At 38.0% G+C, this 56,413-nt stretch overlaps 2 protein-coding genes and 1 pseudogene across 2 annotated transcripts; 1 reads left to right on the top strand and 2 right to left on the bottom strand.

Annotated features, from left to right (window-relative positions):
* Positions 1-6,499: 6,499 nt before the first annotated feature.
* On the bottom strand, positions 6,500-7,351 carry LOC105036870 (uncharacterized). Its single transcript, XM_073260024.1, has 2 exons — positions 7,298-7,351; positions 6,500-6,964 (listed from the first exon to the last, which is right to left on the bottom strand). Exons 1-2 carry the CDS (start codon positions 7,349-7,351, stop codon positions 6,500-6,502), a joined length of 519 nt encoding a protein of 172 aa, XP_073116125.1.
* A 19,225-nt stretch (positions 7,352-26,576) lies between these two features.
* Positions 26,577-28,824, bottom strand: LOC105047437 (GATA transcription factor 9). Its single transcript, XM_010926356.4, is given in 3 exon segments — positions 26,577-27,093; positions 27,095-27,607; positions 28,291-28,824. Coding segments are annotated over 3 exon segments (1,056 nt in total). The 5' UTR covers positions 28,621-28,824; the 3' UTR covers positions 26,577-26,880.
* Positions 28,825-44,456: 15,632 nt separating this feature from the next.
* Positions 44,457-45,063, top strand: LOC105047450 (DNA damage-repair/toleration protein DRT102-like; annotated as a pseudogene).
* Positions 45,064-56,413: the final 11,350 nt, after the last annotated feature.

Below are 56,413 nucleotides of genomic sequence, written 5' to 3'. Positions count from 1 at the left end.
ATCTGTTACCCATGTTCTTTTGCATTATTACTTTCTCGGATAAGTTGCTAAATTTTATCCATATTTTCCATAATACCCTTTATGCTTCTTGGATCAAATTTGATGATTTATTTAAGCTTAATTTTTTTTATACCAAACTAAGCTAAGCTTTGGAAAGTTATTAGGCATGAAGATGGTAATGATCAAAGAGATAATGAGAAGAAGAACATGAACTAAGCTTTGGAAAAAATAGTCTGAGTTATTAGGCATTAATGATAGAGGCATCGGAAACGAGAAAAAGGATATTTTAGGAATAAAATTAAGAGATCACTTTACCGGTTGATGGGAAAATCATTTAGCCATCCCCTCGATGGATAAAATTTTCCTCCTATTTCATGGGTAAATGCCACCCATGGAAAATAATTTACCCATATTGAAATCTATGAGAATATGGGTAAGTTGGTCAATAAGAAAGTTGACCAATTTTTTTATGATATTTATCCACAAAAGAACGAGCCCTTAGGGTAAGTTCATTTCCGAGAAATGATAGTTAGCAGGGAAGGGCAAGATATGGAATCGTGGATCTAGACAATCCTTTCTCTAATTAACAGGTTGAAACTCATAAGCGAGAAATAAAAAAAAGTTTGAGCTGAGTTGACGGAACTTTACGAGGATTTATTGAGCAAAGAGTTATTTGTGCTGGAACGTTGCCCACTTGGATGACGGATTTAAGCAAGTGTGACAAGAGAAATTTGTTTAATTAACGTCCCTTGTTAGAGAGGTCACTTCTCAAGGATAGCCACTCTACTAACGGGTCTGTAGGTTAACGGTGTTCTTCCTACTGTAACAGCTTGCATGGATGCAAGCCACCACTTAATTTAAAACATTGTTAAGACTACAGGCACCAAAATCCAGATAGCATAGGAGGATACAGGTTTAAGGTTCTCTTTGAATCAATAAAACAAGAAGATATTAACAAAGGAATTAGATATTAATTAGAGTTGACCAACTAAACAAAGTCAGATTATGTATTAATATCAAGTTTAGGATATACATGTTGCTAATTTTTTAGTACGTTTATATGTTTAATATAATAAATGCATATTAATTGGTGAGATTTGTTTTAAATCAACACTAGAATATATTAAGTGCGATGCATGTGGTTAAGAAACTATAGAGTGGCAATGCTTCACCTTGCACTCCCTGGTTTTTTTTTTTTGTCTACGCCATGATAAGATGGGACTACGTCTCCGATAGGAGCTTATATGTGACCCGGGGGGGCATGACTCTGCGTTGTGGTTAGGCTTGGGCAATAGTTCGGGTTAGCCAAGAGCAACCCGGGGTCAGCCTAGAGGCCCTGGCTTGCTCGAAGCTAAGACGTTGCTCCTACGACGAGCTCCACCCGATCCATCCGAATAGAGGCAAGGCCTTTCGTAGTTCTTCCTGTAAGTACTTCATCTACCATTTCTTGGCTTGAACAAGCTTTTTGCACAAACCGCTAATTTTTGCACGGTGAAGAAAAAAATGTAGAACTTTACCAAGAAAAAAAAAAAAGAAAAAAATTGTAGAATCCAACAAAGTCATAGTGGACAATAAAGTGTTTACCTTCCATAAAAAAAAAAGGGACAACAGAGTATTTACCTAAATAGGACTTACAAACTAGTTAATGAACCCATTTGGCCGAAGTTGCTACTTGCCACCAAGCAGTCCTAGGCCCAAGAATTATCCTTCAAAACGTTAGTAGCAATTTGCTTCATCATGTTGGAAACCTTACCAAACCCGATTTCAATGGTGGTTCGGCTTGCAGCATATTCAAGGGAGTGTGGGTAATGATAAAACTCACCACGAATATATATAATTTTTCATAAATCTTCTTCTCGAGACTGACAAAAATATATATATATATATATATATATATATATATATATATATATATATATAATTTATATATTAAAAAAATTTATTGTTCTATCTTATCCAATCTATTTAATCCATCTTATCTAACTCTATTTATTTTGCCCTACCACACCGCTCCAACACAAGTATAAAATGGGTATGGATAATGGCCAACCTGACTTGCCCCGACTCCATTGCCATTCTTACTACATATTGGATGGAGTGGACTGGGCCTACTAATACTAGTAGGATGGTCGAGATTATTAGAGCCTCACATGAAGGAACATAAATTTTAGATTACTTTAGGGAGAAATCTTTGTACATTGCATGTGGTATAGAAAAAATGCATCACACTATTTGATTAGATCACGTAGTTATTGCTTTCTAACACGCATTTAGTACATGTAGTTTTGCTTTTTGATTAGAAATTTTGAATAATGAAAATGTCCCTCTTCTTCTAAAAAAAATTATAATATCTGCAGTCAAATTATGACTTCAAATAGGATGTTATAATTTTTCTTTCAGAAGTCATAAAGCGAGAAGAATATTTTCATCATTTAAAAATTATAAAATTTTTAAATCATAAAAATGTCTCTCCTTTATGAAATTATGTAGCCAAATTATGACTTCCTAAATGCAGAAAGTCATACTTTAACTGCAGGATGTCATAATATGATCATAAGATTCATAATTTTTTCAAAAGAGAAGTATTTTCGTCATTTAAAATTTTGAATAAAAAAATAAAAATATAGATATTAAATTCATATTAGAAAGTGATGGCTATATTATCCAATCAGATGGGATGATATATTTTTTTCACATCGCATATGGTGTATAAAGAATTACTCTAACTTTAGACCTTGTGTTTCTATGTGGAGTGCCTGGGCTGCCGCTTCTTTGTGGGCCGCGGCAAGTGAGTTGCTGAATGCCCGAAATGGCTTGGGCTTTGGGCTGGAACAAACTCGGATGATGGAAGGCATATGGACGTGGGAATCTCCTGCTGTTAATTTTAGATGTTTAATTTTGTATAGAATTTCAGAAACCGGAACAAACGAACTACTTTAACTAAAATCAAAAGTAAGGGTCTTATTGATAAATTTTGTAAACAAAATAACAAGTTAAAAAGGAAATGTAGTTCTTGATAGTGATACCATCACTTTGTTTGTATATTTTTTAGATTTCTACTCGCAACTTTCTAAATAATTGCAGTGAGATGAAGCAACATAGGTGCATGCATCCAAACGATCAAAATATAACTCCGTAGCTGCAATTGCCGCAACCCTACTCACGTGCATTTGCTGTTACAATGTATCTTTAGTCACAACAAACCAAATGGCCTTCCCGGTGGTATATGGCATTTATGGTTCATGTGACCGGATGCGACATGGACGACGTCGTGAAAGATCGTAAAAGCGTCGCAAAAGCTTTTTCAGAATTTGGGTGATCTTGTGGAATAGAATATAGTACCTGCAGAATCCGTGAAATACGTGAGTTATGATTTTTTTTCTACCTAGAAATTATAACAAATAAAAAAAAATTAAAAAAATTAAATTTATATTATATATTAAATAATAAATTTTGATTGAACAAAAATTTTCAACATTAATAACAGCACTGTGAATATCTGTCCCACGCAATTTGGCACTTTTTTCTTTTAACTTTTTTCCAACTATTTTTGAAGTAGGGGGTTTCCATAATCATATTTTGCATATAATTTTGATTATACTTTAGCATATTAATATTGAAGTCATTAATATTAGCATCTATGGAAAATTTTGCAAAACTAATTTTTTTGTTTTAGATATATAATGAGTATATATTTTATATAAAAAATGATGATAGGTGAGAGATGAGTGAATAGAATGTTAAGTCCGTGAGGTAGGTGAAGGAACGGTTGGAATCATTTATGGTGTGTGTTTTACTTTTGCACTACAAAGCTTGGTATATTTGGATGGGCAACGTGACACCCATCTTAGAAGAAATAGATGGCTGCGCCTGTCATCCATTGGGGTGGTGTGCTAATTATTGTGAGATGAGAGAAGGACAATAGCCATTCACTTTTGAGATGGGCAAAATATCATCCATCTTAGAAATAGATGATTGTGCCCATGGCGATGAACAACATCCATCCATTTTTGAGATGGATCGTCCATCCAGATACGCATCAATATCTATTATCTATAGTGCAAAACTAGCCTAATTATTATTTGGACCAGGTCTACTGGACTGTGATCCCATGGTGGATGACATGCCACATTATCCCTTGTATTTCATCAATTTTTGATTGCACGTTGTCCATTGTGCATATGCTCCGATATTTCTCCGATCCACGTAGATCTGGTCCATGGAATAATTTCTCGCAAAATTGGCACCTATAAATATAGTGTGGTTAAACAATTTACTAATTAGTTAGCGAAGGTTCAAAAGGAGATGCAAAGTGGAGCATGATTTGGTTTGAGCCCTTTTATCTGGTGGTCCAACCCAACTGATCCATAAAGGGAGGACATCAGCGTCCAAAAAAAGGTTCCTAAAATGATAGCTCTACGGTCAATCCATCCACATGCAAGTGATGCGAATGGAAAAAACCAGGGTGCGAATCCTCTGCAGTGCACATGCCGTCCATCACATGATGGACGGTGTGTGCGACCTCATGTGCACTTATGCATGACTACGTGCAACTGTCCATCGTATCGTATGATAGATGACATATATAATGTATCATACTATATGGTACATCATGGTATTGCAAAGGATCCATATCCAAAAAACTAAACATCATGGGGTGGTGCAACTAAAACCCATCCACAGCCCTCCGGTAGTTTTTTAGCTGGACACTTGGCCACAAAAAGTGGTTTTCCAATCGGAAATCAAGGCAAAAGAGTGGATTTGCCAAAAGAAGGGAGAGGGGTTGGCCTCTCCTGGTCGAAGGTGGCGGAAATGGAATGGAGCATAACATTGCCTTTTCTTGCTCCCTCTGAAATCGAAGTAATTTTAGAGAGAAAAAGTATTTTATTTATCCTTCTAACCAGCTGCTAGTTGTTTAGCTACAATTTATCCTGGTTCGTACACACACTTTTTTTTAATTTATTTATCGTGCACTTTAATTACTCCTTAATTTCATGTTCGATACAGAATACTTCAGTCATTGCCTCCTTCTGCTGTTGCTGCGTGAATATTTTGCAAAAGAATGGTTACCACATAAGATAATGAGCCAGCTAATAAGTGGACATCAGCTGACCGAAGCCGAAGTGACAAAATGCTTTAAACATGTAGCTGGAAGCTTGAAACATTTTCAAACCCATAGCAATACATAAAAACACTAAACCAAGATGACTTTCTGTGATAATTAATACCTTGGATAGTCTTCCTGCATGGTGTTTATTGGATCAAATATCTGCAATTTCTAATACATGGTCTCATTTAAACCAGCATTATTGATTATCAGCATGCCTGCTGTTTAAAAATAATGCCATGAAGAGGCTAAAAAATTAAGATAACTATTGCGGCCAATTCCTCCATCGTCCGATCGTCGGAGTCACGCACCTGCAAGAAAAATCCTCACTGACCGGAAATATCTCTGGTGGGGATCCTCCGACGGTCAAATCAGAGAGGAGACTAGGCAACAGTAGAAAATCAGGAACTCAGTAGGAGAGAGCTAGGGAGAGCTTGAGAAAACTTAAGAGAACTTGAGAGCTAAAAGGCCCTTCAGAAAGCTTACCAAAACTACTGTCTTATCCCGTTTTATGGTAGAATGCAGTATGGTCCCGCCATTAATGATGCAGATAACCGGAGAGTTATCAAATCGTCGGGGACTGTCAAATCATCGTGGATTGTCAAGTCATTGAAATTAATCCATGTCCTTGGCAGGACAATGCCCAGGGCGGTCGTACCGCATGTCTTTGTCAGGATAACAGCCCATAGCCATTGTACGGCGTTCGGACGGGCTGGCCGACCATATGTCGGTATTCGACTGTCGAGACGTTGGATGGTGACTCGGAGACACCGTTGGCTGATCTGGTGCCTTGTGGAAGTCAGACGTCGGCTGCCACCCCCGACAGTGAGTCGGTGACGTGGATTCGACTGTTCGACCGATTGGAAGCAGTATTGGTCGGTTTGACCGGTATACCTTCGGTCGGATATTGTCGGCAGTCATTATCAGCAGTCATTGTCGGAGTCATCGTTGGAGTCGTCCGTCGGTCCGGTGGGTAGAGTCGGGCGTCGGTCGGATCGGACCGAGGATAAATTGGCGTACAGGGATCAATCGGTATATCCCAACAATAACCATGACATACTTTAATTTTCAGACCAAGTTTTACATAAATGATTAAAAGAAGTAGAAGATTTGTACCTTCTATGAATAGTCAATACATACCTTGATCTCAGTAAGTTCTTCAATGACATACACGAACAACTATGGGAGCAGTAGTACATTCCACAGAGTATACAGAATCCACTAAGGAAATTTCCACTGAATACGGCAGGAAAAAAAGAAAAACACTTTTAAGGACTTTGTCAAAAGCCTATATGTATAGCTTCCGTAATTGTACAAGCAGTCAATATTCCATACTCCAGTACAGAGAAACTGGGAAGAAGAAGCTCAGCATAACTATAAGCTAGCATTAGATCACTGGATTGGTGACCGTTTGAGCTTTACGTCCAACACAGCTCCACAGCGGACGGTCCTAGAAATCTGGGACCCATGCGAGTTCCTGGAAGTCCTTCGTTCCGAGCTTTTCCTTGCAATATCTCTCATTGCACCGGCCAAGGAGAGCTTAGGGTTGAGTCTGGTTGTACTATTGAACTTCTTGCAGAGAGCCATATGGGACTCCATAGCTTCCTCCATGGTCAACGCAGGAGTTCGCTTCACCAGCTCCTTTACTGCTTCCGAACAAAGCCCACAGACCCATTTGCCACAGAAAAATTCTTTGATGCGAGAGATGTAGGTAGGGCTGCACTCCTCAGACATCCCACATAACTCGCACTCCACCATCTCCGCTTCATTTGTGTTCATGACCCCCTTCAATTCTTCGATAATTTTATCAGTCTTGACTGCGATGTCAGACTGCACCCTCCGTAGCCCTTGATCCTCCTAAAAGATAGAAAAGATATTGCCAGCAGTAAGCAGCAAGCAGTGTAATGGATGATCAAATAACATGCTACACAGAGAGAGAGAGAGAGAGAGAGAGAGAGAGAGAGAGAGAGAGACGGATAGATAGATCGACAGATAGAGAGAGAGAGAGATGAGATCATGTTAGCCTGAAACCCACCACCTTTCATAAGACTAGATGAGAGATGAGGCTTAGAAAGCGATTAACTCTCTTATTCTCAGGAATAAGTGATGAATTCCCTGAGCTTATTTTGATACTAATTAAGCCATGATTCAATAGCAATAACAAAATATAACATATAATATAATGAATACCTTAGGTGGAAGGAGGTTCTTTTTTCCTTCTCTACCGAAAAGCTTACACTGCATGGCTCCTCGAAGAACTGAACCTTCTTTTGTTTCCTTGGCCTTAATTTTACATTAATGGATTGGTCAGTTAGCTTCCCTCCCTTTTATAGCAAACGCATGGCTACCACAAGGTAGGAGGCGAAGGTTCAAGGGGGGAAGAACCCCCAGGTCGGTGCGTGTGTTAACAAGCAAAAGTAAGATACGATATTAACAGGACCTTTTCTTTCAATGAGTGAGGCCTTTCACAAAGGGAAAAATACAGATGGATCTTGCCTGGAGATAGACTTTGTTTGCATTTATGAACAAATTGCAACAGCTAAGGCCAATGTTGCAACTGGAAACTGTAGAAGTGCGTGTGGAGTAAGATGGAGGTCAGTATATATCTCCAACGTATCTCAACTGAATCCATGGAAATGATCTGAATTTGTTGTAAAAAGCAAGGAATTAATGTCCGAGTTGTCAAACTCGCAACTTGTTATCACTCACGAGAAGCAAATCAAGATTTTAAACATCAGATATTTACGCGGGCTCTCCTTTTAGGTGCTAAAGAAAAGATTCCTTTCACTAGTTGGATCATAAGTGCATTTCCCCTCTTACACGACCCCATTCAATGGGTTATTTTTATTCATGACCTCAACTCATGGTATTTTATAAATATATTTGTGCTAAGTTATTGGCTCCAATTCGAATGTCCGGACCTTTTTTTGTTAAGATAAAAATTTTATACCATGTGTTTTCCAACTAATTAAATAAGGGTTACATTATTTCCTATTTAGTCGGAGATCTTATACTTCTATAAATATGAGGGTAAGGCTGTGGATTTTTGTAGTGCATGGTGGTGCAAGGTGCATGGGAGATTATGAGAAAAAAGATGCAAAGATATTAGAGTTTGAGAGTTTTTCTCTTCGTATTCCAATCCTGAAATAGTGCATTTCCATTCCATTGCTCGTGGATGTAGATTTCGGTCGAGCCATATAAATTTTTATGTTTTCTCTATATTTTTATTTTTATATACCTATTTGCTTAATCTACTTATTTATAAAAATCTCCAACAACTGGTATCAGAGCATCGTTGGATTTTTTTCTATTCTTTTGGGACAAGATTGATCGAAGTTCATGCACGTGGCGAATGATTTCTATACGCATATAAAGGCTATCAGTACTGTTTTATGTATCCTGAGGTCTCAAATTGAAAAACTGACTAGATAGCAATGTTCTCGATGTCGAAAAAAGATGAGAGGTGAAATTTTGCATCAATCAAAAATCGATAAGCCCTCTAATGCATGGATCAAAGGCTAGAATTTCAGTCAATATGTCCCGCCACGTCATCTGCAACATTAGCATTTGTTGCATCATCGGCCACATCAGCAAAGCCATGTCTACTGCCACATCATCAAATACATCAACATCATTGCCCCATCAGCATTTGTTGCATCATCGAGCACGTTAGCACAGCTACATCATCAGCTACGTCAGCATCTTGTGCATCATCATAGGTGCACATCCTCGGCCACATCAGCACCACAACCATGTCAACGTTAGCACTACTGCCACATCATCAATCGTTTGACCTTGGATTTACATATTTTTAGGTCAATTTTTTTGAATTTTAATACTGGTTTCTAAGATTTTCGGACATGCCGAATCCTTTTTTAAGGTTATTTTTGCAAAATTCAGACTATAAGACACCTTTATTTCAATTTCAAGATGTTTGGGAAGTTTGAAATTGAAAAATTTTATGAGTTTGGTAACTTTAATCTCTAGCAGATTAGGATAGAAGATATTTTGATTCAGAATGGACTTGATTTAGCTCTTTTAGGAAAGAAAGAGATATACTTGATGTTGAACGAAAAGCAGATATAAGATATAAACCGTCGAGCATCTTCAACTATTTATTTCTGTCTTTTTGACAGTGTGGTTAGAGAGATCTCATCTAAAAAAAGTACTATAGATTTATGGAATAAGTTGAAATCCTTATATTTGATAAAGTCCATCTCTCATATAAATGTATGGAGGAAGATACATCTATTCAATCATGTTTAAATGTGTTGAATCAGATTATTACTGACCTCCAGGCTTTGGAAGTGAAGTTAGATGATAAAGATCACGCTATCGTCCTTTTGTATTCTCTACCACCTTCTCTGACAAGTTTTAGGGATTCGTTCTTTTATCATCGAAAGGAACCGACTAAGGTGGAGGAAATTAAGTCAGCTTTACTATCTAAAGAGCAGATTGATAAGCAGTTGGGTGGATGTACTACAACAAAAAAGATTTATAGCAATGGTCAAAATTGTGGCAAAAAATATAAAAAACTATTGGTAAAACCTATACCAATGGTTGTAAATCGCAGCAACATGTGGCGTCGCTAAAAACTATTATCACCTATTGCTACGATTTTGATAAGCATTGATATAAGCAAGTCTATGCTAATATGATTATAACTATCGCTATAAATATAATTAAAATCAAATATTTTTTAAAAATAATATTATATTTTTTATAAATTAATATTAAATATTTTTATAATAAAATATTATCCTCTCATTCTATTGAAGTCATGTTCGATTATGATATTTTTGTATTTGATCCAATTTATAATTTTAATTAATCACCTATATAGTTAATCGAATATCAAACATAAGACCTATTGGATAGTTATCTAATACTTAGCTATCATGATAATATTAACTTATAATATAGAGTTATAATTTATTATACATATTCAAAACTTATTCGTATTATAAAGTATACTTATTTCAAATATATTATGATATTTTAATTTTAATGCTTAATTATTTTTATAAAAAATAATTTTTTAAAAAATATATAAAAATAAATTATTTTATTTTATTCTTTATAATAATCTAAACATCTTATTATTTAAATATTTTAAAATATAATAATTTTTAAAAAATAAATTACTTTATTTTATTCTTTATAATATTTATAAAAACTTTATTGTTTCAAATATTTTTAAATATAAATAATTTTAATGTATTTCTATTATCATAAATATTTTTTTTATGGTTCTTAAAAGTAAATAATTCATGATTCTTCTTATTTATACTGTAAATAAAAAATAATGAAGTATAATATATAATATTTTAAAATTTTATATTATATAATTTATATAATGATTCTTAAATTTTTTTAATATATATATTTTAATATAAATTAGATTGAATTAGATCCAAATTTTGGTTAAATTTATTTTCATATAGATTTTTTAGTAATTACATCATAGATCATTACTTGGTTGTGATATTATGCATTCAAAATTGATAATAAATTTCATATTAAGATTTATTTTTATTTAATTATTAAACTATCTTGACTCATTTAGTTAAAATTATACTAATTTTAAAATTTATTAAATATATAAAATATATTTTCTTAGAAAGTTTAAATATATATTGAGTGATTAAATATTATCATCATAAAAAATCTAAATTAGTTTGCAATAATACTAATTTATCATAAAATTAATTTATAAATAATTAATAATAAAAACTATTAGTTATATAATAATATATAAATGATGAAATTTATTTCATTGATAAATAATTAATGTTCAATAATAAAATTATAAATATTACCAATTAAATTCTATTTAATCATAAAATATTATTCTTACATGATATCATTGTAACATTATAAATCTTAGTAATATCTATAAATAACCATCATAATATTATAAATTTTTTATGATAATTTTTAAAGCTATTACAATAGAATATAATTTCTTATAACAATTATAAGATCTCATCACTATTTTTGTAACTTTTAGTAATAACTATATAATAACTTTTAGTAACACTCTTGACAAAGTGCTACATTATTATATATCTTTTATAATATTTTTTGAAATCATCACTAAAGAGTATTTATAGTAATACTCTTTTTAGATTATTACTAAAATTTAGTCATTATAAACTATTTTTGTTGTAATGGGGTGAGAATGGCAATAATGATTCTATATTGGTAGTTCGAGAAAATAAAAATAAAGTAATCCACTGCTATTATTGTAAGAAAAAGAAGCATGTTAAGGCAAATTGTTTAAAATTAAAGGCTCGACGTTAAAAAAATTTCGAAGGACGACCAAAATTACAAGCAAAAGGGGGATGCAATGGTTGTTCGTAACTTGGATGATGGAGATGTCTATATAGTAACCAATAATGCCAGTGTTGAGCATGATGACAAGGTTATTGATTCTACCAGTTCCTACCATATCACTCCTAATAGGGATTGCTTCTCTACATATAAATTTGTGAGGAGTGGTACGATGCATCTAGTAGATAAAATTGAATGATGGGTTGTTGGTATAGAAATTGTTCGGATGAAGTCGTTTGATGGTTCAATTATGACACTCAAGGATGTATGCATCATATCCCTGGTTTGAATAAAAATTTGATTTCACTGGGTTGCCTGTTGTCGAAGAGATTTAGAGTATGCATGCAAGGTGAAATTATGCGCATTCGGAAAGGATCTCATCAAGTTTGGAAGGCAAAGTTGTTACCTAATTCTAACATATACAACCTGCGAGGAACTAAAGTTTGGAGGAATAAACACGGTGGATGTACGATCGGGCGTCTCAAAGAAAAAAATCATCCTGCATCATATTATGATTGGTTCCATCAGTGTTTGTGTATAGCCCATTCTGAAATTTTGGAGATGGTGCAACTCTGCACTCTTCGAATTGAAGTCAAGATGGAAATTATTGAGTTATTGACTTCAATTCGAATGTCCAGACTTTTTTGTCAAGATAGAGATTTTATACCATGTATTTTCCAACTAAATAAGGATTACATTATTTCTTATTTAGTTGGAGATCTTACACCTCTATAAATAGGAGGGTAAGGTTATGGGTTTTTGTGGTGCATGGTGATGTATGGGAAATTGTGAGAAAAGAGTGTAAAGAGATTAGAGTTTGAGAGTTTTTCTCTTTGTATTCCAATCTTAAAATAATGCATCTCCATTCCATCGCTCGTGAACATAGGCTTCGGCCGAACTACGTAAGTTTCTATATTTTTTTGATGCTTTTATTTTTATGTGTCTATTTGCTTGATCTATTTGTCTCCAAAAATCTCCAACAATTTGTATAAACTAACTCGAGTCTTGTGGAGTAATAGATGAAAAACTGTTGATTTGGTTAGCTCGCAGGCTGTCAGTTTTACCCATGCAATTGAATTACAGAACTAATACAAAACTATAAGCACAGGAACGTGCAAGAAACACAAAGTATAACGGTTTGTATGAAACAGTCCCTCTTATGCGTGCTTACTGCTATATATTAATAATGTGATTATGTATAAGTTAAACTTTACTATGAGATCATTCATCATGGTTTTATTTTGTCAATTTAAGCTGGATTATACAAAAACATGATATGTTATGATTTGATTTAGCAGAACTAGTTTGATAGATGGATGTTTGACACAGATGCGGAACTTCCGACTGCTGGCATTATATATATATAAAATGGAGCAACAGCGTTGGGTTGTCTCCATTTGTCATGTGGATAAAAATTATTTTGCCATGTGGAGCGAAACTGCGTGGAGTGGGACCGTGGGAGGATTGAAAGAGTTTCGGGAGAAGCTTCGTTCGCTTCAAACCTCCCACCCGATCGAGACTCCTGAGGATAGAAACAGCAAAAAAATATAGCAAAAAAACACGGATGTGAACATGGTGGAGTCGACGTCGATGAGATCGGTACTGAGACTGATGAAATTGATGTAGTTATGGTTGATGAGGTCGGCGAGCTCAGTCTTGAGGGCGACGAGTTGGGCGCAGAGCTCGGCAACAAAGCATTTTAGGAGGACGAAGGAGCGGAGGTCGGCGATGTAGGACTTTAGCTCGAAGTCCGAGCGAAGGAAGGAGGTGGCCTTGAACCATAGTGGCTAAGACTCGATGGAATCGTCGAAGAAATCTATGGCCGATCGGGGAGGGAGGAGCTCTGCCATGACTTAGGATTTTTGGAGCTCTAGGTTATATGCGATGGCAGGGCCTCCATCTGTCATGTGGCCTCAACACAGAAGCCTCCATATACCATGTCACAGCTGAAACTCGTGGGGAGAGGTCAAGGGAGGAGAGAAAGGCAGCGGCGAGCTTCTGGATGCTTCGATGGTGAGATTCTTCGACGAAGATAAGGCGGTGGAGGTGGGGGCCACGGCAAGGTGGGGCGGCAACAAGAGCACGGAGGTGGAAGAGGAGGCAGTGAAGGATGGAAATGAGGAGGTGGTGGCAGCGGGGGCGAGCGGTGGCGTGGGTGGCTAGATATGATGGGGTTGCTTAATTCACATTTGTGAAACCTTTGAAGTCTGGGCTCATTGTTTGATATGCAATAAAAATTTAATTATTAAATTTAATTATTTATTATAATTTATTATATACTATTTTATATTTAAAAACTAATTCAACAAAAGAGAAAGAAATCATATTGTGTTAGTTATATGCTAACGTATGCTATTTATGAACTCAACTTAAGAGTGGGGAAGTAACTTAGGGATGGAAAAATGCAGAATTTTGGAAAAGTTATCATTCAAAAAAAATTAAAAAAAAATAGAAAAAGATATGACAGTAAGTTTTATTTCCCATTAGAATATTATATATTTCTATATTTCGGTAGATTCAAGTGGTGGGGCCGTCGCCATTAAGCAATGTCGAAATAAAACTTACCGTGGAATTATGAACGTCGAAATTATGATAGGATCCGATTAGAAATCAATGGATACCGTGGGTCTCATAGTGTAAAATTGGAGGCATATGTTGAGATTTAGCTGGAATTTAGCGAGAGAGAATCAAAGGACAAGAAGGGATAGAAAAAATAAAAAATAATTAAAGATAAAAATAATAAAAAAAAATGATGAGTTTCGGAAAGAATTTTATGAAATTTGGCTCTTCGGATCTTCATAAAATTTATCTAATAGCTTATCATGCATGTTACGTATAAATATAATTTTTTTTATAAAAAAAATTTCCTCTTGAAGTTATCAATTATCTTCGTTTATGCTATCTCATTGTATTTGTTCAGAGTTGCTCTTCTTATGCCTACAATAATATGGTTTAGAACTTGATGTGAAGTTTTAAATAAAATAAAATAATTTATAAATAGTTTATAATCTACTTATAAATAGCCCAATAAAATAAAATATATTTTTAAAATAAAATAATTTATAAAATCATCCAAACCGCGGTAAATTAGAATAATGGAGAATTACGCATTTACATATGTTGAAGATGAGGGGACTTAAATGTGCTGCAAATCTTGAATCAGACAAGAGGATCTATGTATCTGAGTTTATATTTTGATTTAGAATATTTGATATCATATATGATATCTTTTATATTATATTAGATTTTTAATTTATAAAAATGTTATTTAAAAAATAATTACATACCATCCATCGCATGGAGTTCTAAGCTAGTATATATATATATATATATATATATATATATATATATATATATATATATATATATATATATATATATATATATATATATATATATATATATATATATATATGGCTCGAGTATATTTTTTTGCTTTAGTCCAGGGGGTATCTACCTTGGAGGATTTTTTTTTTTTTTAAAGAAAAAAACAAACAGAAGGGATAATAATTCAGATCATAAACAGATCCTCTACTTCACAAGTTTCGACAAGAGGCATGTTTGGTGGATGCCTTACTAAGCAGAGGAAAGAGATGGCTCAGAGGTATTTCAGGAAGTGTACAGGTCAAGCTCATCCAGAAGGTGACCACGATGAAAGGAAATGAGCGAAATAACAGAGGTTAAGGGATGGCCTCGGCAAGATTATCAAAACTAAGGAAAGAATAGCCTTCAAAATAATACTTTTTATTTTGAGCAAGTGTTGTTGTTGTTGTTTATGATGATGATATTTTCTCTGCAATTTCTTACTTTCTTTTTTGAAAAAAAGTGCATGTTGTATGTTCTTATGGTATGGAAATAGCTATCATCCTGAATTTCAAGCTGCTGCAATAATTTAATCGAAAGTGCCCATACATCACCACAAATTATAATCTTGATCATCACTTCAATAGATCCTATAATGCCGATCTAAATACTAACTGTTGCGGCCAATCCCCCCGTCGCCCGATCGCCGAGGTCGCGCACCTGTAAGAAGAGTCCTCACGGACCAGAGATACCTCCAGCAGGGATCCTCCGACGGTCAAGTCAGAGAGGAGACTGGACAACAGTGGAAAATCAGGGGGCTCAGCGAGGAGAGAGAGAGGGAGCTAGAGAGCTTGAGAAAGCTCACTCCAAACTTACCAAGACTGTTGCCTTATCCCATTTTATAGTAGAATGCGGCATGGTCCCGCCATTAATGGTGCAGACAACTGGAGAGTTGTCAAATCATCGGGGACTATCAAATCACCGTGGGTTGTCAAGTCACTGGAGATTAATCCATGTCCTTGGTAGGACAATGCCCCAGGACGGCCATATCGCATGTCCTTGACAGGACAATTGCCCATAGCAGTTGTACGGCGTTCGGGCGGACTGGCCGACTATATGTCGGTATTCGACTGTCGAGACGTTGAGTGATGATCCAGAGACACCATCGACTGATCTGGTACCTTGCGGAAGTCGGACGTCGGCTGCCACACCCGACGGTGAGTTGGTGGTGCGGGTTTGGCCGCTCGCTCGGTCGGAAACAGCATGAGTCTATTCGGCTGACACACCTTCGGTCGGATATCGTCGGCAGCTATTGTCGACAGTCATCCGTCGGAGTCATCCGTCGATCCGATCGGTAGAGTCGGACATCGGTCGGACCGGTCTGAGGGTAAGTCAGCGTACAGGGGTCAGTCGGTATATCCCAACAGTTGCCCCCCCATTCCTGAGTCGGATGTCATGTCGGCCAGCGTTTCCACGTGGGCGACGGCTTCGGACGAAAGGAGTGATTTTCCATCACATCATGCTCCGACTCTGACGATCGTACCAACGAACGATCTGGTGTCAGATATCCCATTGGGAACGCGAACCGCCGTCTCTTTGAGAATGCGAACCACCGTCTCCTTGGGAATGCGAACCACCGTCTCCTTGGGAATGCGAACCGCCGTCGGTTAATAAATTATGAGATGTGATTTTTCTGCCACATGTCAGGGGGCTATCGGACCGGAACCGTTCACGTGGATGGAGGCGATGTGGCTTGATCAGGGGGCAGGTGCGTCGAACCGTCAGATCGAGGAAGGGCCCTGATGCTGCCACGTGTCGACATCTTGGAAGCCCTCGCTTAATGCGCTTTCATCTCGACTGTTGAAGGACCTTATATATATGTAGCCACTTGCATCCAAAACTTCACTTTTTGTTGCAAATCTGTTCCTGGCACCGAGGTCCTGTCGAGTTGTCCCCCAGTTCCAAGTAGTTGTCTCCGTCCTCTTCCTTTGAAAGCTATTCTCGAAGTTTTTTCGTGCCTGTTTCCTTGCATCCTTTCTCCTTCGCCATTTTTCTTTTTTTGTTCTCCTTTTTGGGGCTAGCGTTATAGCTAGAACCTCTTCTCGAGGAAGTCAGTCGGGGAACCCGGTCGACGATTACCGATCAACCCCGGAGGTGGAGGTTTTGATACGGGACAATCCTAAAAAAAGAAAATTAATCCTAATAATCAAGCTCTCTTCTGTTCATCAACAATAAATCACGTCCGGTCAGGGGCTCATTATTCTCAAGACAGACAGTATAGTTGCCTATACTCTGCTCAGGAGGCGTGATTGATTGATACGAGACTAAAGCGAGATCAATCTAAATGATACAGATGAATACCATTCGAGAGATCAGTAAATAATTAGCAATAGAAAATTTCATAAACAGATAGTAGAAATTAAACATACTCACGAGTAAATACAAAAAAAGAAATAAGAATGGAACGAGAGAAAATAAAACATTAAACCAGTGAGAAAATCCAAGAAGATGATAAGAATCCGGATCGTGGTAGTTAAAAAACTACTCTGATTAGGGCTCTTAATCTTTTAACCAAACAGATCCATCGATAAAGAACTAGGTCTTTACCAACATCGGATTAAAAAAAAAATCAAAGATCAACTGTTAAGGAACGAAGGTCCTTGACAGCATATGATCTGTAGAATAAGAAATCACTCCTTCTCTCAGCACGATAGATAAAAATTTTAGAGGAGATAGATCTTCTCTTGACGGAATAGGCTTGTGTGGGTAGATGGTGGAGTCGATCAGAGTCACAAGAACACTGAATCTTAAGTAGAAGGAATAGGATAGAAAGTGGGCCTCACACCCTCTCCTTGTGGGACGATTTTGGGTCTCACACCCTCTCCCTCTCGGAGTGATTGACACAAGTATTTGTGGAGTTTGTAAAATCATTCATTATTTTTTTCATGAAAGATACAAGGATTTATATAGGACTCTAAGGGTCCTGTTTGTTTAGGAATCTCTTATCTTTACAAGGAAGAAATCAACCCTCCACAAAAAAGTAAAGCATTATAATCTATCATAGGAAAGAAATCAGCCTTCAACAAAATAAGTAAGTAGCCAAGAACTCTTAAGAAATTTTAAAGAAGAAATGAAACTCCATGTGGGTGCTTGATGCTTGACACAACTTAGCATGAGCACGGCACATGCTGGCATGCATATTTCTTCTCTTGGCATGTGGAGAGTGGTGGCTCCAAAGGTGACATGGACAAATCCAAGTATGGCCCTATGGACCCAAAGCCAAATGCATTAAAATTTATTGACTAAAAATAAATAACTGAAGTAGAATCAATTTAATGAGGCTTCTTCGATCCAAATCGAACTTAAATCATGATGCCGATTTTTGATGGCTCTGGTGTCCGCACCAGATTTCTTCACTTTCGAGGGCAAACATCAAACAGCTCAGGGAGCAATACAGTATCCCGGGGCAGTTCGAACTCTTCGCCCCTAGAGCCGAGGGTCGGGTTAACAACCCGCCTCTGGGCCAGGTGGCTTTTTATATCGAGGACTTTCGGACAGGTCTTCGCTTCCCGATTCTGGAGTTTGTCCGGAACGTCTTGGATTATTACGGGCTTTGCCCGGCGTAACTGGCACCGAACTCAATCCGGTTGATAATCAGTTTTGCTTTATTGTGTCGGCTTTTGCCGACCTTTCTCCGCATTTCTCTCTTCCGGACATTCTTCATCCTCCGATCCCACCCGAAAGCCCTAGGGTGGTGGTTCTTCAATCTCCGGAAGGGTCTTTCGTTCATCACCGATCTTCCATCGTCGATTCACGGGTGGAAGAATCAATTTTTCTTTGCTTCTTCTCCCCCAGCGATCCTTGGACTCAGCCGAACGAAAACAGTCGGGTGGAGGCTGGAGATCGAGAGAATTTTCATCGGTTGAAGGATGTGTCGGTGCCGAAGCAGAGGGAGCTCGTCATCGAGCAAGCTCTGTACGACGTCGGTCGGAGTTCAGTTCTCTGCTTAGTTATCATTCGGTCTGTCGGTCGTCCATTGGCTTTTTCATCCATCTTCGGACTTGTGCTAATCCTTTGTTGAAATTGCAGGCATGCCATCGAGAGTGAGATTGACAGATGCCGACATTCGGCAACATACAGCGAGGAAGAGACTGGCACCCGGGGCCGGACCTTCGCGGCCTCCCAAGAGGCCTCAGATATCATCCCTGACCAACATCGCGACGGTGGTAGCGCAGCCTGACACCGAACGTGCATCGGACTTTGAGCCGGTCATCGCCCTGTCGGCGCTGGCAGTGCCACCCGAGGCACCGTCTGAGGAAGGGGTGGCAGAAGGGGCAACCGAAGGATCATCGATGCCACCGCTTATGGAGGAGGTTCGGGTCGAAGCAAGTGAGCCCGAACGACCTGCGACGGCTCCCATCGCATCCTCGGGAGGGACCCAGTCGAGTTCGAGCTTCCTGTCCCTCTCCGATCTTCGGGCCTGGATGACTGATCGGGGGAAAATTCTGATGGCACCGACGGACGACACAAGGTCGGCAGACCGTGTCGCATCGATCGCATCCGTCAGAACGGTCATTTATCGCACGATCGCCGTGATCTGTGGCTCCGTGGTTACCGTTGGGTGCGGAGAGCTGGATTCCGCCATGGAGGGTGAAGGAGGGGCCTCTTTCTGGCGGGAAGAGCACCTCGCCGACTTGGTAGCTCTTGATCGTAGCTCTTGATCGCTGAGCCCTGATTTTCGTCATCTCGAGAGATTTTTCAAGCTCTATGAAACTCGCTGTTTTACTCTGTCGAGCTCCTACCTGGCGCACCAAAATCTGTTGCAGCCAATGCCCCCATCGCTCGATCGTCGAGGTCGCGCACTTGCAAGAAGTGTCCTCACGGACTGGAGATGCCTCTGATGGGGACCCTCCGACGATCAAGTCAGAGAGGAGACTGGGCAACAGTGGAAAATCAGGAGGCTCAGCGGGGAGAGAGAGAGAGCTAGAGAGCTTGAGGAAGCTTGAGAAAGCTCACTCCAAACTTACCAAGACTGTTGCCTTACCCCATTTAATAGTAGAATGCGGCACGGTCCCGCCATTAATGGTGCAGACAACTGGGAAGTTGTCAAATCGTCGGGGGCTGTCAAATCACCATGAGTTGTCAAGTCACTGGGGATTAATCTATGTCCTTGGCAGGACAACGCCCCAGGACGGCCATACCGTATGTCCTTGACAGGAAACTGCCCATAGCGGTTGTACGGTGTTCGGACGGACTGACCGACTATATGTCGGTATTCGACTGCCGAGACGTCGGGTGATGATCCGAAGACATCGTTGACTGATCTGGTGCATTGCGGAAGTCGGACATCGACTGCTACACCCGACGGTGAGTCGGTGGTGCGGGTTCGATCGCTCGGTCGGTCGGGAACAGCATGCGTCTGTTCGGCCGACACACTTTCGGTCGGATATTATCAACAGCTATTGTCGGTAGTCGTCCATCGGAATCATCCGTCGGTCCGGTCGGTAGAGTCGGATGTCGGTCGGACCGGTCCGAGAGTAAGTCAGCGTACAGGGATCAGTCGGTATATCCCAACACTAACAATGGTTACAATGATAACATCTGCAACAACTAGATCTGCAGAAATATTCACATAAGAAAAACTAGATCAGTAGAATTGATTGTGAGAGAATACAAGGCTTCCATAAGACAAAGGATGATTAAGGGGGAAGGGACCATCCTATGTTGCCAACAAATGATGGTCCAACTTTTTTCAATTTAAAACACAATTATGGTCAAAAGATAGTCCAATAGGATAGAATGGAAGGTTTCAAGACTCTTTTTTTTTCGAAGGGAAGTCCCAAGACTCTCATATCTTGAAAGAAATAAGCCCAGCCAACCTCCAATTCCAGTTTGTGAAACACTAGTCAGTTTCTGGTCTAGGAGAAGATTCCAAGCTTGGTAAAACCTATAATTTAAGGACACGATTATTCCAATAAATGCTGACAAAGTGCAAGTGTATCAATAAAGCTTTACCCTTTCATCGAAAAAGAAAAAGAAAAGATGATTGATTGCTAGTAGTAGAGTAAAATGCTATTATGCCATCAAGCATTAATCTATTAACTCTTTTTTATTTTATTTTTTTATTTTTGTTGGGGTGCCGGGGGGAGGGGGGGGGGGGGGGGGGGGGGGGTCTTAACTTCTCTATGTACAATAAAAATATTCTCCAAATTACTGAAAAAAAAATTGTGAATTATTCTCAAACTTTCCTTGACCAACTGGGTTCTCTGAATTACCTCTGTTAAACAGATTAATCAAGAATAATTTAGAGTTTCATGATTCATGCACAAACTACAGAAAGTATTCGCAAAATTTTCATACTAAATCAAGCAACATTATGACCACAAAAAAACGATTCTATGTACCGTATTGGTGCTCGTTTCTGCTACTGTTTATTGTTTCAATCTCTTCCAAGCAATCATGCTTACTAAACCACCATGAAAGCACATCTTTTTTTCAGAATTTAAGACATAAATTTCAACATGTTCAATGTAGAAAGCATAATCACGAGCGAGAACAGAGATGGGTTAGGCACTAAAAGAGGCAAAATAGTACCCGGTGTCGTCCGCGGAATAAGCAAGACGAAGGCAAGGGAACGGAGGAGCTGGAAAGACTTCTCCGTCATCCATGGAGACTGACGGTGACGTCTTCTTCGCCATCTCCGTCTCAACCCCCTCTGGCTTGTCTCTGGCCGTCGGCATTGCCTCGGATTGGAGACGGAGAGTATTGGAATTGTTGTGGCCTGAAAGAACGCTTTGGAATCGTCTCAAGAATGTTTTTCTCCACGGCATAAGCCAGATACAACTAGGGGTGGCAATTGGATTGGATCAGATTACGAATAAATCAAATCAGGTATGAATTAAATCAGAAAATATCAAATTTGAATCTGATCTATTTATTAAATAGATCAGATTTTTAAATTTGAATCTGATCCAATCAATAAACATGTCATCCGATCCGATCCATTTAATCTATTTATTAAATAGTTAACCTGTTTAATCGATCCGACTCAATTCGATCCAACTTATTTAAGCTGTTTTTTAGATGAACAACCTGTTTAATCGATCCGATCTAATTTATTTAACTTATTTTTAGATAAGACAAACATCATAATTCACAAACAGTCAGTATATTTAATTCAAGACAAAATATACTATTTCAAACTGAAAATATATTATTTTTAAAAAAAATAAATATTATTATTATTTAATATATGATCACTTTAAATAATCTAAAATATAAAAAAAAACTGTTCAATAAAAAAATATATAATAATAATATATATATATAATTTAAATAAAATATAATATTAATTTTAAGTTAAAATAATTAAAGTTATCTGAGCAATTAGCAGATCCGTCCGTTTCTTGGACCTAATAAGTCAATGCATGTACTTGTATGGTTACACTGTAGTATAACTTTTAATGGTAAAAAAAAAAAAAAAGAAGAAGAAAAAGAAGCTAAAGTTATCTGAAGGTTGCTGGTTCAAAAGACTGTCCGTCTTATAGAATACAAAAGGGGTCTTACGTACAGGGATATTAGTTCACGAGTTACTTCTCAAAAAATTTTTTTGGAAGTGAAGGAATACCTAACTCTTTATTGTAAATGCTGATTAATCATAAATAAAGAGCTAAAATAAAATATAAATTAGATTTAAAATATATGCTGTTGCATTTTGATAAAGAATTTAGAATTATTAGATAATATAAGATCAGATCTGTCCATGCCTTAATTTGCTTAAAATAACCTATCTAGTAGGCATCTTGCCTTTTAGAACTAGATAAATTTTCAAATATCCAAAATCAGATCCACCCGTCTCCAACCAAAAAAATCTTCAAAATATCAAGAAATCAGTAGATCCGAACAAAACCCCAAGACATCAGAAAATATCATCCACATCGATGTATTTATTGAACAAAACCCCATAAAGCTCATCAAAAATCGTAAAAACACGGGACTTTTAAGTAGAAAATAATTTGCTGAACAAAACCCCAAGAAAACAGTCGAAAATCGGATAAAAACACCATATTTGTAGAAAAAAATTGTAGATTCAAACGAAAACAAACACGGATCGAAACAAGCGGAATAAGATGCTCTCACCTGAAAGTGAAATAAAGAAAAAAAAATACCCCTAAATCCCTACACCTGAAGAAGGGGGAGGTGGTGAAGGTGGTAGGAGGTGTGGGGATAATATTGGCCAATACGGCTGCGAATGGGGAGGAGCTGGTAGCGGACGACTACCTACTGCCAGCGGCGATGGTGGGGAAGACGGTGGGGGATCCTCAATCGAGAGAAGGAGGGAAGTGACGAACAACAGAACTGACCGAATGAGTGGAATGACCAAACCCCTGATCCTTAAAGCTCTTGAAGTCCTAACTATCACTGTTTAAACGGGTTCCAACTCGATCCGACTCATTTATTAAGTGGTTTAAACATGTTAAACGGATCAGCTGTCTGAAATTTGAATCTGACTCGATTATTAAATAGTTTAAATGGATCAGCTGTTTGAAATCTAAATCCGACCCGATGATTCAAATATGTTTAATTCAAACTCAAGCCTGTTTAAAATGGATCGAATGCGGATTAGATTGGCAGGTCGAATCGATTTTTGCCACCCTTAGGTGGTGGCTTGATAAAGGGCTGGGCTCGGATTGGACCATTTTAGGACCAAGTTTAGGGTGGCTTTTGGGTCGCTTCACTGGCCTACTCAAAGCTAGTGGGATAAATATAGTGATTCCAATACGAAGAAAAGCCTAACAAGTCGTGATTTTACTTAGTCACTTGAGTAAACCAGTCGTCCAACGAATCAACCATCAAAGAAGGGAATGAAAGGTTTTGGATTTGTTTGGTTGAATAGGAGCTCTTGTAAGGTAGCTTATGGGCATTGCCATTGGAGATGTGAAGCATGGATATTCTTGTCGTGGAGTGACTATGACATGAAAGCACATAGAAGCGTGAAAAAATGGGACAGCCTTCTTGAATTAATGCTGGAGAGAGCGAGAGAGATTTCGTGAAAAGAAGGTGGGTAATTTTCTTTAGGAAGAAAGGGATTGCTTAATCACAGATGGGGGATAATTGACAATCCTTGATTTGTCATTGGACAAAATCGTATGACTTGCTCGATTTTTTCCTTCTACGAGTGAGTAAATTCTAATAGAGTCTGATCTAGACTATTTTGCTGCATAACATCAGTTATTGCGCACAGGACTGGCCCTTGTATAAAAGATAATTACAATCATTTACGCTTTGTTTTGCACATCTTATTTGGACTTGAGTCCTTTTTTTTTTCTTTTACTAAGATGAACATCTTTCAATATGAATATTCATTAAATATTTATGCCATGATCGTGTGATTTTTTCTCAAGAGAGCATGATACATTATATGTGAAGCAAGTGGAGTTTTAGTTGCAAATATTAACAAGTCTTCAAACATGAAAATCCAAGAGCGTAGATGTAAATTTCCTTGGACTTGAGTAGTCACAGAGTAATCTTTTCTTGTAACACTAAAGCCATATTGATTTGATTACCTAACTTTACTAGATTCAGAGTTTGTTGGTTTGAAACCTAAGAACCCAGTCTTGCACCCTTCCCTCCCCGTTTATAGATTCAAAAAGCTTGAAATTGCAAAATTGATCTTGAGTTGAGTTGGAGAACGAGACATGTCAATCTACCTATGGCCCTCCCTCTAGCTCAATATAGACCACGTGAATTGCATACACTCGTCAATCATGTGTAAGGTTTAGTCCTAAATAGAATAATTATTGCGATGTATCTAGATTGACATAAATGATTGGATCCAAAACTTAATAGAACTTTTAAGTTAAATTGGTTTCCGACTTGTACGCCGAGATCTTTAATTTATTAATTAGTTGGACTCAGAACTCCTTAAATCGGCAGTTCTTTCAAAGAACTACCAATTTAGAGTGCGGCTCAAATTGGTAAATTGGTAGCTCTTGCGAGCCATTAGAATCTTAGCACTAAATCTTGATATGCCACCCCACATATCATATGGGGCGGCCAGCACATGACTGGTCCAAGAACTCTAGCCTAGAGCAGCAAAATTGAAGCAAACGAGCAACATGGCCGGTGATGCCCATCCAGGCAAGCAAAGGTGGACTCATGAATGCCCATGCACATGCTAGGCCCCACGGACGTGAGCCGCACCATATCATCCAGAAGACTAAAACGCCACCAATGAAACATTAAAATGGTTAGCTCGTAACTCCAATGGATATATGTATGGTAAATAGCCATGTGACCACCGTAACGTATGTTTCCCTCTGCCACATTACATTATAACAATCTCACAATATTTAAAGCTTATATACTTTATAAAATAATGTGGAGGGTACGTATTAGAGGATATTGGAAAAATTCTTTGACTTGTAGAAAAGCTATGGATGGGCAAGGTGTCTGGTATCCCGAGGACACTCATATCATGGACTTTTTGAAGCGTTCGTCCGTCCTCGGCTATCCCCCATGTGACACCCTTATTGGTTGCCCATCTCCCTAAGTTTGGTTGCAGGGCCAATTTAATATGGGAGAGAGCTCGTGGTATTGAGTGATGGAAGGTTTCTACGAGGGAGGATTACGACGGAAAACGATGGGAGGACTGGGCAATATGCTCCCACGGACACTGAGCTGCGCCTACTCCTGACATAAAAATGAAGCAAAGGAGTACGACTAGGCTTCAACAATACATTGCACCTTCCAGGTTCAAAGTGCTGCTATTGTGGTGATGTACATGGTCATTTCAGGATTCCTTACCATTTGATTGATGCAGCCTATAGATGGACCCGCGTGGGTGGCCTCAGTAATTTCTTTTCCCTGGCTGCCCAAGGATAATTTCTCATCTTTTCACTTTTTTTTTTTTCTTCTTTTACTCACTTCTCTTTAAGTGGGGCTGAAAATAAGTAAAGCCATGAGCAAGATTTTTAAGCTTCAATTTGTCAGATAACGAAAGGTGTTCGATATCTACATGGTGAAGCTCCAATACATATAGTCGTTCAAACTCAACATAGGAGCTACAACAATGAGCCAATAATATGACTAGACTTATTTTATTGTTTGGCTTTTGGTTACTCTATTTTTTCTTTTTTCCTTTTCTAATTTTATGGTATAATTTAAGTTGAAAAATTAGGTCTGAACCGGGCTGTATTTTTCAATCTAGAAATTCAACATGACAATGAAGTAGTCCAATATCTTAATCACTTTATCAATAATGTCACTGCAATTGTCATGAACCAAACACGAAGATATTCATGTTTTTCTTTTTCTTTCATTGATCTATTTTTATTATTTTTTCCCAAGTAACCCCACAAAGCAATGAGTGAGGTTGGTCACGACCATAAAATAACTTGTTTCACAAGCCATATATGTAAAAGAGCCACATCTTAAATCAAGCATGCCCTTCAATTTATAAAATGACTCGTTTGAGTAAGCATGTTAACATGTAAGCCAGAGCCAATCTATGTATAACTTACCAATGGCTGGCTTGCTTTATTAATAAGTCGCCCCAAGGACAAACCTTGAAACAGAGCACCAGAGAATTTGCTTTCCAGTAACTCAGAGAAGATGCCATCCACCAATCGGGTGGTTGTGATCAGTAGGGATCAGCGAGTACCAGCACCACCTTTTCAAAAGTTGGCACACAAGATGAGTTTTATGGATAGATTCAAATGACCACGTGCATCGGATGGCCAGCACGCATTTGTTTGGTGGTACTCAAAGATTTTTGTGCAGCCCACCTCGTAAAAATATCCAACACCTAAAAATTATAAGGAAGAAAAAGAACTGCACCAAGCTTGAGAAATGTGAGCACCGCCTTCCCAATTTTATATTTTTTTTGATTTTTTTGTAAGTAAAAGAAAATTCTGGAGTACATACTAGAATTCTCTCTAGATTTCCGAGGTTAGGAAAATTAAACAAAAGAAAAATTAAATTGAAGGAGAATTCAAACACACGAGAACTGCTTCAGAACCCAAAAGTAGGAGCCTAATAAAAGTTTCTACGAAAATTCCTCCAAGCTAGCCCTACTGAAATTCTTCCTAAATGAGATTTTCGTTTTTTTTGGGAAATATTTCGAGCTCTGTTAACAGTTAGATGAGTTGCCGAAAATCGGGGCCCAGGTGGTGGTGGATCAAGAAATCATCGCCGGCGGCCGCCGCTCCTCCGTCGTAGACGGCGGAGCTGCCGGCCTGAAGGAGCTGCTGCTGCTGGAGCTCCTTCTGGCGGCGGAGCTCGAGGACCTTCCGGTGAGAGTTTGAGTGTTTGGAGAGCACGAAGGTTGGGCTCGCCGCCGGCCGGTACTCCCGGCACGAGTCTGCCGGACTTGTACCGGACCCCGCAGGCGTTGCACAGCGTCTTGGGTCCCATCGGCCCCGTCCGCCACTGTGGCGTCTTGTCGGTGGCGCAGTGGAGGCACTTCCGACCGTCCGCCGCCGGTGCCACCGCGGGCCTCGACGACTGGTCCTTCTTCTTCACCGCGGCCTTCTTCCCGCAGGAGCTTCCCGCCGGCACGAGCAGCTCCGATTCCGGCGACGACGCCGTCGTCGTCGGAGACAAAACCAGAAGCCTCGAAGACCAGCTGCAGGGTGCGGCGCGGGACCGCTTGCTCCGGGCCTTGCCGGGGACAGGGGCCTCTGGCCGGAAAAGAGCCGGCTGGGCGGCTCCTCCGCCGACGGTGGGGGCGATCTCCGCCCGGTTCTCCGACGAGGAGGAGGAAGATTTGATTCCAGAGATGAGCTGAAGTTTCTGGAGGTCTTCGCTGGAGAAGGACTCCTCGACGAAATTGGAGAGCCACTCGAGCTCGGCTAATTCGTCGTACTGTAGACAAAAATGGTTAAAAAAAAAAAATTAGAATTCGGAAGCTTTCCCTTCTTCTAACATTCCCATTTTGGACGGTTCGGAAACCCCCCCGAATTCTTTTCCGGGGAAGCTACCGCAGCCGGGCGTTGCATTTCCCTTCTGCCAGTTTAGCGCGATTTTTATTTTTCCCGAATTAAAGCTGAATTAAATTAAGACAAGAAAGAAGAAAACTGCACAATTTAAAAATTTTTCCCGGTAATTTAATGTACATAGATAACTGTTTCCTATAAATTAATAAAAGAAAAGGATAAAAAATTTGAAATGAAAAATTGGGCAATGGACAGAAGAAGTGATCACCTGAAATTTTTCAGAAAAGAAAAAAAATAAGAAACGAGGAGACTTTTTGAAAACGAAAGATAATTACAAACTCCAGCTTGTACCAAAAATATATATATAGACACTTTGGCAATTCAGAAAAAAAAAATATATCAGAATATTTAATTAATTGGGTATTTTTTTGAAAAAAATAATCGGTTCATTGGCTTGCTTGGAGAATTACAATTAAGTAATTTGAATTTTTAAGAAGAAAATGATAAATATAAAAGGGATAACGAACGGAAATGAGGAAAATTTATTACAAAAGCTTAATTGAGGGCTTCCGTCCCCCGGCCGGGGAGGACAGTGGGAAGAGGCGGAATTACCGGCTCGCAGAGGTCGCCGGAGAGGCTGGCGTCGGCGAAGCTCCGGCAGACAAGGTCACCGGAGAAATGCGGGTCGGAACCGGAGAAAGAGTTGCTGCAGCTGTCCACGGCGGTGACGGTGGAGGAGTCCGTCGAGTTCCCGGCCGTGGCGTCGAACCCCGCGTCGTCCCCGCCGGCCGCCACGCCGGCCTCATCCTCCTCGTTCGAGAAGTCGAGCAGGTCCTCCACCACGAAATGTTCCCCCGCACCACCGCCGACCTTCTTCTCTGGCGCGAATTGGGGGGTTCCCGCCTTGTAGTAACCGCCATGCAAGTACTCCGGCGCCTCCATTGGAACTCCTCGAAGCCTAAATCAAGGTTAGGGTTTCTAAAACTTCGATCAAAGAGGACGAGAAGAGAGAAGAGCGACGAGAGAAGGGGCGAGAGAGCTGGAGAGGAGTTAGGGTTTATTTGAAGGTCAGAGGCGGACAGCTGAAATGAGGGAAGGATCCGGTGGAGTAAATAAAGCGAAAGGTGGGGTGAGAAAAAATTATATTACCGTCGAAAAAAGGAGAAGGGCATCCTTACCTCCAGGAAACCCCTCATATACTGCGCCCCCCCCTTCCCGAACGCCCCATGTTTTCACTCCAATTTACACCCCTGCCCTTTTCCTCTCCTTGTACCCTGTCTCACACTCAATCGTCTGATTAAATCAGACGGTTGATCATAGGACGAATCGATTTGAGAATGACGACCCTGTCCTTGTCTTAAACGATACGAATTTCGTGGTTTAGTGCTCTAACAGGTGCTTTGGAACCAAGAAAGAAGATTTCTATAACCGTGGTGTAATTAAGGAGGGGCAGTTCCGGGATTGCGATTAAATTTCAGGTCGGTGTCCCAGGAGTGCATGGCTTAAGGCATAACCGTAATTTGCCGCGAAGGAATGACTTTACTCCGTCATTAATAGATCTGTAATTTAATTAAATTAACAGAAATTAGGAGGAATGGTAATTTCAATTAGCGTTCAATTCAACTTTCCTTAGGAATCGATCTCTCAGAATTTGTCGCTGCGACTCGTGCATTAGCGTCCAAGTTTGCAGCCGGATTCCTCTGCCCCCTTCTTCTTCTCCTTCTCTCTCATCGGAAGTCGCGTTTCTTTTTTATTTTTAATCCATTATTTATTCATTTTTAATCACTCGTTTCATCTACTCCCGTTTCCACCCGGGCCTTTTAAAATTGGCTGACCCACGTTTAAGCACGACGGTTACAGCTCAACCGGGATTAATTGGATGGCCGTGATCTAGCCACGTGTAAGCTACAGTAGCCCTTGCCTGGTTGATTTAATTAACTAATTAGCTGATCAATCGATTAATTAATTTTAATTTTTTGCGCGCTTGGTCCACGTAGGTAGGGGCTGCGGAAAAGGTCGGCGCGGAGAGCGAGTCTACCGTCGGATTCTCGTCCGGTCTACACGTGTCTCGCATCCGGGAGGCGAGGCACAAGCGCGGGACTTCGTCAGATAGGCCCGGGTCGCTCGTCTCGGATCCCTAGGTCTATCGGTGTCGCAGAATGGGACAACATGACGTCCCAAGTTTTCAATTTATTCCCTCGGGATCCGTTCGGTGTTACTCTAATACAACGTAACAACTAGTACCACAAAAGCTGATCGTTGATCAAAGCTTTATGATATGAACGGTCGTGATGGTAAAGAATTGTGATGGGAAACTTTTTATTTTTTTGCTTGGATTAAAAGGAAAGGCTGGGAAAAGAGAAGGGCGTTGCTTGGCGTGGAGGGTTTTTTTTTTTTTTCCCCGTGGTTTTATTCTTTTTATGGCTTTTTTAATCTTTCATTATTATTGAGAGAGAGCCGGGGGTGGGGAAATTAATAACTGGGCGGTGGGCCCGCGGGGAGCACGTGATGGGGTGTCAGCGATCATGTGTGGCGCCACCCACCCGGGCCCGTGTCAAAAGCCCATGAGGAGCAGTGGTCAATCACACGTGGCCGGATCCGATTGCTTCTCGCCCCTCCTCCACGTTGCTTCTTCGCACGTGCTCCGTGGGCTCCGCCCAGGAGCCCCCGGCGGTCCCGCTCTCAAGTGATAGTATCACGCGGGAGGCACGTGATCTGTCCTTTGAGTCCAGGTGGATAAGGCTGTCTTTTGGCGGCAATGCCGGAAGTTATTGGCTGAGAATCGGAGCACCTCACCGCTGTATAGCTTTTGCCTGCCGAAATTGCCCTCGCTTTGAAGACTGGCCAGTGGCTAGCAACTGATCACTTTTTCTTAACCCAAAAAAAAAAAAAAAAAATCCTACGGAGCAGCTACTTATGCTGGAGACTTGTTGGATGCATGCGTAACTAGATCAGGAAGAAATTATCGCATGCACCAGATGCAATAAATCAGGATAAATCTTAGAGTACATGTATGGTGGAGAGCGCACAATCGAAAACCGATGAAATACAAGGGGTCACGTGGCATGTTATTCACTATGGGATTTGAGCGGTCCAATTGCATCCGGTGCAATAGTGAGGCCTGAACCAGGGTCTCACCTAGCAAAATCTTGTTCCCATTACCCAACTTAGTTTTCATAATTTAATAGCTTTGTTGGGTTGCAGAGTACACTCTCATGTGAGGCTGCTCTTATGAGCTGTCCCTTTTTGGTCACCGATATTGGGAGCAGTTATTCCTGTATGAGGCGACTCACAGGAGAAGCTTCTTTTGATCATATCTATGTGATTGTTTCGGTGCAGAGAGATGAGAAAGCATCATGGTTGTCGCTTAATTACCTTGGTGTATTGCAGATTCCATGAAGTTTTGTCTGGTGATTATTTTCCAAGTTTTTGAATCCATGCATTCTTACTGCATTGTAGTATATAGATCATGTCAGTTCGAGATAATGTGGAATTCTGAAGGAGACTTTCTTTTGTGTGTGTGGATATCTGTTGACGAGGGAAAAATATTTTTGAGTTCCAGTGCAAATTGTGTCTACTTAATACTTGATTTGATAAATAATTCTAAACATTGCTCCAAACCTGCCTCAGGTCCCCAGTTTTTTTTATCCAGGCAAGTTGGATGAAACTTGAGTCCTTTTTCTATCTTTTTTTTATTTCTTTCATTACACAAAAAGAAATTAAGTGGGCTGTTACGGTCAATCCTTGTGTGCGCCTGATTTCAATGAAGAGCGACCTACAAAATAAGTCTATTGATCGAAATTTTATCCGGCGTGGATCATTTAATGCCTAAGTCAGTGAGGAGTGGTGAATAGAAAATTTAGAATAGAATTTGATAGAGTTTTCATCCAGAAATTTTTCTTACTGTCGTATGTTTTCTTACCTCCCTTTTATAGACGATTCAGATGTAACCGTTGAGCACGTGGAGTCCCACTTTTTATGGCACTAAAGAGTAGTTAACCTCTATTATCGGGCTATAGTTACCTTTATTATCGGACCATAATCATAGAGTCAGTGGGCAATTTATACCCACTAACGGTTGTGGTATGCAGTCGTTACCCATAATTATGGTATCACAATTTTATATTCCAATATACCGATTGGAAATCGGTGATTTTGATGTACTAACTAAGAGTCGGTGATTCAGATATATCGATCGACCATCGATTTCTCATATTTTGTGTGATAGCCCAAACAAAGCCCAGCCCAGCAGACCTAGCCCAAAAAAAAAAAAAAAAAAACAGAGTAAAAATCGGGAAGAAGACTCCCGGTAGGAGTCTTCTTCTCCGGCGAGACCCAAGCCTATTAGGAGTCCTAGGATCTCTCGAAATCCTAGGACCCTCTATAAGAAGGTCTCCCCTCTCTATTGAGATCGATCATCGGCCTCTTCTCCCTCTCTTTCTCTCCGATTTTTCCAAAGTAGAGCCGCGGGCACTGTTGGTTTCTCGCCGTGATTTCTCACCGGTGAGGTCACCGGAGGCCGGGGGTGAGCTTTTCTTTCCTTCCTCTCTTCCTTCCCTTTCTTTTCGTATTTTTGATTGAGGCTGCCGGCGACGAGTGTCGCCGATCTACAGTCGGAAAAGAGACTCTGTTTTTGGGTCTCTTTTCCTTGAATTTTCCGACACCGGCGATCGGAATCGATCGCCGGCCACGCTCCTCCATGACCGGGGGAGTGGCCCCCGTCGGCCGCCGGCCTCCGCTGCGGCAATCGTGGCCTGAACGGCTCGGCAAAAGAGGGGACGTCGGTCCCCTGTTCCGGCGCAGGAAGAGCCAAGAAGAAGAAAAAGAAAGAAAAGAAAAAAAAGAAAAGAAAAGAAGAAAAGAAAAGAAAAAAAAGAAAAAGAAAAGAAAAAGAAAAGAAAAAAAAGAAGAAAAGAAGAAAAGAAAAGAAAAGAAAAAGAAGAAAAAGAGAAAAGAAAAGAAAAGAAAAGAAAAAAATAAAAATATAATATAATAATAATAATAACAATATATATATATATACTTATATATATATATATAAATAAATAAATAAATAAATAAATAAATAATAAAAAATGATGAGAGAGAGAGTTTCTCTCTCTCCTCTCTCTTCTTTCAGTCTGAACCCTGACTTTTTCTCTCTGAAATTGGACTTTCTCTCTACTTTCTCTCTCTAAAATTTTCTCTCTCTAGATTGTTTCTCTCTCTTGATGAATTTCTCTCTCTCTAAAGTTATTCCTCTAGGATTAGCGAAGTGGAAGGCTTCATTGATGATCTTGATCGAGTTTAGGGAAGAGTCTGATTTTAAGTGATGTTTTGATTTTGAAATTTGTTAGATTTAATTTTGAATTAAAATTAATGTAAAAATATAATTTTGGATAATAGGCACGGAAGAATCTCCTAGAAGTTAGTCGATCTGTTCATTTAGTACTCCGTGAAAGGTAAGTAATGAATCATCTTCTCGAGATATTCCATATTCTAAAAATAAATAATTATTCTCTGAAATTATGCATGATTTATGAAATTATGTTTTGAAAGAAAAGTGCTTTTGAAATATTATGGTACGTCGATTTATGCACATGTTCAATGAAAAATTATGATATATTATGGTACAAAGTATTTTGATACATATCGGATTTATGCTCTCAGCCTAACTATGTTTCAGTGGGCCCCGCCAATGGGGATTATACGTTGGTACTCAGTGGACCCTGCCAGTGGGGTTTGTGCGCTGGTGTTTGTGGACCCTGCCAGTGGGGGTTGTGCGCTGGTATTCTGTGGACCCCGTCAATGGGGGTTAAACGTTGGTCATAGTCAAGGCTGTTGAGTTACGAGTGATTTTGAATCGAATCGGATTTATAATTATATTATATATGAATATTTAAAAATATTTGATTTGTATTAAATCAGCATGAAATATAATCTTATGTTTATTTACAGCATTATTCTTGAAAATTATATAATATCTGAATTATCTAGTTGAGATATTTGTTACTTACTGGGCTGTCTAGCTCATTACCTTTCTTTCTATTTTTCAGATTCAGATAATTAATTTCGAGCGTGGGACGAAATATTAGGACAGAGCTTTTAGAAATGAGATTAGCATTGTCAACTTCATTGAACTTAGATCTATTATTTTATTATTTTAGTAAAAATTTTATTGGATGTAAGACATTTGATTTAATTACTTGAATTACAGTTGAATAATAATTATTTGAATTTATTCTGCTGCGATGCATTGATATCGTGATGTGATGCCTTGCATGCTTATGGAGAGAGTTCTTCATGAGTATGCGGCGGTTGCCGCGACCCTCGATTCACAATCTCGGGTCGGGGACGTGACAATTAATATAGTATCAGAGCATAAGTGGATAAATTATGACACATAGAATTTGACATAGTATGAATGTAAGTGGGTAAACATTAGGAATATTGGGATGTTAGAATATGAGCATCATAATAAACCCATCCTAACAAATAGATAAATGAATCTAATAAGGTTTTACTCCTACAAGGTTAACATGCCTCCCCGTAGAATGACAAGAACTACTCAAGGAATTGCAAGAGAGACATCACAACCACGGGATGGTAGCACTCTCCATCTGACCAGTGGCACCCCTCAGGAGGAGGGAGTCGTAGATCCTAATGGGAGTGCTTCGAGAGCACGTCAAGAACCAGATATGGCTCAGTTAATGCAGACCCTAATCAGGATGGTACAAGCGCAACAATAAATACAGCAGTAAATATTTGAACAACAGCAGATACAACGAGATGCACAACAACATCAGCATCCACCACCACAACATGGAGAGCAACCAGTACAACGGAACAATATTTCAGAATTTAAAAAGCTTGCCCTCCAGCTTTCAAGGGGACTACTGAACCTTTGGAGGCTGATAACTGGATAATGGAGATGGAGAAGGCTTTCGCTGTCCAAGAGTGTCTTGATGAAGAAAAGATTCGATATGCAGCTTATTTACTACAAGGAGAAGCATACAACTGGTGTCAGCGACTACAGCGCAAGCATGAACAAGACAGTGAAATACTTACCTGGGAAAGATTTCGGATTGCATTCTATGATCAGTATTTTCCTCGGAGTATAAGGATCCAGAAAGAGCAAGAGTTTATTTATTTGAAGCAAAAGGGTATGAGTGTGACTGAATATAAAGCAAAATTTACAAAGTTAGCAAAATTTGCTCCGAAATTAGTGGATGGTGAGCAAGAACGTGTTCACAAGTTCGAGATGGGACTGAGAACTGAAATTCGAAAATAAGTGGTTCCATATGAATTGACAACTTATGCAGATGTGGTAAACAAAGCACTGATAATTGAAAGAGAAGTCAATGAAGAACGCATGGAAAAGGAAAGAAAGCAAAGAAAGAGAGCAAAATCAAATGATACACAAGGGCAGAATAATAAAAACATTAAAAGATCAGCTAAGGGAGCAGTAGACAATAAGACTCAACAGATTGATGGTGAGCCGTGCTCCAGATGTGACAAAAATCATGCAGACAAGGATTGCTATTGGAATACAGGTGCTTATTTCAAATGTGGTCAGAAGGATCATAAAATTGCTAGCTGCCCGCTAAATACTGAAAATTAAGTTGGCCAAAGAACTTTTGAAGGATGACATAGGGGTGGTGGACAGATTTCTAAAATCCAGGGAAGAGTTTATGCGCTTACCCAACAGAATGCACAGGCTTCCAATACACTGGTGACAGGTATGAAAAATTTCGAAGACGAAATTTTTTTTAGGGGTGAAGAATGTGATAGTCCAAACAAAGCCCAGCCCAGCAGACCTAGCCCAAAAAAAAAAAAACAGAGTAAAAATTGGGAAGAAGACTCCCGGTAGGAGTCTTCTTCTCCGACGAGACCCAAGCCTATTAGGAGTCCTAGGATCTCTTGAAATCCTAGGACCCTCTATAAGAAGGTCTCCCCTCTCTCTTGAGATCGATCATCGGCCTCTTCTCCATCTCTTTCTCTCCGATTTTCCCGAAGTAGAGCCGCGGGCACTGTTGGTTTCTCGTCGTGATTTCTCGCCGGTGAGGTCACCGGAGGCCGGGGGTGAGCTTTCCTTTCCTTCCTCTCTTCCTTCCCTTTCTTTTCGTATTTTTGATTGAGGCTTCCGACGACGAGTGTCGCCGATCTACAGTCGGGAAAGAGACTCTGTTTTTGGTCTCTTTTCCTTGAATTTTCCGACGCCGGCGATCGGAATCGATCGCTGGCCACGCTCCTCCGTGATCGGGGGAGTGGCCCTCGTCGGCCTTCGCTGCGGCGGTCGTGGCCTGAACGGCCCGGCAAAAGAGGGGACGCCGGTCCCCTGTTCCGACGCGGGAAGAGCCAAGAAGAAGAAGAAAAAGAAAAGAAAAGAAAAAAGAAAAGAAAAGAAGAAAAGAAAAGAAAAAAGAGAAAAAGAAAAGAAAAAGAAAAGAAAAAAAGAAGAAAAGAAAAGAAAAGAAAAAGAAGAAAAAGAGAAAAGAAAAGAAAAGAAAAGAATAAAAATAAAAATAAAATATAATAATAATAATAATAATAACAAAAATATATATATATATACTTATATATATATAAATAAATGAACAAATAAATAAAAAAAATGAAAAATGATGAGAGAGAGAGAGTTTCTCTCTCTCTCCTCTCTCTTCTTTCAGTCTGAACCATGACTTTCTCTCTCTAAAATTGAACTTTCTCTCTCTACTTTCTCTCTCTAGAATTTTCTCTCTCTATGTTGTTTTTCTCTCTTGATGGATTTCTCTCTCTCTAAAGTTATTCTTCTAGGATTAGTGAACTGGAAGGCTTCATTGATGATCTTGATCGAGTTTAGGGAAGAGTCTGATTTTAAGTGAGGTTTTGATTTTGGAATTTGTTAGATTTAATTTTGAATTAAAATTAATATAAAAATATAATTTTGGATAATAGGCACGGAAGAATCTCCTAGAAGTTAGTCGATCTATTCATTCAGTACTCCGTGAAAGGTAAGTAATGAATCATCTTCTCGAGATATTCCATATTCTGAAAATAAATAATTATTCTCTGAAATTATGCATGATTTATGAAATTATGTTTTGAAAGAAAAGTACTTTTGAAATATTATGGTACGTCGATTTATGCACATGTTCAGTGAAAAATTATGATATATTATGGTACAAAGTGTTTTGATACATATCGGATTTATGCTCTCAGCCTAACTATGTTTCAGTGGGCTCCGCCAATGGGGATTATACGTTGGTACTCAGTGGACCCTGCCAGTGGGGGTTGTGCGCTGGTGTTTGTGGATCCTGCCAGTGGGGGTTGTGCGCTGGTATTTGTGGACCCTGCCAGTGGGGGTTGTGCGCTGGTATTCTGTGGACCCCGCCAATGGGGGTTAAACGTTGGTCATAGTCAAGGCTGTTGAGTTACGAGTGGTTTTGAATCGAATCGAATTTATAATTATATTATATATGAATATTTGAAAATATTTGATTTGTATTAAATCAGCATGAAATATAATCTTATGTTTATTTGCAGCATTATTCTTGAAAATTATATAATATCTGAATTATCTAGTTGAGATATTTGTTACTTACTGGGCTGTCTAGCTCATTACCTTTCTTTCTATTTTTCAGATTCAGATAATTAATTTCGAGCGTGGGACGAAATATTGGGACAGAGCTTTTAGAAGCGAGATTAGCATTGTCAACTTCATTGAACTTAGATCTATTGTTTTATTGTTTTAATAAAAATTTTATTGGATGTAAGACATTTGATTTAATTACTTAAATTACAGTTGAATAATAATTATTTGAATTTATTCCGCTGCGATGCATTGATATCGTGATGTGATGCCTTGCATGCTTATGGAGAGAGTTCTTCATGAGTATGCGGCGGTTGCCGCGACCCTCGATTCACAATCTCAAATCGGGGGCGTGATATTTTGTATCGAAGAGTCATTGTAGTAGTGGATCGGATCGATTGGATTGGTTGCTATTTGAGAAGGCAATCGAAAGTTACCAATAAGCAGTCGGCTAATCGATAAATAGTTGGCCATTAATCATATTCCGTGAAGCCGATTGAATGTCGGAGTGATGAATCCTGTAGATGCTATAGTCGAATCGATGATTTTCGTGACGGTCTTATTTTGATGGTCCAACATTTGTTGCCAAAGCAGAATTGGGGGGCCGACTTTAAATCGGGGGGAGTAGATTTGATTGTCCCAACAAGTGGGGTTTGTGATTTCTTGAGTTAGGTCACCTGCAAACCAAGCTCTTTTGATGAAGACCGGCATATGGAAGGGATTATACCAATAATCAAATGTTTCGGACATTGACGCGCTCCAATTTAGACGATCGTTGGATGCTTCAGAAATATGTTAGGTTCAAAAACCTTTGTTCAATTGAAGTCATCCCTGAAGCTTCTTCGGCACTTTCGATGCACATGTAGGGGATATAACAAGATCTTACACAGTCCAGGCTTTTCTGAAAAGCATCAATATGAATCAGTTTGCTGGTAAATTCTGAGGCATTCGGTTTTTCAATCATGCGAAGGGTATTTCATTTATGCAATTTTTTCTTAATAAGTTTCTCAAAAAGGAAAAACAAAAAAATCTCGATAAGAATTATGCCGACAGACAATTTCGGTTTGACGTAAAATCCAATCATTATACTTTTCCTCAGCTTCTCCTGTTAGCTGCTAGTAAAAGGGAGGTAGCCACTGAGGAGATATGGCTGCTGCTGCGGCTGCCACCGCTTGTTCCTCTTCTTTTCTATCAGAAGTTGATTCGAGCGGCTCTATAAACACCGAAACTCTATAAATACTCTCCCCCCTAAATCGGGGATGACCAACATATGGATTTCTTTGTTGTGTTTTCAATTACAATATATGATCTACTATCTGAGCTCGAGCTATCCTCAAAGAAGTAAAACTGTACATTAGCGAATTTACTTTAGGGCTTAATGCGTATAGTGTACGTATGACTTAAAAAAATTTACATTGACCCTTCTAGGAAAAGGTAATGACATGCAAATTTCTACTTGGAAAGCATAATCTCAGTTAGCATTCTCTTGACAACGTTCGCTAGCATTGGCCAGACCTTCAGGTTCTTTGCTAGCCTCAATTTGAACATGTGCAGCTGCTATCATGCCAAGCGAGCTCATTGCTTTATGGACTTCAGATGTTATGGATTTTGTGATCAAGTGCACTGGCTTTAAAGATACATTAATTAATTTATGCCTCGAAAACATCCTAGTTCTCTTTAACAGCTAAGGAATCAACTGCTTGAACTTCCTTGCCATATGAGAAAAGTCATTGTAGATAACATCACAGGTATGGTCCTTTGTAAGCCTTCAACTACGTGGGTAGGGCCTACATGTAACTCGCTTCATTTTACTCTCAAAAAAAAAAAAAAAAAAAAAAAAAAATCACAGGTATGATCATCGGGAATGGCTGAAGGGCACATGGATAAAAAAAATTTCGATTTTTTTGGTGCTACTAAAACGAGATAGCATTTTTAATATGTATTCATCTATATGTTTGGTTGATGGGAATCTCATTCCCATTTCTAATTTAGGAAGGAATTAAAATACTCCAACATCAACTCCCTCCAAGTATTCACGTCTCATTAGATCAAAGGTTTACTTGGGAACTTGATTTTCCAAAGACACATCTCTATTTAATAATTTTTTAAAAAAATTAATTTTGGAGTCAGCATCCAATTCCTAGTCCAATCATGAACCAAATATGTCACAAAATATAGCCATTCTGATTCCTAATTTAAGCCATTCCAATTCCAATCGGAAACCAAACACACTCTCATAGGCATATAGGCACACCGTAGAATTATAGTATTATCTTAATTTTAAATTTTAATCAAGCAACAAAGCTAGTAGTTAGGTTGGATATTTATCAAATGCATCTAAAAATTTCCATCATATGCAACATCTTTTTGCCAATAAGCAACAATTGGCGCATTACTTGTTTTACATGAAACTTATCCATAAATCATCTTCTATGTTTTTCACTCTCAAGGGAGATCTCAGTGATCCACAAAACTCTTTTCAGCCCCATATGCTCCATGGAAAAGAAAAAAAGAAAAAACGCCTGTCGTGCATTGGCATCACACCCATTTCTCTCTTTGGTACCCAATCGGATTGGATAAAGATATGCGGCCAGGCTTTTCCAGGGCGATACCCCATGGTCCCATCGTGAAGATTGTCCCTGAAAAATGCAGCAATTGTCCATTAATAGAATTGCAACATTTATTTGCAAATTTTTGGAGATGAGGGTGAGTGCAGTCGAGAATTATGTAATCAGATTAAACATGTCTTATTCAACTTTCCTTTTTTTTTTTTTCTCGGCTAATACCATTTTCCTACTAAATGTTGATATCGTGGTCTGCACCAAAGATTCCAATATTTTAGGGCTGGTATCAGTTGGGGAACCAAAGTATGCTTGATTCGGGTCATGATTTTGGATGTGAACCTAATCCATTAGCTAATTGAATCGGGTTAGTTGAGTCCATTTCAATATTTTGAATCTAATGGGCCATTTGGATTGAGTCAGATTCAAGTATGACCTCAAATCAAGTTAAAATATTCAAATCAAGTTAGATTTACAATTCGAATCAAACGTCTAGCTATTCTTTTTAAATTAAATATAAGATTCTATGGCTCAAAAAATTACTAAAAGAAATAAATAAAACTAAAATGAGCCAATTTAAACTTGTGTTTTATGCAAAAACTTTTAATTTCAACCAAGTAATAGATCATTTTTAAATTTAGAAATTCTATTTTTAAATACAGACACACATACATATATTGATATACTTGAAAGAATTATAAATAAGATTTAAGCAAAACAAATAATAAAATATGAATGTTTAAATATAATTTAAGTTTGAATAAATAAAAGGAGATATAGTTGTTAAGATGAGAAAGAGAAATTGGTTTAAATGGGAGTCTAGAATTAGAACAAATATTTAGAGTGATGGAGAAGAAAGTTTATATAATTTGAGTATGAGTCGGGTTGGGTCCATTTTTGTCGACCCAAGTTAAATCCCAAAGACGTGCCTGTCAAGTTCGTCCGCATCGGAATGAAAATACAAGATCCAGACCTGAACCAAGACATAGATTGGATCTAACTTTTGAACCTGATCCAATCCAAGGTTTTTAAATACGGATCAGGCTGAGTATAATGAAATGGAGGCTGGGCCAGATTGTGGGGAGACCCAACCCATTTGCCCCCCTATATGGAGTTGTTTTCAACTACTTACTCGAAGACTCAATACTTTACCGTTCCCAAACAAGTACGTGCAGCTGCACAGAAGTTCAGCTCCTCGCATCTGGATTCCAGAGCAAAATCCCTTCTATCGAGTGCTTAAATGTTTGCTGTGCACAAGTCTGTACCACAAAGCAATCGTCTTTTTATTCCATTTTGTCTCCGTAGTCTTTGTCCGAAAGAATTTAAAAGGATTGTGTCAAGTAGGCTATATCCCAATGTTGGCACTCCTCATCGAGAAAGATATTCTAAAGCTGTTGTGATGACATTTTGGTGGTAAGGATTTAGGAATAGAAATTACTTAGTCCAATTTCATTAATATAATTACTCCCAATTAATTATACATGTAGCAGTGAGTTGTTTTGGGACGAATGAATTGGTTCAAGATCCATCAAGAGGGAGATGCAGATTATTTAGACCCAAGTTTATTTAGACTTAGTTTTTTTTTTTTTTTTTAAAGAATTAAACTTGAATCTTTTTTCTGTCAACTGTTATCCTTGAGCACCATGAAAGCTCAATGCGAGCGCATGTGAGGCCCGCCTCGCTGTCGTTTGTTTTCTTGGTGGATTGTTGGCATTTGTATCCGTATTGCTATGCAACAAACGGCATCCTGCTCACCATATTGGATGCAATTTATAAATGGCTTAGTACATTTCTTTTTTGAGAAGCTTGGAGGAAATAAATGGCTTAGTACATTTCATTCTTATTGTTTTCTCCTTTCTCCCGTATGAATGATTTGTGAGTTATGAGCCAGTTATCAATATGGCGTTTACTACTATGATTTGTTAATTGTGTCCAAGTAAAATTACGCTCTGTAGTATCATCACAATTAAATTTCATGCGGTTTGAAGCAGGGTCAAGGACAGTTCTTTCCATGGGGTCAGGCTCGGTCCTTCTACCACTATATTTTTACTCTCATTTATGTTCTGGTTCTATGCTATTTACTTTTTACAGCTGCATTCACATAATCTACATTTATTGTTTTTATTCAATATGCTTTCCTCTCCAACAAAAAAAAATGATAGCGAGCTTTGAGCTCTATTCCACAGGGAAGAAAGAAGCTTGTAAGTAGGCAAGATTTGAAGATTTAGGGGGAAAAGCGGTGGAAGGAATATATTAAAGAAAATTTGAAAGATCTTTATGAACACCTACAATTTGACAATCTTCAAGAGGGAAAATTGTTAATGAAATATTTGTTTATGGTTAATGAAATTAACAAAACATTACAAATAAAAACCAAAACATATATAGCTAGCAAGCTGGAATAAAATCAGGAAATAGTTTATTATCAAATACTCTGAGATCTGAAAATTTTAATAATCAAAAAGTCAGAAAATATTTATTAGAAAACACAAAAGCATAAATAGGTATTATAGTTTTGAAGCTTTTCCAGCAGCGTTCACTTATGTTTTGCATTTACTATATATATATATATAGAGAGAGAGAGAGAGAGAGAGTTACAAAAGAAGAATAGTTTTTTCATTTACATTAGCAAGGGAGACGATCTAAAGAAATATAATTACTTTCTTCTTAAATTTACCCTACGTAAGGTTTTTTTTTAGAAAAAAAACTGCTTGTTTATTATACGGGTTTATATTGATGGTTCAAGCTATCTTTAGCAGAGTTGACACAAAATTTATCATGTGGTTAAAATGTTGATGATTTATTGTCTAATGATCTATGTACTATATCGGGAAGGATTGCTTTCCTTGTCAAACTATCAATATTCATTAAGATGATAAATTCAATTTTCAATTGAAAAAAAGGCTATATAATTATAGTGCTTTCACACACTAATGTTTCCCCCCAGTTGTATTTACTTTATTTTGTCATAATTTTTGTCAATGGTGCGATGGTACAACAATACACGGTCAAAAGTAAGCATCTTTTTTGCTTGAGAATGTTGCCCGTATGGGACTAAATAGTCACTGTTCTGCTTTCCAATAGCGGTGCACTGTGTAAACATTATCCGTAAGTTCTTGTATGATTAACATTATGAACATGGGTGAAAAGCAGATTGATTTTTTTACCGGAAAACTGCGGCAATTGTAAGAATGGACAGCCACAGGAGTCAGTACATTATGCCAGTGTTTCCTTCCATCAACCGGTATAAAATTGTTTGTATAGAAATTTCTATTCGCTGGTTTCTTTGTAGAGCGTACATGACAATGAATTTCGCATACCTTTTCCAAGTCTACTGCAACCATGAAGTATGTTGCTACACATCTCCGATGCATTGCTGGAGTTGGACTCTATTCGAAAAGCTAGGCATCGGAGAGAACCTGCGAGGAAAGTTCACATTTGTCAGGAGTTTTTCAATGGGAAATCCCCCGATGCCTAATTTAGTTGAAGCTTGAAAACAATAAGAAAAAGAGAGTAAAAGTGGGAGAGAGAGTAGTAGTATACTATTTTCTCCTCCAATTCAACTTATCTAAGGATCTTTTTGGTATCTTTTTTCGATAAAGACAGAACCATAGGCGGTCTAACTGAAATCTTGAGATCGTTATACCTGATCCCTTAGTCCACTAAGCCGTATTTTGAAAGATTGTTAGGATAGGAGATCTTTCTACTATCGTACGAATTAAAGTTGCTAGATGGTTGTAGATTTGCTCATGTGAATAAATGAGCTGACAGCCTAAGGTTGACACAGAGTCAAGATCCTGTGCTGGTGCCTGAGTTTGAGGTGATTCCACTGAGTTAGCTTAGATGCATCCCAAAGAGAAGGATGGTCTGTTGCTGTAGATTACCTCCACAACAAAGTGGAATTAGGTGATAGATTTTATAAAATCATTGCTAGAGAACTTCTTAGACAATATAATGCTGATTGACATACAAATTGAGGAACTTGACTGAGGGATTAAGACAAACAACATCAAGAAAAAATGGGAGAGTGGTGTTTGTGAGGAATGATTTGGATGATCTTGCAGCGCAGAATGTTAATATGCCCATAGATAACACAGACCTACTAAAATAAAGAACAACCTCATGCTGCCTTCGATGATCGCATGGCCAATGATGAACCCCCGAACTTTTTTTTCTTGTTTTTCCATCAATTTCAAAGCTTTTGTTTCTGTGCTTCTAGACCATGGATTCACAACAAAACAACTTAAAATTGAATCAGAGATTAATGCACCGAGATCAAAATCAAAGCATCAAATGCCGTGTAGAAGATTTCAATGAAGGTAGATGGTGAAGGAGCTTTGACCCTAGCCCAATAAATTTTTGGATAAACTATGTTTGTAGTTCTTTAATTATATCGAATTTTTTTAGATAATTTCTGAACTATAAAATTTAAACTTTAATCTTCGAATTTTTTAAACTGTTTTAATTTTATCCTTCGTTCATTTTCGATGTCTTTCTTGCATCAAAAATTTTATGTGATAGTTACCGATGCTTATGTGGCTCCGTTCACGTGAACAAAGGCACTGGCGCTGATTGGATGGATTTTTTTTTTCTGTTCCTCTTCTTCTTCTCTCTGGCCTCGCCGCCGCCGCCGCCCCGACTGCTCGCCACCCGCACACCCCCGTGGTTCCCACTCTCACTGGTGTCAAGCAAAGCTTCAAGTGGAAATAGTGGAGAGGAAGAGATCAGTGATCCATGATGGTGTCAGGCGATGAGCTCATCGTAGGGGTGGAGAATGGCACCGCTCCACCAACCCCCTCCCTGAGGATCTACGTCGGCGTCGATGCCTTCAGATGTGCGATCAAGGACGCCCTAGTGGCCCACCTTCGCTCCATCCCCAACGTTGACGTCGTCGACCTCGCATCGATAAGTACTACTCCATCGATGAGCGCATCGGCCGCCTCGTCAGCTCGACCGTCGGTGACTAGCCGGAGACTCGCGGCCTCCTGGCCTGCAGCACTGGCATGGGCGTCTCCATCTTCACCAACAAGTTCCCCCACGTGTACGTGGCCACCTGCTCCTCCGTCAGTGACGCCGTCAACACCAGCTCCATCAACGCCTACAACGTCCTCTCCATCTCCGGCATGTCCATCGACCCCGTCGATGCGGTCAAGATCCGCCTAGCTTCGCACCACCTTCAAGTCCCCCTATCCGGCCTCCGACAATGCGCCCTGGCCGAACGACATCCAGTCCTTCCTCGACCAGTCCACAGTCGAGATGGAGACGCCCATATAGGGGGGCGGGGCCGGGGGGGCACCAGCACACAACCCACCAGTGCCAGGACAGGCGGGGTGTGACCGGAGGGGTGCGGCGGGGCGGGCGCAGGGGTGGGGGGAGTTGCTCGGTGTAGGTGACGGTGTTGCGAATGATGTTCTCGAGGAAGATCTTGAGGACTCCCTGGGTCTCCTTGTAGATAAGGCCACTAATCCGCTTCACACCACCACAGCAGGCGAGGCGGCGGATCATCGGCTTGGTGCTGCCCTGTCGCAGAGGACCTTGCAGCGGGGCGAGCACCGGAGTGGCCAGAGGGGGTGCGGCGGGGCAGCCGCCGGGGGGGCGGGGGGGAGGCGATGGGTCGGTCAGGAGGAAGAAGAAGATGGGTCATTCTCTTTTTTTTTTTTGGGCGCTCTGTGATTCATGTGGGGTGTCGATGGAGCTTGATTGTCCAGGTAAGCATCAATTCAAGGCAAAAAAAAGAAGTAAATCGATGAGAGAAAGTCATCAAAACTCATCGAAAGATAATATTAAAATGATTTAAAAAATTTAAAAACTAAATCTTAAAATTTTATAGTTTCAAGATCATTTAAAAAAATATGATATAATTCAGGGACTGCCGACATAGTTTATCCTAAATTTTTTTATTCGATTGACCTACTAAAAACTAAATCGTATTTCAAGATCCAATAGAAACATGGATTTGATCATGGAGAGGAGATGTTGCAGGCCTTCACAAAATTAGACTCATTGATTTAATTCAAAAATTCAAAAAAAAAACTTTTAATCATTTAGTTCTTAATCTTGCAATGAGATTAGAATTTTTGGGGAAACCATGGATTGATCCTTCCTCTGATATCTAGCAGAAGTTTTTTTTTTTTTTTGGTTGCTTCTCTTTTCGGATATTTATACAACAAATGCTTTCATAACCTCCAACACAAAAGAAAGAGAACATATGTTTTTGATTTGATAATTTGATCAAAAATATATCCTCGTTACTCAGGAGTTTATGCATGATCTCTATTGAGCCTTCACTCATCGCAGTCTTATAGTAATCAAGTTGGATATCGAGTAGACTAACGATTGCATGAGTTGGCGGTTATTGGAGCAAGCCCTTGAGGAGTTTGGCTTCTACCCCTGTTGGATTGGCTAAATCATGGTATGCATCTACAGACCCACTTTTATCATTTTAATCAATGGAATGCCCTCGATTGACTTGTGCTCTGCCACTGGGCTATGGCAAGGTTGTTGTTTATCCCCATACCTCTTCATTCTTTGTGTTGATGCTCTTTTGCAAGCTCTCTATGCTGCGTCCTAAGGATCGGATCAAGACTTTTACCTATCGGTTTTCAGGGTCCAATCGATCTTGCACTTACCTATCTGAGGTTCTTCAAAGTCAACTTCGATGATAGTGTCAGAGGAAGATGAGGAGGAGTTGGCTTTATAATCCGTAACTCCACCTCCAGACTTATGGCGATCGAAGGCAACCAGCTCTAGAACCCATTTGTTCCTATTGTGGAGCTTCGAGCTGCTTAGACTAAAATCATCATGCTCGTCGATCCCTTCATGCTGAGTACCTATTCATCGAGGGTGATTTGACGACAGTCGTGACTTGGCTCTAGAGGTATATTCGGAGGGATACCAACCATCCCCTCTTGCGGGATATTGCAGCTCTACTATCTAATTATGCTGATCTCATCATAAGGTATACTTTTCGAGAGACGAATACGGCGGCTGATTGGATAGCAGCTTTTATTGCGGAGCACTTAGGATCGTTTCTCTAGATCGACATGCGAGATGCCCCTAATCCATTTAGGAATATTTTATTTTCTGATTATTTATATAATAATAGTAAAGTAATACATGGATATTAAGAGTGGTATTTTGTGTGAATATATAAGATTATAGAATAATCTCCCGCAATACCACATGTCAAATTTTATTTTTTTAAATAAGAAATAGTAGCATAATAGTATGATAAAAAAATAAAAAATATTTTAAAGCTTTATCTATATCTATATAATAATAATGAAGTTATACATGGATACTAAAGGTGGTATTCCATGTTAACACTTAAGATTATAGGATAATCTCCCGCAATACCACATATCAAGTTTTATTTTTTTATTTTTTATATTTTTTAAATAAAAATATAAATATAAATAGTATGATAAAAAATAAAAAAATATTTTAAATTATTATCTATATCTATATATCTATCTATATAATAATGGTAAAGCGATATATGGATATTAGGGATGGCATTCTACATTGATACATAAGATTATAGGATAATCTTCAATAATGCCATGTGTCAAGTAAATGCGTCAATCGTCACTAGTTTGGGAGCCTATGTTTGGAAAGAAAAATTTTCAAAGATTTTTTTGATCTCATCATGAGATTAATTGGTGAGGATAATTTTTAATATAAAATATTATCATTATTATTAATTAAATCTCTGTAATGTGGGGATTAAGTGTTAGTTTTGTAAGTATCCATATTAGATGAGTTTGAATGACCTATTTTATATATAAAAAAAAAAGACTGATGGAATTAAATCCTGTATATCTTCCACATAAAACAGTTTCACATGAAGGGACCGGGTTGACCGATGATCCCAATGGATCTAACAAGAAGGAGAAGAAAGGAGTGGACTAAAGCGTAGAAGCATTTAATAAAAGGACAAAAAGGAAAAGTAATAGAGTAGAGCAGAATTTCCTTTCCAAGTCATCAAAGGCCGATGGTTAACGAACACCCTAGAATTGGCCTCCATATTGCATGCACCAGGTGCAACAAGAACGCGTCAAATCCCACGGTGGATAACACACCACGCTACCCTTTGTATTTCACCAAGTCCCAATTGCGTACTATCCACCGTGCATACACTCCGGCATTTGCCCTTGTTCACTTGCACCTAGATCGCACTTCCCTCATCGACTGTCACAACTCAACCGGGGAAGCGACTCTCGAAACACCGCAAAGCCCCAGCGCTCCCACCCTCTTCCCCCGTCCATAGCTCGAACATATTTCCTTTTTTTTCTCTTTTTTTTGTTTGAAGAAAGGCGAGATTGAGTAGGTAAAAACGTACACCTATCACCAATCTTGTTAAAGAAGGAAAGAATACAATTTGTAAGGATTACAACAGAGGCGCAAAAGGCTGGATATCGATCGGAGGCAAAATAGGGCTATGTGCATATGTTCGGAGGAGACAGTGGATCAACAAAAATAGCTCCAGAATGGCTTCAACCAAAAGGAGGTAGGGCAGGGCCGATCCTGATATTGTTTAGACCTGAAGTCAAATAAAAAAAAATTATTAAAAATTAATATATTTTAAATATTAATTATTATTGAAAAATTAATCTACGTACATTTTGTAATGCAAAATTTTTTATAATTTCTTTGTAATCAATATTTGACAATAATTCTTCTTCAATAGATAGCATAGCTAAACCATTTAATCTTTCTTGTAACATTGTTGATCGTAAATATGATTTTAATAATTTTAATTTTGAAAAACTTCTTTCAGCAGAGGCAACAGTGACAGGTATGGTCAATAATATTCTATATGCAATTGATGTATTTGGATAACAATTCATTTCATTAATATAATTAAGTATATCCATAGCAGTATTATTTTCTTTTGACATAATTACTTTTAAAACTTTTAATTCTGAAAATAAATCAATCCCATCAAGATCATAATGATTACCATTTGTTAAAATATTTTGAAGATTAAGATAAAATTTTTTCAAACTTTCTTCATCCAATGAAATTAATATTTTGAAATCAAATAAAAATCTAAAATTATTTTCATATAATTGAAATTATTCAAATCTATGTTTCAATGAAAAGATAGCTTGATCTACTAAATATAAAAAATAATTAACTCTAAATGATTCTTCTGGTGATTGTTCAATATCTACATTAATATTTTCATCAAATTATTTTTTTCTTTTTACTTGACGTTTTATACGAAATATAGGATCAAGTTTCATCTTATTTGTAATTTTCTTAGCTGAAATCATGGCAGAAGTAAAGTCAGTCTCTCTATATCTTTCAAAAAATGAAACTAATCCTTTTAATTGATCAATGGCAATATCTATATGCATATCCTTAGATTGTAAATTTTTGCTAACTAAATTAACAGTAAATAGTATATCATACCAAATAATCATTTCTAATAAAAATTTAAAATTTTCAAGCTCATGTGTTGCTAAAGATTCAGTTTCACTCTTTGTTTTTGAATCCTCACAAATTTCAGCTAATTGATATAAAGCTTCTCTTATTTGTGGAGTTTGAAATCTTATTGCTTTGACGCTCTCAATGCGACTTTTCCAACGTGTTTGTGACAATGGCTTTAATGTTAAATTAGGTATATTATTAAGTAAAATTTTTCATCACTTTGTAGAACCATCAAATGCATTATATATACGTTGTATTACACCAAAAAAAAATTTAGTTTTACTACAAGATGAAGCCATATCACAAAGTGTTAAGTTAAGACTATGACAAGCACATGGTGTATAAAATATTCTAGAATTTATTTCTAATAATCTTTTTTGTACTCCCTGATTTTTTCCTTTCATATTAGATCCATTGTCGTATCCTTGTCCTCTCATATCATCAATGTTTAAATCAAGAGTTTCTATAATAGATTGTAATTCATTAAAAAGGCCTAAACCTGATGTATTATCTACTTTTAAAAATTCTAAAAAGTATTCTTCTATTGTTATTGATCTTTTTGAAATATTCACACATCGTATGATTAAAGACATTTATTCTTGATGACTTACATCTGGAGTACAATCAAGTATAATAGAATAATATTTTGCTTCTTTAATTCTTTTAATTATTAAATTTTTTATATTAGATGCTAATGCAATTACTAACCCATCTTGAATTTTACGACTAAGATAATGATATTGAATTTCATTATTTTGAATACGTCTAAGATGTTCTTGCATAATTGGATCAAAAATAGCAATCATTTTAATTAATCATAAAAAATTATCATTACTATTTTGATAAATTTTTTCATTCGTTCCATGAAAAGCTAGAGAACTTTGAGCAAGAAATTTAACAGCAGCTACTATTCTTAATAGTACTTTTTTTCAATATTCTTTCTCTTTATTAATTTGCTCTTGAATATGTTTATCGATTGTTTGATTTTTTTTAAATCTATTCTGTAAATCAATCCAAGTGATCATATTATGAATGTGATCATTACTAGTTTCATGAGCTTTAAGTCTTTCACTAAGGTGTTTCCAATCTCTAAAGCCATCACTTACAAATTGACTTCTACTATTATTATCATTTGATTTAAATAGCTTACAAAAAAAATAAAATAATTTATCTAACTCTTTTGAATATACTAACCATTTTCGGTCATGTTGCTCTCCATTTGGTAAAGTTCGATCATAATGTGTTAAAGAAAAATGTCTATTATATTGATCAAGACGGAACTTTATATTAATATCTCTTTTAGGATCATTTTTAATTAATAAATCTTTAAAATTTATATCAAGACTATCCCATATCCTAGGATCATAAATGTCAAAAGTATTTGATTCACTTGATTTTTCATTCATTAAATTTTTATCACCACTAATGAGATCATCTGTGCTATTAGTATTATCATTATTAATAATATTATTATCATTATCTAATTCATAAGTAATATTTATATTTTTATTGACAAATTTACTAGCAATATTATTTGAATTCTCAACTATATCACTTTTTTTATTTATAATAAATTTATCAAGACCTCCTTTTAATGATTGAATCAATTGTTCTTGTTTTCTTTTTTTCTTAAGTTTTTTATGATCCGAAGGATATTTTCTAGGTATCATTTTGATAAATAAAATAACAAATATTAACTAAAATTAGTAATCAATAAATTTAAAGTTTAGAACAATAGAACCTGATTTAAAGCTTTTTGATAGATAGAACTTGCTTGAAGGCTTTGTTGATGGAACAAAATTTGAGCAAAAGCTACTGTAATTGTAATAAAAATTTAAACCTGAAAAATAAAATATGATAATTAATTAATTATTTTAAGAATAAGATATAGTAAAAATAATAAGAAAATAAAGTGAAACCACAAGCTATCTAAAAAAATAAGATGGATATAAAGACCATAATTATATTTATTTAAAAAAGCAAGTCCTAGGTGTACAAAATTAAATATATTTCATCATATGCAAGAATACTGACCTATTGATTGAGACTCTCACATAGACGAGTCAAATTTTATATACCTAAACCAATTGGATTATAATTAACAAATTTATGTAATTATATTGTGTGAACCATTTTTTTTTTTATTGTGTAGACTGTGGACCATCTTTTTTTTTCCTTCTTCTTCTTCCATAGTAAAATAGAGGACTCATCCTCTCTTTTTTTTAACAGAACAGTGTGGATCATCTTTTTTCTTTTTTTTTTTTATTGTGTGAACTGTGGATCATTTTTTCTTTTCTCTTTTTTTTTTCTTTTTCTTCCATGGTAAAATAGGGGATCCTTTCTTTTTTTTTTTTTTTTAATGGAATAGAGGACTCATCCCTCATTCCTGAGGTAAGGCCGTAAGGGATATCCTCCTCTCCAACCAACATCGCCCACAACTAAAGGAGCGGTCTCCGACGATCGGATGACGACAACCATAGGCTCCAGTGATTTTTTTTTTAATTTTAAATTTGTTACATGTGTATAGAGAATGGTCAGAGAAAAAGTTCATCTGGAAGACTCAATGAGCTGAGAACAAGAGAAGCTGAGAGTACAACATATTCAAGGATCTAAAAAGCAAAATAAAAAAATTTATATATAAAGCATCAAAAAATCCAATTCTGCCAACAGTGGTCGAATAGTTTTTTTTTTCTTCTTTTTCCACGGTAAAACAAGGACTCTTTCTCTCTGTTTTTTTTTAACGAAACAGAGAACTCATCCCTGTTCCTGAGGCAAGGCCACAACCCACAAGGGAGATCCTCCTCCCCGGCCAACACCGTTCACAACTAAAGGGGTAGTCTTCGACGACCGGACGACGACAACCACAAGCTCCGGTGACCGACGGCAGCCTAACGGTGCCGGAAAGATAAAAAAAATAAAAAAATAGGGGAACTTGTTGAACTAGGATTTCAAAAATTTTTCTGACAATAAATCGGCAAAAAATCAAGTTTAAAATTCATAGCAGATTGAAAGAGGAGGATTGAAGAGATTTACTTGACTTTTTGACGTATTTTGATCTGATTTTTGATGTCCAAAATAAAGAAGAATCATCGATGGATAGCAGAATAGGATGAAAAGATCGGAGACGGAGGAGGAGGCGGGGGAGAGGAGCCACAGGTTGTCGGATCCGGAGGACATTGAGGGCTAAAAGGCTGTTGCTGGGAGCCGTTGGGGTGCCGGGATACGGGAGAGGGAGAAGACATTTGGTTTATCTAGAAAAGCTGTTGGGGTGTCGAGACTCGGGGAGGGGGATGCTTAGGATTTGATTAGTGTTCATGACCTATATCTTATCAAGACTCTCGATAGAAGAACTCGATCATGCGGTAACTACACCTAGAGATTCATCTTTCTGTTTTTGGTTGCTATTACATGTTACTAGATGTCATTAGTAGATTATGAGAACTCAATAAGATTATTTTCGGATCAATGATCCTTATTGGGATGAGTTGAAATTATTTCAGTCCATCGGAAGGAGTTTCGATGATACTATTATGGAAATCATAGTATGTCTCACTATCAGATAGAATAGAATCTGAGGGATCATACACAAAAAGAGCTTAATCTGATTAATAATTTGAATCATAATCAAATTATCAATTAGATTGATGATTTGAATTAAGAAATTACTAATTATGTAAGAATTGCATATTTAGTAACTGCTAATTGTTAGAAAAGAGACTTAATTATAAGTGTTGAATGCAATTGGGCTTATTAAATAATGGATCAGTTTTAATTAATTTAAATCAAATTTAATTTAATTTAATTTGAGGTTAATTGAGTTTTATAATCCAAGTAGGACTTGGATTCAAAGCCTAATAGGATTAGATTTGATGGCTTTTTGAATTTAATTCAAAGTGGGTTCGAATTAAATTCGAATTGAACTCAAAACTAAAACCCAATTAGAATAAGAAGTCTATTAGGCTTCCCTCTCCTATTTCACGCCAGATAGAGGAAGGGGTGCATGAAGACGCACACCCTTTTCTCCCTTGCATGAGTGAAGAGTGAATGGGCACCAATAGTTGGCGCCCCTCCTCTTTGGGTCTCTTTCTTCCTTTTTGAGCTCTACTTTCTTGTTTGAATTTGATTCAAATAAGAAAAATGATCCTATCCTTATCTAATTGGGGCATTGGGGTTTGTTGGTGTCGATCAAAAATAAAAAGAGGCTGTGAAAGGCTAGTGTGAAGATATCTTCCTGGTGATTCTTCCTTGCCGCAAGTCTTCTTTTCAATGCCCTCTACTTCCTTTCGTCCACACGCCTAAAATAGAGAGAGAGAGAGATTAGAGAGAGAGAGAAGAAGAAGAGGAGAAACATTCTCATCCCTTCTTGGTATCCTAGAAGCCATCTCCCTCGATTCAACATGAAAAAGTTTGCACAGAGATCTTCTCCTTCTAGATCTTGAAGAAGAAGTCCAGATCCAAGCCAAGGAGAGAGATCTGTAAGGTGCTAGTACTTCAGTGGCCTCGGTGCTTCGATCAGACCGTCTTCGTATGGATACCAGCAGAAGTCGGATGCTTACGTGGCTATGATAGAAACCTGAGACATCCGACGGATCCAATCCAATAAGAAGAAAGAAAAGCATTTCAGGTAGATGATCTGATCATCGGTTCTTCTTTTGTTTTTATTTGATTTCATTTCAGATCTGAAATATTTATTTCATAGCATGCTTAGAAAGATTTTTAGGTGATTGTAGGATTAGATCCAAGCATGTTTAAGATTAAAATAGTTTTCATCTTACTTTTCCACTGTGTATGTTCATGAGAAGAAAATCTGCATGCTGAAAATCACCTAAACCCAACACCATCTGCACCGCCCCTTCAGCTGCACCGACTCCAGCACCACCATCCACCACCGCACTCCATCCTAGATGTCATACTCCCTCAGGGTGTTGATGGCCTCTCACCTGAAGCAGCTGCTACTGCGAAGTGGTGCCACAGACTCTAGGTATCCAAGGTGGAGTGGCCTAGGCGGGGGTCCCAGCGGACAGCGGAATGGGAGACATCAGTGTTGTACTCAAAGCTCACACCGCTAGCGAGATAGATGGTGTGCAGATCCTCTGCAATGCACCGTATGGTGTGGTGCACTGCACGCACCATCCATTGCACGATGGATGGTGTGCGCAATCGCGAGTGTGCATGCGGGGCCACATGCAGCCATCCATCATGCGATGGACGGCGTATGTGATGCACCACATTGTGCGGTGCATCGTGGTATCACAAAGGATCCACGACAAGATAGACAGCCCCGACGGTGGCTCCCGCGACGCACCAGCAGCAAGGGCAAGGGAAGGGAGGACTGAGACGCCAGCGAGCGGAGGTGCGGTTACTCCTTTTTTATTCTTTCTCCATCTTCATTTTTTTTTAGGCTTACACGTGGCAGACAGAGGCTGATGCATCTATTTTAATATATATAACTAGCACTCAACTCTATGTTGTAGGGATTTAATTGATAATAATAATAATATTTTATATTAAAGATTGCTCTCACCAATTAATCCTATGATAAAATCAAAAGGATCTCTAAGAGTTCTTTTTTCTAAAGATAGCCTCCCAAATCAGTGAAGGTTGCTATATTTGATAAATGCCCAACATCCAACATCTCCATGCAGTACTCAATAGAATCCTCCAATTTCTCTCTTTTGCATAAGCCTCGAATCAGAACTGCATAGCTAAAAGTTTTGGTATATTTTATTTTTCTATATCTTTTCTGAAAATCCTCTTTACATCGTCAAACTTTGCTGCTTTGCAGAAGTCTTCTATAATCACGGTGTAAATCATAACCTCAGAGATTGTTTCCTTCTTACGCATTAACCCAAATAGCTTCATTGCTTCTTGAACCAATCCATCTTTGCAAAGCCCATCAAGCATGGCAACTGCATTAGGAATGAACCCCATTTTCTTCATCTTTTTGAAAATATCATCGGCATCTTCTGGTGGAGACTCGGGCACCATGGAGTCAGGTCCAAATGATTATTTTATTTGCTTATGAGAAGTTTCCTCCACCTTTCCACCATGGTCGGCATCATCAAGATTTAATTTTTTGAAGAGGATAAATGGAGATACGAGCTATAGAGGCAGCGGGGTAGGAGGATGGCAAAAGGTTTTGACTTTTAATAACAACTCTGTCTGCTTCTTATTTTCTTTCTCTTTTTAGAATAAAATTGAGTTATAATAATTTAAAATATTTTTTATTTTTTTTATCATACCATTTATATTTATATTTTTTATTTTAAAAAATATAAAAAATAAATTTTGACATGTGGCATTGTAGGAGATTATCCTATAATCTTACGTGTCAACATAAAATACCATCCCTAATACTCATGTATCACTTTACTATAATTATATAAATAGATAGATAATAATTTAAAATATTTTTTATTTTTTATCATACTATTTGTGTTTTTATTTTTTTATTTAAAAAATATAAAAAATAAAGTAATAAAACTTGACATGTGGTATTACGAAAAATTATCCTATATGATAATTACGGAAAATTATATAGATGTTGGTTACCAAACTCTATGATGCCCAGCATCACTTGGAAGTATTACAAAATTAGATTCCCCATTTATCTATAATTGCAGTGGATGGGGTGTCCATGCCGTTCTCTGCATATTTTAGCAGGTTCTATGGATGCCAGAGACATATTCCCTAACTACGTACAAATAAGATACAAAAATATACAACTAAAATTTTTATATCACATAATAAGAAAGCAAAGTCAACAGAGGAATTAAACAAAGGCACCGAGGTCATATGCTTCAACAGCAAAATTATTAGCGATATAAGTAGATATTCTTCTAGTATTTGAGAAGGGTAGATAGATCAGATGTTATTGGAGTTCTCCTGTGTCATCCGTTGGGCAAGAGATTGAGCCGTTCCAACAAAATTTCAAGGTAAGAAAGGCACAATTACATAATTTTCCATATAAAATCTTTTGTAATTATATCTCATAAGGCCATTTGAAATTGCTTCCATTATAGTCGCAAATTTTCCATAATTACATATGATACAAGATGATGGTATACCTTGGTCATGTCCGATGTTAGCCATGCCTCAGCATGGTGCCAATCTAGTCAGGCTCGAGAAATACTTAAGATTCAGTGGCAGTTACGCACCGAACAAAATTTTGATAAACAAAATTATTGGC

Source organism: Elaeis guineensis, chromosome 6, assembly GCF_000442705.2.
Source record: "Elaeis guineensis isolate ETL-2024a chromosome 6, EG11, whole genome shotgun sequence".
Taxonomy (NCBI): Eukaryota; Viridiplantae; Streptophyta; class Magnoliopsida; order Arecales; family Arecaceae; genus Elaeis; species Elaeis guineensis.
The sequence above is the reverse complement of the archived record's forward strand: the minus strand, read 5'-3'. Positions and strand labels throughout refer to the sequence as shown.

Bases quoted from the DNA above. Each gene is read 5' to 3' on its own strand.
- LOC105036870 (XM_073260024.1), bottom strand. From the start codon at position 7,351: ATGCAGTGTAAGCTTTTCGGTAGAGAAGGAAAAAAGAACCTCCTTCCA. The intron at 6,965-7,297 runs GTATTCATTATA...TCTATCTTTTAG, and splicing joins AGAACCTCCTTCCACCTAAG to GAGGATCAAGGGCTACGGAG.